The sequence below is a fragment of the Mercenaria mercenaria genome, chromosome 4, assembly GCF_021730395.1.
Source record: "Mercenaria mercenaria strain notata chromosome 4, MADL_Memer_1, whole genome shotgun sequence".
Lineage (NCBI taxonomy): Eukaryota > Metazoa > Mollusca > Bivalvia > Venerida > Veneridae > Mercenaria > Mercenaria mercenaria.
Window position 1 is genome coordinate 39725489 of NC_069364.1, and position 72089 is coordinate 39797577.

The window sequence follows — 72089 nt, forward strand, 5'->3', positions numbered from 1 at the left end:
TACTTTTAATACTGCGCATGGGCTTTTATATTTAGTGGACAGAAAATCAATAAATAAATTCAATTAAACTTTCTACTATGATCATCAGTATTCAAGCCTTTGAAAAATATTAGAGAAAACAAAAAATCTATATACAATGTCTTTTATGTTCATAACAGAAAATGTGGCAGCCACATTTCAAGACTTTATGAGCATTTTTTTATGTGCTATTGAAGATCCAGCCTATACTCAATTCAACTTTATTCGGCATTCAGCATCTATATACATACAATGACATTGGCCATTTAGATATGATACAAAAGTGAAATACGGCGAAGACGATATCAGCGTATTAAATATTTCACAGGTCTAACATTATCTTAAATAGCGTATGATACTTTACACATACATATTTAAATAAGATGCATATCCATAATGATAAGTTATTATTCACAAATGATTCAGCTTACATATTATTAAGAGGATAGTGCCTAACATCGGATGAATTTTTATGTACTTAGCAATTTTGTATTGCACAATTCTAATTTTTTTAACTAACAATGTAATTGAATTTGCCAATGGAAGGCCGTGAAATATTCAATAACGATGTTTTTTTTCTTTAACTGGACAAATAGATTTAAAAAGTGATACTGCAGTCTCAACACTTACTTCGTTACACAAATGTCATACTCTTTTATACCTATCAATGCCATTAAAACGACCCGTTTCATCGGTCAAGTTATGCGCTGATATTCAACAGTTTTTAATTTAATTAATGTTCTATGAAGTAGTAAGATTTTTTTTTGTTCCCGTTTTCCTTTCCATTCCAGGGCTGCTTTGTTAAGGTTTGCTTTTATCGATCCTAATTTTTGACTTAAAGTTTATCAATCATATCTATTTTTTCAAAATTTACAACAATTTCAATATATAACCCCCTTAGGTAGATCCTTATAACTGGTATTTTTATCATTGCACCTGTGTATTATAAGTGTTTCCTTATCAGAAATAAATAAAGATAAAAACTTCCTGTTGTCATAATAAAGTAGGAGTTTTGACTTTTAAAGTTTGAATCGTAAGCTTTCATATAATAAATACTTGAAAATACAGAATGTAAAATACAGAATGTAAAATACAGAATGTAAAATACACAAAACGATTTACTCATAAACACACTTGTGTTTCTAACAGTTTTGTTAAGTAAACACTGCTTCTTTTCTTTTTTTCAATATCACCAGCATTCATAGAAACAACATAATTAGAAAGTCAACACATTTCATGTTTTTATATTTCAATTAACGAATTATTATTATATTATTCCAAAAATAGCATACATTTGTATATCCGTAAAAAAAAAGAAAAAAAAGGATTAAATATCTTGAACTGCATTTAATTGGCGACTATGATAAACGGAAGAGAAATTGCTGCAACAATTAAAATAAACGCACTTCACCGTGTGTTTTAGGTGTAAACTTACTTTAAATTTGAGTAATACATCATACAATGCGCTGAGATAATGACAAACTATAGAATAGAACAGAACAGAACAGAACAGGACTTTATTCATAATAATATGACTTGAACATAAGAAGTTCCTCGTTATCATGGCTATATACAACATGCAGTAATAAACTTTTTTACATATACGTACAGTGAGAATGAAAATATATACAGACATCAATGATAACAATAATTTCAATTCAAATATTAGCAAATATACTTTGTATGGCGATCAAATTTTATGAATTCGTACTAAATATTTCATAGACAAACTGCACAGAGTAATATATGTTTAAATACTAATCGTCTCAATCATACTAGTAACTTAAATATTCATTTCTCATTTTAAACGATTTATTACAAAATTACAAAATTACAACCTATTTAAAATGTTCAAATTAGTTGTGTTTAAAAGTTATATGAAATGAAACATACTTGAATGGTTGTAATAGTAAAATGGTATATACCCTTTTTCTTAACTCAGAATAAACAGGGTATTTTAGTACAAAGTGATATTCATCTTCCAAATCGTTGTGTTCACATAAAGAACACTTTCTTTCAGATCTAGATATATTTCTATGTCTACCAATTTCAATGTTTAAATGATGAGACGACATTCTTAATTTGGCAATACTGTTTCGCAGTTAAACACAATTCATTTTATTTAGGCATACAGATATTCCAAATGTCAATTTAAGTTCTTTAAACAAACAAAGAGATGATTGTTATGCATGTCATGTGTTCGTAGTATCGGAATAAACATTTTGATATCAACTGACTTAAATTAATACACTAAAAATCATTTATAAATGACCAGAATAATTCGATTGGGCTACGCCCATGTAAAATTATTCCGCGGATGTATAACAATTAACCTCTCTTGTGTATTAATAACATTGAAACACAATTTTTCTACACATTATTTCTTAAATGATATAAATGGATAAATTCGGCATTATATATATCCCCATATTAAATTTGTACATTTGACATAATGTTCTTTCTGTTTTAAATTGTAACATCCCTTTAATTTTAGTTTAGTACCGTATTTTCCCGAATTAAGGCCCCCCTTCTAATTAACGCCCCCCACCCATTTTGGAGGGGAAAAAAGTCAACAAGAACGGGAAAAAATCACCTACCTCATTTTTATAAGTCCACATAATAAGTAATTTACAGTACTAAAGTCCAATGTATTAAAAATTAAACACACTTTTAAACAGTCCATGTACCGTAAAGCCAAAACATTTGTACTAAGTATGGTACGTAACAGAAAATTAAACGGTAAATACATTTTTGATTTTGTTTTTATACCACTCGCGCACACGCTTCCTGCCGACTTTAAACAAACTTGCAGCAATGTGTTTACGATATACCCTTTTCTTCGGCAGTTTTAAGAACTTTTAATTTTAAAGCAGGCACAGCAGCATGTCAAACCATTGACATTGTGTATTGCGCTATTAGCTACCCGCATGTACTAAGGAAAATGTTATCGGAGTACACAGCTGTTTGGGTCATGACGTAATGTGTAGTGTCGCGAGCGTAATACACGAGGTACCGTATTTAAATGCATAAAAGACACACTGCATTAAATTGGATGCCAAATAATTACGTTTTAGGGGGATTAAACAACACAGAAACACTTTATAGCTAGTTTGAACGATGTTTTTAAGTTTTGTAAAAAAATTTATTTTTTATTTTTTTACCTCAAATAAACGCCCCCTCTTTGGAAAATGTAACGCCCCCGGGGGCCTTTATACGGGAAAATACGGTATGTATTCTATGACAACAGACTTTAGAAAAAGGACTGTTTTATTACATGTGTAGGTGATATTGCATGTTTAGTAGGCATGCCAAATACCAAATATTGTTTCTGAAAATATCATTTTATTGATATGAATTAAGCAGCATGTTATTTGTCAGTAACTTCCCATCAGTGCAGAACTTGAAGAATTGCTTCCCACAGACAAACTTGACTTCTTGATTTGATGATTTCTCAAAGTATTTCTGCAAGATGATAAATGTTTATTGAGTTTTATAGAAAATCATTCACAAGATGTCGCAACATCTTTAAATTTTGTATTATTATTTTAGAAGGCCAGTGCGGAATAATATTAATGATAATGAAAATAATAATAATAATAATAATCATCATCATCATCATCATAATAAAGTTATCATTTTCTAGATATATTTTCTGAAAACTAACTTAGATATAAGTTTTCACCTCTTTTTCTTCCCTTTTAGCTCAATGTGTTAATCAGAAAGCGGAAATGAAATAGTAAGCAGTGGTTCCCAAACCAATGAGTTACTTTATAGTGGCCTAATCTTAAAATACTTATATCAGATTATCTGCAAGTATTACTATTAATTTATAGCTTAATCTAACACCATAATCCTTCCTTTTTTGCATTTTAAAACCTTTCTTAAAATAGTAAGAACTTGTAAAATCCCATATTGCTTATTTTACTTTCATTACTTTTAGCTATTGTTTTTCGTGATTATAATTTACTGTTTAATTCCTTAAGTACATTTTGGAAATATAATATACTATTACTTTAAAATCATTCGAATCTGTGGACACAAATTTTTGTGGTTTGGGCCAAAATAGCTATTTTGTTGTCATATGTATTCATGATTTTCAACTTATGAGCATCAAATGAATGGGAATTTTACTTGTTCATTGAGATTTTGTTTCATAAATTGACCCAGTTACATAATCTGGCATGTAACTTAGTCCACCATGAATATTAATCAGTTTACAGTAATTCATTTACTTATGATTGTCCATTTTCCTTGCAATATATTATAGTCTGTACCAAGGACAATGTAGTATAAAGGTGATAATTATTTACTTACAGTAATATCAGATTTTTTATGAGACCAAAATTTCTTAAATTTAGAAAGAATTTGGAATCAAATGCTCAAATTCCTGTTCAAATTTTAGGTAAGCTATAAGTTGTCCCCTTAAAAGAATTACTATCGAAGTGTTTTTTGCAAATAATAAAAATTGCTAAACTAGTGAAAATAGTTCTTATTTTACACTAACCTGGATTTTGTATCAGATATTTTATTATCTTACATGTTTAACGTTGTTATAACAGATATATAGATATGCCAATTCGACGTCATATCCAGGATGAGAACAGCCCACGCCAGGGCTCGCACGTCAAGTCAGCTACCACCACAATATTGTCTTCAAATACTGGTCTCACTAAATCATCAAATTTGAGTACAGTCCACAGGAGTAACGGTTACCAGAATGCTCATAGAAAACCTAAACTTAAGCACAAGGTAATGTATATGTATGGTAAAGAATATTCATTGGTCTTTTAATAAGCAGTTAATATATGACAAAAAACAGAGGTTAATGTAGTTGAAACTCGATATCTCAAATTTTGCTTATCTCAAAATTTCAGCTATCTTGAAGAAATATTTCAAGTTTCGAAAATGCGCACAAAATTTCATTTTAAGTCTAATTTCAGTTATCTTGAACTAAAATGCCCGATCCCATGGTGCTTTTTTAGCTCACCTGAGCACAAAGTGCTCAGGGTGAGGTATTGTGATCGCTCACCGTCCGGCGTCCGTCCGTCCGTCGTCCGTCCGTCCGTCCACACTTTCCTTTAAACAACATCTCCTCCTAAACCAACAGGCCAATTTTGATGAAACTTCACAGGGTTGTTCCTTGGATGGTCTTCTTTAAAAATTGTTCAAAGAATTGAATTCCATACAGAATTCTGGTTGCCATGGCAACCAAAAGGAAAAACTTTAAAAATCTTCTTCTCAAAAACCAGAAGCCCTAGAGCTTAGATATTTGGTGTGAAGCATTGCCTAGTGGACCTCTACCAAATTTGTTCAAATCATGACCCCAGGGTCAAAATTGACCCCGCCCCAGGGGTCACTTGATTTTACATAGGAAAATCTTAAAAAATCTTCTTCTCAAAAACCAGAAGCCCTAGAGCTTAGATATTTGACATGTAGCATTGCCTAGTGGACCTCTACTAAAATTGTTCAAATCATGACCCCGGGGTCAAAATTGACCTTGCCCCAGGGGTCACTTGATTTTACATAGGAAAATCTTCAAAAAATTTCTAAAAATAAACCAGAAGGCCTAGAGCTTAGACATTTGACATGTAGCATTGCCTAGTGGACCTCTACAAAATCTGTCCAAATCATGACCCCCGGGGTCAAAATTGACCCCACCCCAGGGGTCACTTGATTTTACATAGGAAAATCTTCAAAAATTTTCTAAAAATAAACCAGAAGGTCTAGATCTTAGATATTTGATATGTAACATTGCCTAGTAGACTTCTACAAAATTTGTTCAAATCATAACCCCCGGGGTCAAATTGACCCCGCCCCATGGGATTACTTGATTGTACATAGAAAAATCTTCAAAATAAACCAGAAGGCCTAGAGCTTAGATATTTCATATGTAGCATTGCCTAGTGGACCTCTACAAAATTTATTCAAATCATGACCCCCGGGGTTAAAATTGACCCCACCCCAGGGGTCACTTGATTTTACATAGGACAATCTTCAAAAATTTTCTAAAAATAAACCAGAAGGCTTAGATCTTAGATATTTGACATGTAGCATTGCCTAGTAGACTTCTACAAAATTTGTTCAAATCATGACCTCCGGGGTCAAATTGACCCCACCTCATGGGGTTATTTGTTTAGCTTTAGCAAAGAATTTATTTCAAGAAAGCAATTAAACTCAGGTGAGCGATATAGGGCCATCATGGCCCTCTTGTCTAGGTTTGCCATCATAGCCAGAAGTCAAAGTCAATTTATTATTTGACATTGAAATTATAAACTTTGCAATGTAACATCAATATCAGAATGCAAAGACGCTCCACTATGAACCTGAACTGTGCCAATATCAATTCAATTGTTCCACTTGAAAAAGTAAGCTGGTTCCTAAGTAATTTTAGTATTTATACTTTTAAAAGTATAAAATGTTATAATGCTAATAAATAGAAGTGTAGAAGTTTCCATAATGGCTATCTAAGGTCTGTCGCATTATATCAAGGCTGCAGTTCAGAGGCCCATAATTATGACAGACTGAGCAATTGTTAATGATAAAAACACACGTCTATGGATTATTTTATTACATTTCAATTTGGAATGTTTTAAATTAAATAAAATGTGATTGCCAGTGGAAACCAGTACCCAGTTGTTGGATTCTCACTGACATTTAAGGCAGCATTGTAAAAAGTACAGCGTTAAAAATAAAAAGCTTTATTATATACTAATGAATTTTCTTGTCTCAAATGCAGCACGTATTTCACTAAAAAATATATCATGTACAAAACTCTGTATTGAACTTCAATTGGATTATAATGGAACAATATTTGTTTAGAGTTGACTTATAGTGTCTGCATTCCATGTGTCATATAGTTCACCATTTCAAACCAGTTTTCAGTGTTACTTATCGAAAATTATAGTCAGTTTTGGCTATTTTTTATCACTAGAAATAGCAATATATATATAAATGATTAAACTACCCAGGTGCCCGCTCGTGATGAAATAATGCACGGAGGGGCACCTGGGGTCTTCCTCCACCATTTAAAACTGGAAAGTCGCCATATGACCTATCATGTGTCGGTGCAACGTTAAATAAAAAAAAAAAAAATAAAAAAATAAATGAATTATTAAACAGTTATTCTAATATGCTTTTCTCTGTTAAAACACTCTTACACTAGAATGACGTCACGTTAATGTGCGGTGACATCAGTGTTTTTGTTGCGACCAAGAAAGAGCACTTCTATATTTTATCTGCCGTTTTATATTAAGGGCATATCAGAATCGTAATAATTTATAGCAAAAGAGCTTTTTAACACTTATTTATACACTCGGGCGGTAATACGTCATACAAATAATTTCACTTGGGCTGCACCAATAACTGCCCATCGTGCATAAATAAGACTTACTTAGTGTTAAAACACTCTTTTGCTATAAATTATTTCCTTAATAAAACTGTACGTTGATCTGAAATGATGCATTTGACTCTTGTGGATTTTGCCAGACCAGATCGCACTTAGCGCAAGCTAATCAAGGTACTGTTATAAAAACCCTATTGTATTTAGACAAGGCAATAACAGTAAGAGCTGGATGATTTCCCATAAAGCCAGGTCCTGTCAGATTATATGCATACTGGTATAATATTGCATGGTCTGGAATGAACATATTTGGGCCTATTTATTGTAATATCATGTAATAGATGTCTAGTTTTATATGATGTAATTGCTTATCAGATCTTCTATCATGATGATAGAATTTTAGGTTCAATTTCTAATTTCTTGAATTATTTCATGGAGGTTGGTCGATTATCCAAGAATAATTTTTTCCTTGGGTCAGATTTTTAGACATTTATCAAATGTCATGGTTTTTGCTCTAAAATATTTGAAAAAGTGCTTAAAATAGTATCTAGAAGACTCCCTCTACAAGGACTGCCATATCTTACTTTTCTGTTTAAGAATTTCAGATTGTGAAGAGAAGTTGTAAATGTATTTCAAGGTCACTCACCAGACTTTGAATCACTTGCCCCGCACCACTGTGGGTTAAATCCCCACTTAGAATGAAGAATTCTTTCATGTAAGGCTGCATTCTGCTGGCTTAGGGAAGTTTGGTGGTTCTACCTAGGTAGCGGCCTAAGTTGAAATAGTACCCAGGGCACCTAAGGTCCTTCTCTACCATCAAAAATTGCAGTTTAGCCAGCAGCCTTACGACCTGTAATTGTGTTGGTGTGACTTTACCTTCCCCTAACCCATCTACATCAGAAAAAAAGTGAATTAAGAATTTAAATATATTTCAGGGTGAAGGAAGCTCAGCATTAATTGTGCCCAATTTATCCCTTCCTGAAGAAGCTGGTACCCTGTTTAGCTGGTACACACAGAACTGGTCAGGTAAGCTCCTCCACCTAAACTATGTATATTTTATGTATATCAAATTTTACTAATGATATGGATATCATATCAAAAGGGATTACATTTTGTATTTTACTTCTTAAAATTTAGATTTTTACTATTTTGTTTGTTTGAAATGCATAGGGGTACTACAGTAATTCAGTATTAGTTTAAGAGTATTCAGGAGTGTTAAGTCTTTTCTTAATGTAATACTGTGAAATCATTTAATTTAATTTTCATGGGAATATAAATGAAATTTCAGTAAATTTATTGTTCAAATTTTGAAAATGATCTGTCAAAGGCAAAGAAGAAAATTGTAAAAGTCCTAGCAGCAGGGATACAAATGGATGAAATTAGGCTTGCATGTAGAAAATATTAGTGCATGCAAAGTTGTACCCTAAGATACCAGATATATGGGGGATATATTTTATATACTTTTTTCTTTGTTGCAGTTTCTATCAGTAAAAGTACTTCCAAAATTTCAGAAAATTTTACATAAATTTAGAGGTGGGTGTCTTTAATATTAATCAGGTTGAAAGGTTGTAAATTACATGTAGTTTTTTTATATATGATATTTGCAAATCAAAATCTTATTCAAACAATGAATTGATTTCTGGTTTTTGCATTGATAATTTTTTTTAAAAAAATGTTAATTTACGACTTCTTCTCTATGAAGCAAGTCATTTGAGCATTAGATAAATCTATGTACAAATACAGTAAATTTTCTCAAAGTATTAAGGAACAATTAAATCCAAATCTTTTAGGATATTTAGGTATTTAAGCTATCCTAGATTATGTTGTTTATCACCTATTTTAAGTTTGCACAGGTATTAACTGTGAGTCCTGTCTGACTTTAAAAGATCTTGCCGAACTTCTGTCGTAAAGTCTTACATGTCTAAATATTTACTTAAACCATTTTGCGTTAGGTCAAAAGTCATTTTGAAATGCTACTGGATAAGAATTAATTTATTTCCTCTGGTGAAGTTGAAAGTATTTGATAATAGAGTGTAAAAGCAGTACTTTAAAAAAAGATATATGGGCAATTTATTTGACTTAAAACATCATCTTGTTTGAAATCGAATTGCCCAAAAACCTTAACAGAAGAATGCAAATCTAAAGGGATGTGGGTACAAAGTACTTAAGATATTAGTGTCACATTTGTCCTTTGCAAGCACTTCAGTGTATAAAGATTTGAATGCCTAAAATCTGATATGCATGGGCAATAATTTCTTTGCACTGAATAACAAGGCTAGAAAGTTAAATCTAGCCTTGTTATTCAGTGCAAAGAAATTATTGCCCATGCATATCAGAACTTAGGCATTCAAATCTTTATACACAGAAGTAAATAGGGGCCTCCGTGGCTGAGTGGTTAAGGTCGCTGAGTTCAAATCAATTGCCCCTCATCGATGCGGGTTCGAGCCTCACTCGGGGCGTTGAATTCTTCATGTGAGGAAGCCATCCAGGTGGCTTACGGAAGGTTGGTGGTTCTACCCAGGTGCCTGCTCGTGATGAAATAATGCACGGAGGGGCACCTGGGGTCTTCCTCCACCATTAAAGCTGGAAAGTTACCATATGACCTATCATGTGTCGGTGTGACGATAAATCCAACCAAAAAAAAAAAAAAAAAAAAGTTAAATGTAAAATAGATGGCATATAAACTAGTTCTATAGCGCCAAATACCATCAGTCGAGAGAAATGGCAGCCAGGCTGAGACATCAACCTAAAACATGTACAATATCACACAGACACAGTACAGACTGTTCAGTGTCAGTTATACCAAGTGTGATACAAGTTTTGAATATGGGACACACAGAAACTTTTTCAGAATGTAAATTAATCTACTTCAGGTACCTTTGTTCTGTCTTATATCTTTTTTCTCAGTATGTCCGGACATTATCTATGTGTGTTTTTTGTTTTCTTTCAGATGTAAAAAGGAATGAGTTCCTGCATAAGTTTATGCTCAAGTTGGACCCAAGGCAGCATTACTTTGTTTCAAGTTTTCTTGCTGTAAGTAGCACATTTATAATATACTGTTCAATTCTAAGTGGATAATTTTATTCCAGGATATCTCAAAGGCTGTGAAAGAGCTTAACCTAACAGAATGGCATTAAATTTAGCCCGCTAAATTTTTAAAATGGACTGGTCCATCATTCAGTTTGGGCAATACCATTTATTATTTGAAGGGGTGTTCACTTAAAATAAACTGACTGAATAGCGAACAGTGCAGACCATGATCAGACTGCACGGATGTGCAGGCTGATCTTGGTCTGCACCGGTCGCAAAGGCAGAATCACTTGCCTCCAGCAGGCTAAGGGTTTATGCTCGTTAGGTTTAAAGATAAGATCAGTCAGGTTTGAAGGTATGATCAGTCAAATGTTCATGGTCAGTTTTCTGGTTGGGCAATGTTCTAGTACATTCCAATACTTATGATATAAAGTTATGTAAGTACATTAAGATTGGTTATGATATAAAGTTGAGCATGTACATTCTGTATCAAGTTTTGCTAGAACATTCAAATTGTCTTTGTGAAATAATGTTAAATATAAAGTTATGTAAGTACATTAAGATTGGTTATGATATAAAGTTGAGCAAGTACATTCAGTATCAAGTTATGCTAGAACATTCAAATTGTGTATGTTATAAAGTTGTTCAAGTACAGTTAGCATAATGTTATGCCAGATTGTTTAGTGTTATTAAGTTGTTTAAGTACATTCAGATTTTCTATGATAGAAAAACTGTTCCAAGTTCATTCAGTATAAAGTTTTGCAAGTACAATCAGATTAAGTGTGATATAAGGTTGTTCACAAACATTCTGAGTGTACAAAGTTGTTTCATTGGATTCCAAGTGTTTTTGATATATAGTAGTTTATGTACATTTTGTATAGAGTTATGCCAGTATATTTAGATAGTCTGTGATGTAAAGTTGTTCATGTTCATTCAGTATACAGTTATGCAAGAATTTCATATTGTCTATGATTGATATAAAATTATGCAAATACATTCAGTATTAAGTTATGCCAGTTTTAAGTTCAAGTTGTCTACTAGATAAATTTATGCAAATATTCAGTATAAAGTTATTCTAGTACATTGACATTGCCCATGATATAATGTTATGAATTACATTCAGTATAAAGATTTGTTCTTGTATATTAAAATATATTTTTAGATGCTTTCTGTTATGTTAAGACTTCGTTCTATATTTTCTCTAGGCTCGGCAACATAAGGACTTCATTAGTTTATTGCCCAAAGATATATCACTGAAGATACTTCACTATCTCTCTGTTCAAGATTTACTCAGATGTTGTATGGTAAGTACTACTTTGCATGTCCACCAGCTGAAATGTGGATGTAGAATGAATAGGTACTTCTAGCATATCCACCTGCTGAAACATGGATGCTCATGAGATGAAGTATTGATATAGTGTTGTCAGTGCATTTTGATTCTTCCTCACTGTTGCTATATAAAGCTACTTGTATGTATGTCCGCTAGCTGAAGTATGGCTGTAGACTTTGTTGGAACATACGAATACTTAGTAGTCCTGTAAGGATGTTAGCCATAGATTTTACCTCTAGAATGTCAAGATTAAAATGCATTTTGTATTCTTTTTAATTGATTTGTATTCTTTTTAATTGATTTATATTTCATACAATCTGTTACAGCAAACAAACTTGCACTGTGCTCATTCAGATCCAAAAGAAATATTTTAATATCATTTACAGATTTTCACAATGAAATATAGCTTCATTTTACCCTTGTCTTAATATCTGTTCATCCGGTTATGTAGTTATATATAGTCTGTCTGAATTGATTCTGGGCATATGTCAAGAAGTACTTGACCTAGAGTGATCAAACATAATAAGATTTCACTCAGCATGATCAGAATTATGGCCCTTGACTTCACCAAAAATATGCATATATGCATATAGAGCCTAAATGTTTGTGTCACATGTATCTAAAAAGAATTCGACATAGAGTTGTTAGAGTCATGGAAATTTGTTGGAATAAAATAAAGCATGCAAAGTTTGATTTGGGATACTCTCACCACCGACTAACTTCTCACAAAAAATTGTCACTGTTCCATCCCAAGGTGACATGAAAGTTTTCTTAGTCTTCCCTTGCCGCCAAGTAACATCTGACCAGATATTTACAGTAAATGAGGACACCAGTGGACATACATCTAGTTTAATATAAATTTATTATGGCAGTTTTGAAAAAAATGTGATCTTACTTTTTATTGCAATCAAGTTCTCAATGTACATCTTCATGTCCCTTTTTGACAATGAATAGTTGTGAAGTAGAAAAAATTCAATAAGAGTTATGACTGAATTCTATGCGTCCAAAAGAACTGCTTTGGTAGCCTAATGGTAGAGCCCGTGCTTCGAGTGCAGGAGTTCATGGGTTCGCTCCCAGGCCATGTCATATCAAAGACATTAAAAATGGCACTAGTAGCTTCCTTGTTTGGCACTCAGTATTAAGACAGTACAAGGACAAGTCAGTAGGATGCCAGTATAATGTGACTGGGTGGAGTAATAAATTACCTGCCTATGGCTCGATATTCTAGTGAGGCAGCACAAAAAACTTGGGCATTGCACACACTGCTACAAGCAGAAACCCTCGTTTATATGACTGAAAAAGTTGTTTCAAAAGATGCTAAACCTGAACACACATGCACACTCTATGCTTCTAAAGGATCTTTTTATAGATTCTATTATTTGTTTATTGCTGAAAGCTTAAAGAGATATGTGACAAATAACAGCTGTTCTCTTCAAAAGTAGACCTAGTGAAATTTCCACTCAAAACTAATTCTTTTAATAGGATAAAATACAGCTAAGTCATCAAAACACTTGAAACAAGAATTTGATTAATGCATTCAAGTACTGTTCTGCCATTTTGACCTTGTACAGAGTATATTTATTTGATGGTACTACTCAGTTTAAGTGTTTGAGATATAATCTCAATAACTGATAAATCTGCATTAACAGTATCTTATCTGAAGATAAAAAATCAAAGCGGAAGTACTTAAAACATGTATCATCTCCATTTATCCTTTAGTTTGATATGAATGACGTAAGTCTCTTTCTCTTCCAAGAACAGTATTAAATTGATAGTCAAGTACATGACTGTAAATCAAAGCAGCTGTAAGTTCAAATATTGCACACTGAAAAAGCAAAATTTTTGTCATATTATAAAGATGCAGAAATGAGCCCCTTTTAGCATGTCATAGGTAATGTTTAAAAAAACCAAAAAAACCTTTCAAACAATGTGCATGAAGTAGCTCAAGATATACTCATCAGAAACATGATCTGGAAGTTATTTCATACTCTTCTGAGTTCTCATTACAAGTGTTTTTGTTTTTTGACATCATCATTCAATGCTACAAGTGCATCATTACAAATGTGACAATTTGATAAAAGACATTGTGTCTGAAATGGTTCATTCTCCACCTCTGATTCATGTGGTGAAGTTGGCAGTTACTTGCAGAGAACAGGTTTATACTGGTACAGAATCAAGGAACACTGGTTAGATTAACTGCCGGCTGTTCCATAGCTGAAATACTGTTAAAAAAAGTTGTTAAACTCAAAACAAACAAAAAGAATCATTACACTATATGTTCTGGTCCTCCTTTCATATGTAGTTTTCATTGGAAGTTCTGTTAATCTATGATGTGGATTTGTACTGACCTCAAAAGCACTTGATGTTATGACACTTCAAAAGTTTTATAGTCTCTATATTCCCTAAGCTTTGACACGTCTTCATTTTGTTGTCACATGTACTTCCATCTGCCACACTTATTTCAGTACATATATGGCCACAAGCAGATCTTTCGTCACAAGTACTTCCATCTTCCACACATATTTCAAAACAGATGTGGTGACAGATTTTCATTGCCAATATCACACTTTCCTGTCACCAGTGTCTTTTTTGTGTTATTTATCACATTTAAATTTTCTCTCTTCATTGTGTGATCTTAATGCACGAGGTGTTTTTGTACTATTTTTAACAGAGTCCAGTTCTAACTTAATTTATTTGTCCTGACCAATATTTGGCATCTCATGACTGTACTTTAGCTAGGCTTCAATATTTAGATTTCCTGCCTATTCTGTTCCACACCTGCTAAGTTTTGCAAACCTCTAATGGCCACTCTGTCCCATGCCTGCTATGTCTGGCAAACCTCTAATAGCCTCTCTGCCCCATGCCTGCTATGTTTTGCAAACCTCAAATGGCTATTCTATGCTATGCCTGCTACGTTTGGCAAACCTCTAATGGCTATTCTGTCCCATGATTGCTATGTTTGGCAAATCTCTAATGGCTACTCTGTCCCATGCCTGCTATGGTTTTCAAACCTCTAATAGCCTCTCTGCCGCATGACTGCTATGTTTTGCAAACCTCAAATGGCTATCCTATGCCATGCCTGCTACTTTTGGCAAACCTGTAATGGCTGTTCTGTCCCATGATTGCTATGTTTGGCAAACCTCTAATGGCTACTCTGTCCCATGCCTGCTGTGGTTTTCAAACCTCTAATAGCCACTCTGTCCCATGCCTGCTATGTCTGGCAAACATCAAATAGCCTCTCTGCACCATGCCTGCTATGTTTTGCAAACCTCAAATGGCTATTCTATGCAAACCGCTAATGGCTACTCTGTCCAGTGCCTGCTATGTCTGTCAAACCTCTAATGGCCATTCTGTCCCATGCTTGCTATGTTTGGTAAACCTCTAATAGCTACTCTGTCCAATGCCTGCTATGTCTGTCAAACCTCTAATGGCTATTCTGTCTAATTCATGATATGTCTTTCAAACCTCTAATGGCTACTCTGTCCATTTTCTGCTATGTCAGTCAAACCTCTAATAGATTGTCTGTCCAATTCCTGATATGTCTGTCAAACCTTTGATGGCTATTCTGTCTATTGCTTGTCTGCCAAACCTCTAATAGCTATTCTGTCCAATTCCTGATATGTCTGTCAAACCTCTGATGGTTGTTCTGTCCCATGCCTGCTATGTTTGGCAAACCTCTAATGGCTACTCTGTCCAATGCCTGCTATGTCTGTCAAACCTCTAATGGCTATTCTCTCCATTCGTGATATGTCTTTCAAACCTCTAATGGCTACTCTGTCCAATTTGTGCTATGTCTGTCAAACCTCTAATGGCTACTCTGTCCATTGCCTGCTGTCTGTCAAACCTCTAATAGCTATTTTGTCCAATTCCTGATATGTCTGTCAAACCTCTAATGGCTTTTCTGTCCCATGTCTGCTATGTTTGGCATACCTCTAACGGCTACTCTGTCCAATGCCTGCTATGTCTGTCAAACCTCTAATGGCTACTCTGTCAAATTCGTGATATGTCTTTCAAACCTCTAATGGCTACTCTGTCCAATTTCTGCTATGTCTGTCAAACCTCTAATGGCTATTCTGTCCATTGCTTGTTGTCTGTCAAACCTCTAATGGCTACTCTGTCCAGTGCCTGCTATGTCTGTCAAACCGCTAATGGCTGTTCTGTCCAGTTCGTGATATATCTTTCAAACCTCTAATGGCTCATCTGTCCAATGCCTGCTATGTCTGTCAAACCTCTAATGGCTACTCTGTCCAATTTCTGCTATGTCTGTCAAACCTCTAATGGCTACTCTGTCCATTGCCTGCTGTCTGTCAAACCTCTAATAGCTATTCTGTCCAATTTCTGCTATGTCTGTCAAACCTCTGATGGCTATTCTGTCCATTGCCTGCTATGTCTGGCAACTGTCCTACACCTGCTATGTCTGGCAAACCTCTAATGGCTAGTCTCTCCCACAGCTTCTATGTCTGGCAAACCTCTAATGGCTAGTCTGTCCCACACCTGCTATGTCTGGCAAACCTCTAATGGCTAGTCTGTCCCATACCGCTATGTCTGGCAAACCTCTAGCTCCTTGAAAATGTTCCAAGTAAGAGACATCCAATTAAAATAAACTTTCTACATTCCAGGTGTGTAAAACATGGAATGCTCTAGCCAATAACAATGATCTGTGGAAATATAAATGTGAAACAGTTAAAATGGAGGTTCCTGTGAGTGATCAGCCAGAATGGAAGAAATTGTATAAAGACAATAAATATCTGCGGGTTAACTGGAACAGTGCTAAGTGTAAAATAACAGACTTCAAAGGGCATTCTGATAGGTAAAATACATATAATATTATACAATAGATATATATATATAGTGTACAAAACAACTCAATTTAAACAATTTTCTGCACCGCCTTGGTAGCCTAATGGTAGAGCGCATGCTAATTGGGAGGTCATGGGTTCGATCCCTGGCCGCGTCATACCTAAGACGTAAAAAAATGGTACTAGTAGCTTCTTCGCTTGGCACTCAGCATGAAGAGGATAGTGCTAGGACTGGTCAGCCCGGTGTCAGTATATTGTGACTGGGTGGGGTATCATGTCACGTGTCTACGGCATGATATCCCAGTGAGGCAGCACTATAAAGTTGGGCATTGTGCTCACTGCTACAAGTAGACACCTTCGTTTAATGACCTAAGTTGAATTATATACTTGTGAAGCATTGCTTACTTGGACCTTTGTTTTATTTCAGTGTAATATGTGTAATATTTGACCATTTGCACCTGGCGAGTGGAAGTTTGGACAAAACTATAAGGGTTTGGAATCTAAAGACTGGCAAATGTCAGCACGTTCTCAAAGGTCATGTGAAAGGTGTCTGGTGCCTGAACTTCTTCACCCACAACCTCCTCGTCAGTGGGTCATATGATGGAACCATTAGGGTAAATGATATCGAAATTTAGTTTGCTAGGGAGCATGAGAAGTTTTACTGTTACATCATAGGAACAGACTGTTTGTTTGGTGAATGTGCCCTATACTTCTTTGTACAATTCATAAGTTTATTAAATGTTGACAAGTCATACTGACCGTGACTGCTTTGAACATTGATAATGTCTCGATTATGCCTTGTTTTTCCAAGAAATGGACCTAAAAGTGTCTCATATAAGTATGTAGCTGCTGTCTACTCAGCCAAGTTAAGGTAAGATGGTTTATTTTTTCTTAATAAAACATACTGTTAAGATACAGTAACTTTAGTTTGATCATTTTATTTGCCTTATAAATCACTTGATTACCTGCCAGATACTGTTTACCTTGGTGTTATTTCAGGTTTGGAACCTAAGGACCGGCAAGTGCAACAAGACTATAATAGCTCATGATGGACCAATCTGGGCTTTGGCAAGACACAATGAAGTTCTAGTCACAGTATCTCAGGATAAAACTGTAAGTTTTTGTGAAGGGCAGTTAACAACTATATCTCAAAGCAGGAATCACATCATTGTCTTAGCTGAAGATAAACCTGTTAAAATGTCAGCTGGTTGTTTCCTTTGTTCACAGACGTCTTTAAGTCCTAAAAAAAGTTGTTTGTTTCTGATAACTAGATTCTTCCTAGCTAAACCCTCCTGTCATAGGTTTTTTTAGTTATGTTTCAAAATTTAAAAAATTTAGCAAAAAAGGAGTTTACAAGGGGAATAAATGCCAATGGACACTTTAAATTTGTCATTGCAAACTTTCGTATTTGCAATTTATTAGCTGTAACACTAACAGTCCTAGTTTCTGATGAGTGTAACGTTGACATATCTGATGTTGTATAACACAAAATAGACCTAGATCTACCTACAAATTTCAGAAACATTTCCCTTAAGAAACAATTTTTAGACATAATGGCAATTGAAGAGTCTAGGTGGCTTTTATTACAATGTGTTCATTTGTCTGTTTTATTTACAACAAATAACAGCTGTTTTACATTATGTGGATTGAATTGAATTGGGATTGTGGATTAAAGCCTAAAATGAAAGTAGTTACTGTAGGAGAGCCTCTGACCTGTTTCAGATCATAATTTGCTCAGACACAACATGCAATGAAGAGAATTTTACAGTCATTCATCCTTTAGTCTGTCCACCTGGCTATTGCTGTGCTTTACATTTCAGGTATTGAATGACATTAACACCATATAATGAAAAGAAAATGGGAAAATTACAGTATCACTTGAATTTTCATATTTCAATTTGTTGATTTTCTTTAAACAGAAGTGCTGTAACTCAAGAATTTAATGCATTTCACTAGATAATGATGTGACAAAACTGTATCCAAAATGCTGTCAAGTAAATTAGGTTTATGTCCCTGGAGCAATTCATTTTGAGAAAGATAAAATGAGCCCCACCATGAGAAAACCAACAGAGTGCATTTGCGACCAGCATGGATCCAGACCAGCCTGCGCATTTGCGCAGTCTGGTCAGGATCCATACTGTTCGCTTTCAAACCCTATAGCAATTAAAGAAACCGTTAGCGAAAATAATGGATCCTGACCAGACTGCGGGGATGTGCAGGCTGGTCTGGATCCATGCTGGTCGCAAATGCACTATGTTGGTTTTCTCATGGAGCGGCTCAAAAAGAAATGAAATAAGGATTTTCTAAAGAAACACCACAAGAGATTCATGTCTTTATTTTTCAAAAAAGTTAATTGACACTTATTTGAATATTTCTGATGTGCAATAATGGGTGACATGTCTGGCATGTGTTTTATCTTTCACCTCTTATCGACCACTTCGGTAGCCTATAGGTAGAGCACCCACTTTGAGTGCTAGAGGTCATAGACTGGCTTCCAGGCTGCGTCATACTAAAGAAGTGAAAAATGGTGCTTGTAGCTTCCTCACTTAATGCTCAGCATTAGGATGAAAGTTTAGGACTGGTCAGGCCAGTGTCAATATAATATTACTGAGTGGGGTATTATGTCACATGTCTAAGGTTGGCCATTGTGCTCACTGCTACAAGTAGACACCATCATTTATCTGATTAAAAATTTGTTAAAAAAGATGTTAAGCTCAAACAAACACACACACGCATGAGCGCATGCACACACACATTCACACACACACACCACCTCCTGATAGAGCACAAATTATATGAGTCTAAAAAAGTTCTCAAATAAAAATGTGAAAAAAACTAGTTAGACATGTTAAATTGGCTTGAAATAATTCAGTGGTCTGAGAGAGGCAGATGCTATTTAGATATTAGATTTTCATTTAGATTTTGGTACATTAATACTGACCAGTTGGTAGATTGGCTGATGTAAATTAACTGATACTTCCCCTCTTTGCTCTTATGTCTTGTTGTTCTTTTAATTTCTAGGCAAAAGTTTGGGATATTAACAGGTGTCTACATTTGAACAGTTTACTTGGTCACACAGCAGCTATATTTGCAGTAGATATGAGTGAAGATGGACACCTTGTTATCACAGGATCTGCAGATAAGGTAACTTCACACATACTGAGTCAGTCTTGGTGACACTGGCCTTCATATTCTAGGGTCTTGCACTTCATTTGTTAATAATTGTTAACCATTCTAATCCCTTTCTTTCTCTGGGAATTCAAGCTTTTAAAGTAAAGTTCATTTATAAACAGTGGATCAGCATCATAAGTAAACTGGCCCCCAGTGAGATTCTAGATTTTTATAAACAAATGTTAACCATTCTAATCCTTTTTCACTCTTTGTGAGTTCAGGCTGGTGAAGTAAATTTTGTTTTTAAACAGTGAATCAGCATCTGGCTGTCAGGAAAATGTTACTTGGCTAGAACATAATATAATGAAATGTGGGTTGGGACATGCCAATTCTCATTTGCTAAATACTTTTTGCTATTTGCCAATTATTAACCCTTAGCCTGCTGGTGGCAAGTGATTCTGCCTTTGCGAGCAGTGCAGACCAAGATCAGCCTGCACATCCATGCAGTCAGGTTCTTTTAGGTAAGCAACCCTTTTAACAGTTAATGGTACTGTCCATGTTGAAAGATGGACAAATTCATTATAGAATTTTAGCAGGGTAAGGGATAATAACTGTTTGCTGATTGCAAGCTGAGATGTGCTGTTTGCCATTTGCTGATTGCTCATTTGCTACATGCTTATTGCTGATTGTGCATTTGCTAAATGTTAAATGCCATTGGCTATTTGCAACACACTTCAGTTTTAATCTCGACTATTGGAAGAATAGGGGAGCTATCCTACTCGCCCCGGCGTCGGCGTGAGCATGGGCATTAGCGTGAGCGTCACACAAATGTTAAGGTTTGCATACCACCCCAAATACTTTCAAAGTCCATTGAGATATTGCTTTCATATTTTGCATACTTGTTTACCATCATGACCCCAGTCTGTATAAAGGAGGAGGCAACTCTATCAAGCATTTTGACTGAATTATGGCCCCTTTTCGACTTAGAATAAATGTTAAAGTTTGCGTACCACCCCAAATATTTTCAAAGTCCATTGAGATATTGCTTTCATATTTTGCATACTTGTTTACCATCATGACCCCAGTCTGTAAAAAGAAGGAGGCAACACTGTCAAGCATTTTGACTGAATTATGGCCCCTTTTCGACTTAGAATAAATGTTAAAGTTTGCGTACCACCCCAAATATTTTCAAGTCCATTGAGGTATTGCTTTCATATTTTGCATACTTGTTTACCATCATAACCCCAGTCTGTAAAAAGGAGGAGGCAACTCTATCAAACATTTTGACTGAATTATGGCCCCTTTTCGGCTTAGAATAAATGTTAAAGTTTGCGTACCACCCCAAATATTTTCAAAGTCCATTGAGATATTGCTTTCATATTTTGCATACTTGTTTACCATCATGACCCCAGTCTGTAAAAAGGAGGAGGCAACTCTGTCAAGCATTTTGACTGAATTATGGCCCCTTTTCGACTTAGAATAATAAATGTTAAAGTTTGCGTACCACCCCAAATATTTTCAAAGTCCATTGAGATATTGCTTTCATATTTTGCATACTTGTTTACCATCATGACCCCAGTCTGTAAAAAGGAGGAGGCAACTCTGTCAAGCATTTTGACTGAATTATGACCCCTTTTCGACTTAGAATAAATGTTAAAGTTTGCGTACCACCCCAAATATTTTCAAAGTCCATTGAGATATTGCTTTCATATTTTGCATACTTGTTTACCATCATGCCCCTAGTCTGTAAAAAGGAGGAGGCAACTCTGTCAAGCATTTTGACTGAATTATGGTCCCTTTTCGACTTAGAATAAATGTTAAAGTTTGCGTACCACCCAAAATATTTTCAAAGTCCATTGAGATATTGCTTTCATATTTTGCATACTTGTTTACCATCATAACCCCAGTCTGTAAAAATGAGGAGGCAGCTCTATCAAGCATTTTGACTGAATAATGGCCCCTTTTCGACTTAGAATATGCTTATTGTAATGTTAAAGTTTTACTCATTGCTTATATTATACTATCAAGCACTGAGAATAGTCGAGCGCGCTGTCCACTGACAGCTCTTGTTTAGCTCACCTGAGCACAAAGTGCTCAAAGGTGAGCTTTTGTGATGGCCCTGTGTCCGTCGTCGTCCGTTGTACGTCATCGTCCGTCGTCGTCAACAATTTGACTGTTAACTCGTTAGAGGTCACAATTTTTGCCCAATCTTAATGAAACTTGGTCAGAATGTTACCCTCAATAAAATCTTGGACGAGTTCGATATTGGGTCAGCTGGGGTCAAAAACTAGGTCACCAGGTCAAATCAAAGGAAAAGCTTGTTAATACTCTGGAGGTCACAATTTTGGCCCAATCTTAATGAAACTTGGTCAGAAAGTTACCCTCAATAAAATCTTGGACATTTTTGATATTTGGTTATCTGGGTTCAAAAACTAGGTCACCAGGTCAAATTTAAGGAAAAGCTTGTTAACACTCTAGAGGTCACAATTTTAGCCCAATCTTAATGAATATTGGTCAGAATGTTACCCTCAATGAAATCTTGGACGAGTTTGATATTGGGTCATCATGGGTCCAAAACAAGGTCACCAGGTCAAATCAAAGGAAAAGCTTGTTAACACTCTAGAGGTCACAATTTTGGCCCAATCTTAATGAATCTTGGTCAGAATGTTACTCCTAATGAAATCTTGGACGAGTTCGATATTGGGTCATCTGGGATCAAAAACTAGGTCACCAGGTCAAATCAAAGGAAAAGCTTGTTAACACTCTAGAGGTCACAATTTTGGCCTAATCTTAATTAAACTTGGTCAGAATGTTACCCTCAATAAAATCTTGGACGAGTTTTATATTGGGTCATCTGGGTTTAAAAACTAGGTCACCAGGTCAAATCAATGAAAAAGCTTGTTAACACTCTAGAGATCACAATTATTTTGGTCCAATCTTAATGAAACTTGGTCAGAATGTTATCCTCAATAAAATCTTGGATTGGTTTGATATTGGGTCATCTGGGATTGAAAATTAGGTCACCAGGTCAAATTTAAGGAAAAGCTTGTTAACACTGTAGAGACCACATGTAGAGATCTACTGTATCTTCATGAAACATGGTCAGAATGTTAATCTTGATGATCTCAAGGTCCAGTTTGATATTGGGTCATCTGGGGTCAAAAACTAGGTCACCAGGTTAAATTAAAGGAAAGGCTAGTCAACAGTCTAGAGGACACATTTATGACCATATCTTAATAAAACTTGGTCAGGATGTTAATCTTGTTGATCTATAGGTCAAGTTCAAATCTGGGTCAGGTTGGGTCAAAAACTAAGTCACTAGGTCATATCAAAGCAAAAGCTAAAACTTGTTAACACTCTAGAGGCCACATTTATGACTTACATGTATCTTCATGAAACTTAGTCAGAATGTTTATCTTGATGATCTTTAGGTCAAGTTCGAATCTGGGTCATGTGGGGTCAAAAACTAGGTCACCGGGTTAAATCAAAGGAAAAGCTAGTTAACACTTTAGAGGCCACATTTATGACCATATCTTTATGAAACTTGGTCAGAATGTTAATCTTGATGATTCCTAGGTCATGTGAGCGATACAGGGCCTTCATGGCCCTCTTGTTTATACTATTTATGTACCACATTGATCACAGGGGAGACAGTTTTGCTGATCAACGTTCCTGAGCATTGGAATATCTGTCCAAACATAATGACCACATTAGAAAGAAAATTGTGAGAGAAATACTTATTCGCAAATAGCAATAAGCAATTAGCAGTTAGCAAATAGTCATTGGCAATATGCAAATAGCATATAGCAAATGAGCAATCAGCAACTGGCAAATAGCAATTCACAAATACCATTAAGCAAATAAGCAATTGGCTAATAATATTTAGCAAATAAGATATCGGTAAATGGTATCTTGCAATTAGTATTTGACAAATACATCAGTAGCAAATGGGATGTTTCAAGTCACAATCAGCAAATACATATTAGCAATTCGACTGCTTAGAATTACAAGGTTGTATGTCTCTGGAAATTATATAGAATATAAGATCTTATAATTCTAAGGCAATGAACTGGCAAGTAAACATTAACAAATGGCGACTGGCAAATAGCATTAAGCAGATTGCAGCTGGCAAATGTCAGTTCCCATGTCACAGCCGGCATTCTATATAATATGCATAGTATGGTACTAATTTCTTTCAGTATTAACCTTTAAATAGAAATGAAATTACAAATTGTGTAAGAAATATCTTGTGTTTCTTCAGAGTGTAAAGATCTGGAACATCGAGACCGGCAGATGCTTGCGATGGATCAGTGTCAGTCAAACGACGTCCATCATGTCTGTAAGCTACAGTCAAGGTCATTTAGCATGTTCATATGGTGAAACAATCTGTGTCTACAAAGTTGAAGGTCCAACAAGGCTGATCAAGAAATATCTTGACATTGTTAACGAACATCAGAAAAGGTATTTGAAAATAAGGTTTCAGTTGTCGTTTTTCAAACATAATTGAGTCTCTGTGGATTGATCATTGGCGCATAAATTTTTCAAATTTAAAACATCATTTGAGTGACAACCGACGGTATTCTAAATATCAATTTTATTTGAGATTCTGATTTCCTACGAATAGTTTTTTTTCCAATTGAATCATATCTTTTGTTGCATCGCTTTGATAAACCTTCCTATATATTCATTACAGTGTTATGAATTATAATATACCTGTTCAACACAATGCCGTACAAATACAAACTTCTTTCTTTGTTATAATACTTTTTGCCATGTTTTAGTGAAAAGTACGTTCCAAAAAGGTATACATATGTACTGTGTACATGAATGAAGTATAGTTTCTCTTTTAGTCTTCTCATAGAAAATATATTTTGTACAGTTTGACCATTTAGTAAAGCTTATGTTCTGTAATCATTTAACTGATACTCTTGTATTCAGTGAGGTTATAACACATATCACATATATCTTTTATACACTTACTAATAATCTTCACTTTGTTTTGGTGTGATGTTAAACCCAGCAAAAACTTATTTCTAAGAGAGAATGTTGAATGTAGTGCATGTAAGTTTTAAAAAAAGAGATATTTGTGTTTAAATCTGTTTTGCAAACATTTGTACTTCAGTATTTAGAAGAAACATCCTGTATTAAGATATCACTGTTGGCATTCCAGGCAACACTCGCGATCTTGTTGCAAGACACTAAACCTAATTTGGTTAAATAAATGTAAATAATGTTTCATATGAACAAATTGAACAAACAGGTTGAAAGTTAATCGAAAATTCAAAAAACATTGGTATGTTTTAGCTATGTGCGGAAAGTGGTAGTGGATAAATGTAGTAAATTGGTATCAGTTGAACCCTTGCTTGCTACACTACTGGCTTCACATTTTTATCTTTAGGAAAGTTCTGTCGAGATTGATAACTATAAGATGTAGAGCGTTTTTTTAACGATCATCCTAAAGTAAATAAATATAAACTTCAACACCAGCCTGTATAGCTCAGCAAGGAGAGCAAAGATCTATGGATCTCATGTCAGTAGGTATGTTCTCCATTGCAATTCGACCGCCTCGGTAGTCTAGTGGTAGAGCGTCCGCTTCGGGTGCGGGAGGTCGTGGGTTCGATCCCCGGCTGCGTCATACCAAAGACGTTAAAATGGTACTAGTAGCTTCCTCGCTTGGCGCTCAGCATTGAGAGGATAGTGCTAGGACTGGTCAGCCCGGCGTCAGTATAATGTGACTGGGTGGGGTATCATGCCACGTGTCTACGGCGTGGTATTCCAGTGAGGCAGCACTATAAAGTTGGGCATTGTGCTCACTGCTACAAGTAGACACCGTCGTTTATATGACGGAAAAACTGTTGAAAAAGACGTTAAACCCGAACACACACACATACACACACCATTGCAATTCGATCCTTTTTCCCTTATCTTTGATTCATTGAGCAAAGGTATAACAGGTTGTGTACTGTTACTGAATCCAGGTACACTTGTTAGGTTAGCTGCCTTCAATTAGATGAATAAATACTGTTGAAAACAACAGAATAAACAAAAGCTATCAGCTTGACCATATGGCTTACCTTAAAATTGAAGTTCTTTGTTTTAACACTAGACATATCGTTAAACTTTTCCATCAGTCAATATACCTTTTGGTTACACGTAATATTTGTTTATCATACTAAATTCTAAGAAAAGATGGCAGATACTGATGAACATAATGAGGAAGTATCAATTGGTGGTCCCAGTGTTTTGATTCGATGTTTGTTATATTATGTTGATGGAATAGTGCTTAATAAGTGGAATTCTTTTATATAGGCACATTGAATGTATTGAATACAATCAATGTGCCTATATAACAGAATTCCACTTATTAAGCGTGTGCTGGTGTATGAGGTATATTGTTCATATCATTATCTGTTATGAACAGACTGAGTCAAATAGACAAGAGTGCTATTATTTTGTCGTTTGTCGTTCTTATGAGTAGAAATATATCACTCCTTCGTGATATATTCATACGCATAAGAACTCCAAACTCGGGTTATTCTACGATAAACCTAATTTTGATACTTATTATTACTTAAACAATCCTTTTAGAATTTTTAAAAGCAAGCTAAGCATGACCTTGTTGAGAAGTATATATTTTGATGATGCATTACATTTTTTTATAATGTCTGCACTTGGTTTTCTTAGTAACATTAGGAATCATCTTGTCATTTTGAGAGTTCCTAAAAGTAATCTGATGAAAGATATTTGAATTGCATTCTCTAAGGAATAATTTACATGAATCAGCCGACAAATCTAGGAAGTTCTTAAAGTTTTACTAAAGGAAAGTTGTCACTTGTCAGTTTTGATGTTTTTTTCTCTAGCCAAGCGGTTAATTCTCTAACTTAAATTCTTACTTGTCACTCGCCGAACTGGGTTCGCAAACTTGTTTCGGGTGTGGAATTATTCATGTCATCCAGCTGTCTTATGGAACGTTGGTGATTCTTCCCGGCTTCTGGCAGATCATGTCTGAAGCAAGGCCTGGAGAGGAATTGTGTTGGTGTGACTTTAACTCCAACAAAATCAAGTTAAGAATGGGTCACTGATGTTTGGTATTCTTTCATGAACATTTAATTTTGACAAAATTATATAACGAATACCTGTCGTATTTATATCAAGCATACATGATGCAAGTTTTATCATACATTTGACAGACATTTTAATGACATCTTTCTTGTACGTACTTAGATTGTTCATATTAACTTTGCTTATGGCCAATATACATTTGAATATATAATACATATAAAGTGATTATAGGAGAAAAACACTTAATCAATCAACTTTTCCTGTGAATGTCTTTCTTGACATTAGCTTCAACCTCATACTAATTATCCACGAATCAGTCTCCCGCAATCTAAATTAGGCCACTTTTTGTCCAGCTTTATCATAGCCCCACCAAACATTGTTTCAGGGAGCTAAGTAAGAATCACTCTCCTGTCCCGTCCCTTCTCTGGAACACGTACAGGTAACATTTTGAAACAAGGATCATACATCAAGTTGACATACAAGGTCCTATAACTCTTGTTTTGAGTTTTTTCCTTTCCAGGTGGAAAAATTCCCCAAAAATTTACATTTTCTTTCAATTTTTCTGAAACTTATTCATGTTATATTGAAACGTAACACAACCCTTTCAGATAATGATGTAAGTTTACACAACGTAATTTCCTTCAATTTTCTTTAAACACATGCATGTACTGGATTGAAAATACATAAATCTTGAATAATGAAGCATTTATACAGATATAAGTTAAATGTTTCATTTTATTTGACGAGATTATTCCCCCTTTTGAACTTGGAAAATGGGATAAAATTGTTTTCTTGAAATAGCTCTGAAACCAAAGAAGGTATTTTACTGGCTCCTTACATAAAATTCGAGACTCAAACAGCAGGTTGACAAAGCATCTCCAAGCAGTCTGACAGCCGTTGATATGTAAAAGTGTCTCCTTTTCTTATTGAACTGTAAAAGAGGATGACATTTAAACCACTGAAGGGAATTTAATGTTACTTGAATATAATTTTTCATACTTTTATTACCATTTTACGATATAAGACAAGAGCTTTTCATCCACTGAAGGGAATTGTATGTAACCTGGAATGTCCCTGATGGAATGTAAAAGGTACAGTGAGTATTTAATATAATTTGATATGATTATATAATTTGTCAACAGGCTTGAGAAATTTAAAAGCTCAATAGCCAGATTTCTGCCCTGGATGATGGTGAAGAAATATACTTTTCGTACTTATTCTTGATCAGTTATTAGTACTTTAGGCAGTATCTTTGACTCCACTGAAGGGTATTTAATGTTTACACAATGATAGATGATAATGTTTGGATACGAAGAAAAGAAGAACCCGGATGATAACATTATAATAAATGTTTAACTAATTAACTCCCTTTTTATCACTCGTACGTATTTTTTCATATTTTTTAACAATTTGTAATTAAAGATGATAATTAATGTTTAATCCACTGAAGGGAATAACACATAACTCGATCTACTGGATTGAACTTAAAAAGTTTCATATACAGTGAGAAAGTGTTCATCTGATATTATTTATTATCATTACAGTAAGGGTTGAATCACATTTAAAGTTTCAAAATGTTTTCATAATTATATTCTGTGAGACTTAAAACAAATCACCATTGCAATTTATCATGATTTTTTTAAAAAATAATTGTATATGTTGAAATTTTGAAATCCCATCTGAATCAGAATAGAATCTCAACAGTTTTTTTAAATCCCCACAGATTACTTTTCAAAATTCTTTGAAATAACAATTAAGTGTATATTACAGATTATTGTTAGATATATTTTTCTATATCAATGCAAAATTAGTAAACTTATAAATTCCAGTTCTTTGTTAACGACACATTAAACCCCTAGTTATGCCTCATATTTATGTGGGAGCATATAGCGTTGCTGCTGTCCGTACGTACGTCCCAAATCTTTTGTGTCCAATTTCACAGATGATCAAGATTGATGTGCAGATGACCATAAAGGAATGAACTTTAGCTGTGAATATTTTTAATGCAGTTATGGCCCTTTGATAGTTTTGCTCTAAAGAATATAGAGAAAAATCTTGTGTGTCCAACTCCTTAAACACTATTGAAAGGATATGATTGAAAGTTTCACAGATGAAGGACACATGATGTGAACACGACCATAAGTAATTAACTTTTTTCTGTGGCTATTTTATTTCTAAAATTATGGCCCTTTCTAAATTTAACAAAAACGGGCCATAGTAAAGAAATTTGGTGTGTTCAACTCGTCATACACTTTTTGAAGGAATGAATTCAAAGTTGCTCAGATGCGCAACCTTATCTCAGTATGACCTTATAGGATGGTGCAGTATTTAGGGGCATCGGTTTCATATGGACACAATTCTAGTTTCACATTTGAGTTACTAACAAGCTCTTAACTGATTGTTTTTCTTTTCAAAAGCTGTCTATGTATCACACAGACTTAAAGTTTCACGTCTAAACTAAACTTGCACACTTTTGAAATATAAGTATATTTATTTCATTGTAAGCCATTTATGGCAATTATGAAATATGTATTGATACTTTCCATGCTTTGTATTTGCACTACAGTGAATTTAAAATGTAACATGTATATATTTCTGTAAGACTACATTTACAGTAATTGATAAATAAGACTAATATAGAGGTGATTTTTTGCTTAATATGAGCTGTGACTACCGCTCTTGAAGCTCGTATTCGGATATGCTGGCAGTTATGTCTTGACACCGTTAACAAATATATAAACCTTCTAGGATATGCAATTATAAAAGATTGGTTTAAATTTTGCTTTAAAAACGCTTATGTAGCTGACTTTGACGTTATTAGAACATTAGCATGATTTAGCTAAAGGTGAAACCGTCAATCGCAGTCTGGTCCACATTTGTCGACTTCCATGCATCTTAATAAGTGAACGATGTTTGATCTTTTCTTAGTTAAAGATTTTTAGAATCGGTTAAGATGAACAAGTCCGAAACGATTTTTATTAACATGCTAACTTCACAACATTTGGGTAATTATGAAGAAAATTGCTGTTGAAATGTTATTATAGACTTCAACATATAATGACCGCTTAATTTTTGTGGATTTTGTATGACATGCATTACAGTAACGATCTCACAAGCGGTTACGCTTCACGAAGTACAAAGAAATCCCTGTTTTCCATCGATCGAATTAATAAATACTCATAAATGTACATTGAAATATTTGAATACAAATTGCAAGAATGAAATATTTACCGTATATGAATAATGCATTTTGGGAAAACAGTATTTTTAGAAAAGATACGCATTTAAAGTCAGTGAAATTAATGTCGAAATAAAATACATACTTTCCGTGAAAGATATGTCCATACATGATGTATTTTCTTTTGATTTCAAATTCAAAGTACATGCTCTTGGAAAACTTAGATTTGGTCAGTCGACTGCTTCAATATCTACACATTTTATAAAATATTGAAAGATGTCATCGAAAAATTCCAACGCTTGAAAAAACTTTTGATCGTGTTGTTGAATCTTGAAAATAAATGTTTTTTCTTTCAGCATGGAGGTATGTGTTTTCTCTGATAACTCAGACTTTTAACAATTTCGCCTCCATTTCCAGGTAAAGATTTGACAGTTTTAAAGTGCTTATAAAGTCATTATATTGTATGAGATGTTGATTTCAATTTGTTTAAATATTTATATTTACAGGATAGAATGTTTGAAACTCGGCATACTTGACAAAGAAAAGGGTGAAGGTATAATTGTTAGTGCTGGTAAAGATGGGGCAGTCAAATACTGGGATATTCAAAAGTAAGGAAGATTTGTAAACATTTAAACAATCATTTATGTCAAGATTGTATGCTATATATATTACTTATACAAGATTCAGATACTTCTTGTATGTTTTCTAAGAATACAAACTGCTGCCAAAGGTTTGTTAAAAAAGTCAGGTATGTTAGGACTGTTGAGGATGGTCAAAGCTTTGTCAATATCGCTATAAAAGGCTATAGTTCTTTATGGCGTGTTGCTTTACAATTTCCATTATTCTCCTGAATATGAATTTGAATACAATATTGAATACATGTACTAAAATTCAATCTATTAGAAGATCCCTTAGAAGCACAGAACACGACCAAGTAAAATTTGTAGCACACTCGGTTTGATAGATTGTGTTCATGTGAGGTAACGAAATGTGGAATTCTGTTGAAACATTGAATGGACTCCATGGTTACAAAGCAAATGAAATTATATTAGCGCTTGAATCCAAGACCGGGAAGACTTCTAACAATCGCAACGCGGCACTTAAAGACTGCATTTGTAATACTAAATGAAATCTAACAGAAGATTCTTTGGATATGTATAATCTTTACTTTATTAACAAAATGTAGAAAACGATTTTATTAATTTCTATGATAGACATTGCAGACCTTCACATTTTGCAATGTACCAGTAACAAGGTATATGAACTATTATTGTGTATTTCTATCTATTGGATTTTAAATTTAGTTTCAAATTAAAATAATGATTATCTCTAGGAGAATGAAACATTGTAAATCACGTCTATGACTTGAGAGACAGGAAAAAGATTTATTTATAGAATTATTTTTGTTTGAAATGTGTACTTGAGAAATGAAATAACGATCGTACCCACTGAGACTAATTATTGTAAAACTAAGACCATAATTTATAAAGTTCACTTTCACAATCTGATCTAGATTTCCATAAATATGAATTAAGAAATGATCGTAACATCTAAAGTCATCATTACACATCTTCACGTTATGTTCAGTGAAAATACTTCTAGACATTTAAAGCATCATGGCTCTCTAGTTGCCAATAAGCTTGAATGATAGAAACATTTATAACATTTGATGACCATCTTATATTACCTTCCTCACTATTTCTTCTTTCCAGGGACAAAAGTATTCAGACGTTTGTGGGCCATAGGGGACGTGAAGTAAATGCCATCTATTTTGATGAACTACGTATCGCAAGTGCTGCTCATGATAACAAAATCCGAATATGGGATTTCAACGTATAAATGGATTGTAACAGAAATGAAAATCAAACTGCTACATTCAGTTTTATGTGTGATGGCAATGATATTCATCAAATGTGATAAAATGATATATATCATATGTGATATCCTTTGCTCATGTAGATGTCACAGGAATGAGACATATTAAGAATTCAAGAATTTGAACTTATAATGTGTCAGCGTAACCATATAAAAAATCATTCACTTGTGTTAATATAATATATTTTTCATACACCCATATTCATAGGGAATATCAGTTTATAGCTATACAATACTGTATTTTAGCAAAAATGATGCTGATGTGTTAAATTAATGTAGCCAAATAGTGTGAAAACAAACAAAAAAGAAGCATTCTGGGCTCAGTCGTTAGAAAGTTTTTAACAGGTGATTAAGCTTACAGTCGATTAACTTTTAGGGTTATCTTTCGACATTTTAGAAAAGTTAGTCAAACAAATTCTGGAGTTAAGGAAGTTGACCACTGAAAGGTCTTTACAGTTAAATCAAAACATCATATTAGTGTTTCCCGCCAAGACAAATATTTTGTATCAAACTTTTGAAATGTAGTTAGTTTAACAACCGGTTAAGTTTTCGAACAACGGGGCCCAGTTTGAACCTTAAATACAAACGACCTAATCCAAGTGTTTTCCATGTCCCTCTTGTTTCACTCTTCAAGTTTGCGGAGTCGGAAGATGGATCTATGCTCTCTGATAACCCTAAAAATCATTAATTGTCTAGTCAGACATTTTCAATTTTGTTATTTATTGAGAGACATTGCTTGTACCAGTTAAAACGAAAGAACAGGGTTTGATTATTTGAAAAACTATCACTGTTCAAAAATGATTTTAAGTAACAGATACAAACTTGAAAGTTTCTTTTTGTGGTATTTTTCTATTTTTAAATTGATACAAATTTGAAAACAATAAGGAAATATTTCTATGAAATTAAAACTATGTATATTTCACAGATGGACACGCATATATCATTGTTGTTAAAAGTTGAGATTGTTGTTGTGCTCAAAGAAGTTTGTTCATAATTATAACACCATATTTCTAAGTCATTATCTGTTGTTTTGTTAAACTAACTTGTACTTCATATCAAGTACTTTGTATAGCACCTTTCAAAATGTCAGTTGTTGTTAGGAATATGTTTTGTACAGATACTATTCATTAAAAAATATAATCTAACATTTAAACATGAGAATGTAACTTTTTTCAAGAGTTTGACTTAATGATTGTCGTTTTTATTGTCTGATATTATGTTGTGCACTTCAGCAGATTGAATATGTTTGTTTATAATGGCGTCAGAGACACAGTGGCTAGCATGTCGGACTATAGTGCTAGCAAGCTGGGGTTGTTTCTCGGCCGACAAGTGTTTAGTGCTAGGTAACTAATAAACTGGTACAGTTTCAAACGGTATATTGGACGATTGGGAGCTGAATACGAAACCTGCCGTGGGTTCGGTGGGAGAGTAATTGTTTCATCAATTCCAGGTGAAGACTTTTGTTGCCTACCCATGTTAAATAAATAATATTTACCTTTATAATTTTGGTGTGTAACAGATTTGTTCAAAACTTTGTTCTTCGTATTTGAGCGTTTAAATCGTCTAACATTGTGATCAGAAATATTATCTTAACGTTAATTAATATATTTTGTGTACATGCTTGTTCAGTAAGCTAAGAGATCAAACGATTTAGTCTATTCAGTTTACTACATTTTGTATGAAGTCTTCTTTTCCCAAGACATTGCCTTTACTTTTGCTTTCAGGAAAAGAACAAATTATTAATTATTATAAATTTTTAATTTTCGAGCTTGACTCAGTCGAAGATTTGTTAAAGTATAAACAACCTGAAAATATCCAGGGATGCAGGTTATTGAAGAAAGCTGAGTTTAATGGTAATATATTTCTTTACAGTTGGTTAATCTTGAAATATATAGGGGTCCTCCAAAGTCAAGTGATTATAGTCGCAGATTTCCAATCACTTACCCTTCACTGCTGTTGGTCCCGAGGCATCGCTTGGAAGAATTATTTTATATTAGGACAGCCATCCATCTGAACGGATCCAATACTTGTTCAAAATCAGATTAACCACTTTTAAAGAATATTTGACGTAATTTATTAATGTGTATTTACCTTTACATGTATATGTGTGTATTAATGTCTTATAAATCCTTTTTTAAATATTTATTTATTTTATTTATTACTGTTAAGCTGTTTGAGACTTTATACCTGTTAATTATTATATTGTAAAATATAATGATAATCTATTCACATTGTTATAAAAATATTTCATACCACTTTTTCTGTTTTCTTTATATCCACTTGGTCACCTCCCATAACAAGCTTTTGTAGTCCAGTCAGCAGAATGCCCTTTCTCTCAGTGAAAAATTGCATCCTCCGCTTAGCTCAATAAGGGAGAGCACGGATCTCGGGGTCGTGAGTTCGAGCCCTGGGCAAGGCGTATGTTCTCCGTGACGATTTGATAAAAGACATTATGTCTGAAATCATTCGTCCTCCACCTTTGATTCATGTGGGGAAGTTGGCATTACTTGCGGAGAACAGGTTTGTACTGCCCGTCGTTACATAACTGAAATACTGTTAAAAAACGGTGTTAAACTCTCTCCCTCTCCCCACAAAAAATAATCTGTCAGTTCAAGTTTGGTTTTACCAAATTTTGTTTGTCCCTCTGTCATTCTGCTTGTTAGAAGGTATTATTCCTCATCATACAAACAACTAGTTTCGATATGTAGCTTTTCATCATACATACATCTCGGACATTGTGTTGCGAATAATTTCGACATGTAAATTCTCATCATACCTACCACTCGGACGCTGTGTTGCGAACATTTAAATTTCGACATGTAACTTCTTATCACACGTACTAGTCCGACAATTTGCTACGAACAATTTCGACATGTAGCGTCTCATCATACCATAAAACTCTGACATTAATTGTGCTGCAAACTATGTCGACATGGAATTTCAGTGTCACTGCATACTTACTAAAGTTATGGCCCGAACAACCTCAAATATGACCTTTAACACGTAATTGTGACCTTGACCTTTGAGATAGGAACCTGAAGTTTGCGTGCGACACTCCGTCACTGTCTCATTGAGGTAAACATTCATGCCAAATATAAACAAGATTGCTCTATGCATGTCAAAGTGATTGTCTGTACAAAACAATCCAGACAGAGTTACGCACTAACGCACTTACAACGGACAGCCATTTGGACGACGACAAAATAAGCTATTTATAGTAACAACAAAGGGAATTAACTCTATAAAAATGTAAGTCCTGCCAAATAAAAAGCTGTTTGAATAATGCATGTCAAAGTTACGGCCGAAGATCTTATATGACCTTTGACCCCTAAGTGTGACCTTGACCTTTGAGATAGGGTGCTGTGGTTTGCGTATGACACTCCGTCTCATTGAGGCAAACATTTATGCCAGATAAAAGTAAGATTTTTCAATGCATGTCAAAGTTATGGCACGGACAAGCTTTAAAATGACCTGACCCCTAAGTTTGACTTTGAGTTAGGGGTCTGTGAGTTGCGCGCGGCACTCCGTCTCATTGAGGTTAACATTTATGCCAAATATAAACAAGATTGCTCCATGCATATCAAAGTTACTGTCAGAACAAAATATTCCGGACAGACGCACGCACTAACGCACATACACCGAACAGCCATTTGGACAACTCTCAAGCGGGCTCGGCAATATTGACGCTATCATTTGGAAATAGTATATGCTTTTTATATCTGAATGAAAACAGTTAAGGTGCCTTGTCTTGTAACATTTCAGACAACAATGGCGAACATACTACAAAGAAAGAGAAAATCATGTAAATTGAAATTTCCTATCCTAATATCACTGAATCATGTCGGCAATCTTCATTTAGTTATGTGCTGGTCGTTCGTCTGTATGTTATATTTTTGTCGATACAATATTTTTGAAACTTCAGGCACTACTATTGAATTAGAAGAACTAGAGTTGTGGAATAATTGAAAGAACTTACAATCGCCCAGGTAGTACTGTAGACGCGATCGCTGCAATACTGATCTCGGGAACCTGGAATAAATCATGTTTGTCACGATATTTTGTCTGTCATTTACAATCCTCTACTTCTTTTACGCACATCGCAGAATGAGACCTCGAGCGTTAGTCTGGCCTGAAAAATTTTGGTCTTATTCTCTAAGTGTTAAAACTGCAAAAGCTTTAAACTATAACACTGAAATTAGGTTTAGTTTTGGTAATGTCTCATGAACCCGTCAAATTTAAAATTTACCCGGGAGAAAAATAAAATATTTTAAGTATAGGTTTTATTTATGAGACTCCAATGTCCTATGAATAATTTCATTCCTTATTGAATCTTTTGTCTTATTATTTGTTGAAAAGTGCTAAGGAGGGACGTTTAACCTCCTTTTGGAAAATACTTTGAAATGCTATGAAAATGTGGGAATTACAAAATATTCTCTTTTGCATCTTTTTGACGAACATGATTTTTTTTTCATGAAATAATTATAATGCTGGTTGTTGTCGTATGTCTCGGTGATTTAGTGAAATTACATTTTACCGTGTAAATTCACATTACCTGTCTGTCATATTTTAGAAAATAATTTTTTTAGTATTCTATACTGTGATCACATATATTGGAACACACATACATTTACTATTAAACGCTATCTTAAGATAGTATCGTACTGAGTGCATGCATTGTATGTTTAATGACATTCCAGCAGGTAACTCTTGATGGCATTGTGGTTTATAAAACAGACTGACATCGGCATTTAGGAGAAACAGGCTGTTGATGAATGACCTTTGCTCCTGACATTCTTGCAAGAATAAAGGACTTTGACAATTTGTATTTTTTCGCGAGCTCCTAAACTTTATTTGATCTAATAGATTTGAATAATTTTCTATTGACGGCAATAAACAAAATTGTGGATTGCTTAAGAAACGTCTGAACATTTTAGGAAAGTATTTTTTTAAGGTCAGTACACACGTACTTCTCACCGACATGCCGCGGTTATATACTTTTAAAAAATGCAAGGCTTTTTTTTTATATAAATCAGGAAATAATTTACAACCATATTACTTTATATGGTTATTTCTGTTTAATAACTGCTTACACATTTTTATTGTCATTCCACTTTTAAGAACTTCTTACACGTAATTGTTGAAATTATTTTATGGAAATGGAAAGATTATTAGGAATAATTTCGAGTGAATACGAATAATTGATTACTGTTTTACTTTTAGCTCGAGCACCTGCATGTTGCACACGTCAATTCTTAAAAATTAACGAGACATATTGATTCATACAACTATCTTCATACTCCTTATTCCAAAATTGATAATAACGTTACATACTGATATTCTTGGTAATGTTGACGTTTTGTGAACTTCTAAATTTAATTTCTTGAAATAGCTTGAGAAACATCCTCTTAGGAATAAATTACACGAATAAGCTGACATCTCAAGGATATGTTGAGAGTTTTACTACAGAAAAGTGTTCTAACTGTCAACTAAGAAAGGATCTGTAGTGTTGGGAATTCCTCAACAAACATTTGTTTTGACAACATCTCTTTCTTTTCAAAATTGCTACCAAATTTAAACAAAACGTCCTAGCAGCAACGTTTCTCATGTATAATTGACCGATGTTTTGTTGATTGTCTTGTTTATACATACATCTTAAAATGTTTAGATGTCTTGCATGGTCCATCATTTATCTAAAATCAATTTATTTATATATTTCAGTTTTTTGTGTATGACTAAAGGAAGACATCAAGTTCCACCTTTTTCTTAAAATAAAAGCTTTTAAGATAATCTACTGGAAGCACAGAAAATATCCGACTCGGTTTGACTGATCATGAAAATAACCGAAATATTTCACACTTCATGCCCCATTATACCGGCTAGAAAGTTTTTTAAATTGATAGCTGCATGTATAAGAAATAATGGATGGTTCGGTCAGAGAGCCTGTGATCTTTTACTTCAACAATTCAATCCAAATGAAGTTTATACTTTTGGACACAGCTCTCTGTCTCCGCTGTTGGCCTGTTGTTAAAACGTCAACTATAAAAGATTCGTGTAAATTACATTTCACTGTTTTTTTCCAAAAGTCCATACTCTAAAACACGCTAGAGACATTTCGACGGTTTTTACCCATTAGAGATGTCGAAAAAAACTAGAGTATAGCTTTTGTCTGCACGAAAATTGCCATTAGGTAATAACGTCAATACACCGGGCCAGTGGTCTGGATTACTCTAAAAATATTATTGTGAAAAATTTGTTTGATTTTGTTTTTGTTCGGTGGGTTTTTCGTCGCACCGACACAGTTATAAGTCATATGGCGACTTTCCAGCTTTGATGGTGGAGGAAGACCCCAGGTACCCTTCCGTGCATTATTTCATCACGAGCGGTTACTTGGGTAGAACCACCGATCTTCCGTAAGACAGATGGATAACTTCTTCACTTGAAGAATTTAATGCCCTGAGTGAGGCTCGAAACCAAATCGGTGAGGGCAAATGATTTGAAACCAGTGACCTAAACCACTCGGCCACGGAGGTCCCCTCAAAATTGTTTGAGTTCATGTAGCCGTCAGTATGAGAGTGCATTTACACTGCCTAGCTAGGAACTGCTGTGGTAGGTAGAGTATAGCAAACCGGATCTCTCAATCAAACTGAGTCTGCTATTATATTTCTTATTTGCATTCTATTCTTCCCAAGGATCTTTTTACAGATTTTATTTTCATCAGAAGCAGAGTTACACTTTGACTAAGCAGTGACTTTCTGTATACTACAATAACAGTATCTGAAAGCAACAAATAATACAAGGACAAGAATTACTAATGCTGGGTTTCAGGACGGAAATATATTTTAATTGCTTGGATAACCTTTTCTCATTTCGCTATTGCGAGTAATTTCATATAATTCTCATTTTCCAGACAACTTAATAAGGTTTAAGGGTATACAACACAAAACTTTGAAATTATTTTTACTAGAATGCAGATTGTATAAAATTTACGTATCATTCAAGACAATGTTACAAACAATGGTTATAAAGTTGTTTGAAAATCAACTTCCGTGGTTTACCATATATCAAGATGAGATTAATATGCGCCTGATTGCATTTTTCCTTGTCATTGCTCTGGCTCAATACTGCTATTTATTTCCATTACTTCCTAGACATGGAATGATATAAATAAGCATAATTTATCAAAACACTGTCAAGACTTCTATTTAATGGAAATGAAAAAAGAAAGGATAAAATAAAATAAGAAAGCATTAAAAGTACATCTATCGGTGAAAGTATATGTCTCAAAATATAGTCACATTGTCAAATATCAATAATTCACCATTCCCCTATCATTTGCGCTGTTTGCATTTTTTATCTTCTTACAGGTTTTGATTACACTTCATAGATGCATTCTTTTTTTTACATGCAATGCCATGAACTTGTTTTCATTTCCGTAACCCTTCAATCTCTTTTTTCATATTTATTCCGATTAAATGACTGGAAGATGAGCCTGCACATATCATTACATCGCAAACCGAAAATCCTAATATTTTTGCCTGTTAAAAAATTTTGCTTGTAATTTATTCAATCAATGACTACAAGGAAAATCAATCAATTAATATAGAAGCACCATCCGTTATACCTACATCAAAGTATGAAGGTTTTAGTCTTGAGCCTTGTTTGCAGCAGCCGACAGTGCTAATAATTTCATTTGGCATAACTGCAAAGGAAAAATGTAGAGAACAGTACAATTTCAAAATGATATATTGTAAACGTTGTGGCTTTAGTGTTTAGGTCACAAACACTTAAAAAGCGAGTTTCAAGTTTTTAATGATGATGAAAAACCCCTAATTACCCTTATGGCATTATATGAGACCTGGTTGGACACATACTACGTGATGCATTAAATCAGATGATTCGTATCCAAGCTGTTTAATTGGGAACTATTGATTCTTGTATTATATTTTAATTCTTTCCGTTTTTCGAGGAAGTTTCTTCAAGAAAAAAATACGATAATAATTGAAGTATCTACATTGTGAACAAAAAGCCCATTAAATTGTGTTTCATATTATACAGAAAAAGCTGTTTTAATTGTGTTTTACGGCAAAGTCTAGCGTCCATAAATGTCCGTGAGAAAACTTTTCTAGTTTATATTTCATTAAAGTAGGGCAAGGCTTACTCCATACTTCAATTCAATGTAGCTTTAATTCACAGTCTTTGAATAAATTATTTTTGCCTATAATACAAATGAAAAGAAGTCATGGTATATGTCCGTATTGCCCGACTGGCAGATTCATAAAAAAATCTAAAATATATCAATATGTTTTCGTACAAAACATGTTGTGCGTCTAGCCTTTTGCTAAACAAAACATTTTATTCAGTATTTTATTTAAGAAATAATAATTTCCTCGAAACATGGTTTATCAGAGAATAACCCAGTTTTTTGGTTCTAATGCTTAAAAATAGATCACAAGGCCGCTAGCCTGAGTGATATATGTTTCGCAAAAGAACGAAAAACTCAAGGTTATTCTACATAAATCACTACTTGGAACTATTATTTCGAATCTAACACGACATACAAGAATCAACAGTGGTTAGAAAAAATGGTAACTACTACTTTTTTAACGACCGTGCGACGCACCTGGATCGGATGACGTCATTGCACGCGAGTGGTTTATTGCAGAATAACCAGAGATAGATTTTGCTCTACATGTATGTAGATTATTTGTTGGTCGTGTTAGAATAATCCTTTTATATTATGTACTCACTGTGTTTGGTAAATTCTGAATCATTCAAGTATCCCTATTTGATTTTTTGTAGTAAAAGTCAAATATACTAATGAGATTGTTTACACTTTTACGGAAAGTATAGCTCTTATCGACGTTATAGATGTATTATGACAATAAATAACCCAGTCTGGTTTTCAATTTTCAACGGCGAAGTATTACAGTTGTTGTAGAAATACAAAGAAAGTGTTATTTAGAATAGCTTGATATAGCTTAACAATAATGTTTCATTCGTGGCAATATCATTTTTCATTACCAGTATATAAAATTCAATCAGTGCCCTTTTAATAATTTACGCTAATGTACATTGTTCACTTGAATAGTTACAAAATATCAAATGCCCGTTTCATGTTTTCGAGTAACCAACACTGGAATATAAAACATCAACACTCAAAATGACAGTAGATTTATTTCAAACGCCACGTCAGTACATTTATTTAAGTAATTGGAAGCCGAATATGTCAAACGGTCAAAGATGTTTCTTAATTTTGTTAGACGTTTTTGAAAGCAATTTATTTTTAGGTATCAATTACGCAGTTACTCATATGTGACGTATTTTATTCAAAAGAACGTCATTCGTATGGGAGTCTTCCCACACACAGGATAGTAGACAATTTTTCATCAGCACCAGTGAAAACGCCGGAAACTCATATCCTGTATGCAGTAATAGCTTTTGTTGCATGCCCAGAACTTTAGGATTTGTATTAACTTGTTACTGTATCAATTAAATACAAATTAGGAAAGTCTATAACTTTTACGAAAGGAACAATAACTTTACTGTTTGTGAAAATGCAACAATACCTACCTGTAAATTGCAGTTCGAAGGTACGTCCAAGGTTACAATAAACGTCTATTATGTCGATAGTGGATTTGAGCATGATGGACTAGCTCGGCGACTACGAGAGCAAGATAACAGGCAGCGTGTCATCCAGCATGTCTAGTGATATGTTACGAGGTCGCATTTTGGAGATTAGTCTCTGCACATTGATATCGTAGATTGGATTGTCTGCACGGGTCATACATAAAGATAGTAACAGAAGTATGAATTACTTACTTCAATGTTAAGAGAGCTAATTGCTTTTACTGATAAGAGAATTGTTTACAAATATCGTAATATTGGAATCTAGCATTTTAAGTAACATCATGGACATTGTCTAAACATCCAATGTTTACCGACAATCAGTAATTGATCATGTAATCGATATGCAATTTCAGGCTGCATTTAAAAACATATACGGAAAAATAGGTCATAAGATTTTTTATCTAATGTCTCCATTTCTAAACGGTAGTAAAATGTATAGCTTTAAGATATTTATAGCATTTCAATACTGGACATTTTTTTGTACCTTCAACACAAATATTTAGTTTTTCAAATATGATTACTAATTGCAGCTTCAAGATATTTATAGCATTTCAATACTAAACATTTTTTTGGACCTTCAACACAAATATTTAGTTTTTCAAATATGATTACTAATTGCAGCTTCAAGATATTTATAGCATTTCAATACTAAACATTTTGTGTACCTTCAACACAGATATTTAGTTTTTCAAATATGAATACTAATTGTAGCTTCAAGAATTTATAGCATTGCAATACTGACAATACTGAACACTTTTTTTACCTTCAACACAAATATCGGGAAAACATAATAGGCTTCCACCAGTACATAATTATGCATATCGTAGTTATTCGAATGTTAGACGAAACTTTGGCTCTTCCTCATTTGCATCTCAGAACTTTCATAGTGGATACACTTGTGATGAAAAGCCAAACAAAAACGCTTTTCTGCCATAAAATACCAGCAGTCCGAATTATTTGTGACTGTGATTTGTTTGGGGCACAGCTCTGCCCAGATTCAGAAATTGACATATCATTGAAGAAAGTTAATCGGTAGGAAACCTCCCTTTATCTCAGTAAGAAAATAATGATTATTGTTGTTAAATTGTTTTTCTTGTCAAATCACTAAAGATAAAAATACTGCTAGATGGTCATAAACCTTGATTTGTGATTGCAGTTACACACCAGTAACATAAACCAACGTGTTTGTGGGTGATGGACACCTTCAGAAGCATTTTTATCAGCTAGGAAAATGTTTTATTGCTATTTTCAGCTACTGAAGAAGTTCAGAGTTATTTTCAGCTACCGAACAAGTTCTAGAGATATTTTCAGCAACTGAAGACGTTCATGGGCTTTTTTTCAGCTACCGAACAAGTTCTAGAGCTACTTGCAGCTATTGAAAGGTGTTGGAGTTATTTTCAGTTCTAGAGACGATACAAGTACATATTTTATCATATCTTATTTCTGCTAGTATGCTAGTATCATTTAAGGGGGAATGGTACTTTGTCAAAATTTAAGATTTGCTAATAGTCCGTATATACCCAAAATAACTCTGAAGATATTTTCAAATTGTATCATCATCTTTTAGTGCATAAACATGCGTATGACGTTACCATGACGGACAAACATGACCTGTTTTTCGCGCTTATTAACGTTCGTTAATGGAAGCACTAAAATGGTATAAAACTCGATACTACAAACGTATTGTTGCGTCAATGCATTAAGATATATGTCCAAACGACAGAAAAAAAGCAATTTCTTAGTGAATCATTAACATGAAAAGGTTATTTTCTATCTGAATTTTCGCAAGGAGGAGCGAAAACAGACTTTAGGTTGTTTAAGAAAATCAGAGGAAAAAAATCCTTCTGATCCTTTTTTGCAAAATATGGCCCGTGGAATTTTGCCAAATTTTTGTATGTAAAAATTCATTTTGTTGTTAATGGCTGTGCCAAATAGAAAAAAGTCACCGAAGCCGTTTTTTCTAGTACAACGATTGAATTAGAGCATTGTGACGCAGTCAACAACGCCGCTTAAGACATGATGAAAGCACGTTAATAATTACATTAATTAGCCTTCTTTTTCACCAGTGGCTGCAAAGATGCGGTGCCCTCCATACATATGTGGAACTAATGCTTCCTAGCGCCTGTATTAAATTCAGCCTCTCCTTTTTGTTTGGTTAGATTGACACGTATTGAAATTTATAATGAATGATGATTACACTTTTTTCGATTAATGATGTACACTCGACAAAAGCTTTTCAATTTCATTCCTACGATCCGTTGTATGTGCTGTTCTGAAATTTACAAGTTTGAAGTTGACCATATTTAATTGTTTTCGTGTAAACTTGATAAGTTTTCACACAGTTATTGTTACTTTCAAACATTACATATGTTTGCATATGTTGCACAATATTTGTTACTTATTTATAAACTTGAACCATATAATGAAACAATTATTGACTGTAAAGCCATCGGATATGAATATGATATTCACAGGAAGAGGGCATAACCTCTTCCAGTGAATACCATAGCAATAATCCAGTGGCTCAAGGGTCATAAAAATCTAGTTTTTCAAAACGAAAATAACTAAATATATTGACAGAAAACCTCAATAAAAATAATGCTTCTTTTCAATCTCTAACTTTAGAAAATTATTTGTACTTAAATAGCATCATAGATAATATATCACTCATACGGGTGTGTTAAATTGCATATAAAATTATTTTTGTATGTGTATATATTTTATGAAATCAGTTGCTTTGAACAACATAATATTTTGATGGCAAATATATATTTATAGATAAATTTTATTGATAATATATCTTTTAGTACTAATATTTACGAGGATTATCCCATTTTGTTTTCATGCAAAAAATATACCACAGGGAACAAACAGATACTGATTAATTAAGTACGGCTGTTATCTACATTCTTATTACAGAACACAACCTAAGTATAGAAAATTTGTACCAGCATCGTGTTTGACTTGTCAGGAAATTATCAGTAGCGCGGAAGGTGACCTCGGAAAAAAGCGCATAACATGCGAGATTGTCGCTTATATGGAAATTCCAAATGAATTCATATTATTGTTTGTTTTTGATTGATAGAATCCTGTTTACGGCCCCATTCAGTATTTCAGTTATGTTCAGGCAGGAAGACCAGCTTACTGCCGCTCATTGGCTGTTTTTTTGATTAATAAATAAAATCATTCTTTATTTATAAGACTTATTATACAGGCCATTCCATTCAAACTTATTCTTTCTAAAAATACGTGTAAAATAAAAGCTCATACATAATTCAGGAATCGGGTAACGGATTTAGCATCTTTTATGCGTGAACGATCATTATGTTTACTGCTAGTTTCTATTTGGACCAACATTGCAAACTTAATATGATTTTCATTGAATTTTAGGAAAGAAATATTGTGAACCCAAGCCGCGAAACAAACGGCACTGACGAACATCAACATTCTGATATCGTTATGTCCTCCATGTAAACGGAAAGGGCACCTGTCCGTGATGGCATGTTTAAAATTTCATAATTTATCGTTTCTGGTTAAGGCTATTTTCCGTCCCTGAGCAACAAATAACAAATATATTAAAATGAAATGAGCCGCGCCTTGGAAACCCAACATACGGTGGCTTGCAGTCTGATCAGGATCCATGCTGTTCGCTAACGGTTTCTTAAATTCAATAGGCTTTAAAAGCGAACAACATAGATCCTGACAAGACTGCGCAAGCTGTCTGGATCAAAGCTAGTCGCAAAGCACTACTTGGTTTTTTCCATGGCGCGGCTCTAAATAAACATATGTTTAAAACATGTAAACGGTAACCCATTTAGTAAAAGGTTTTGACGTGTAATCTTTGCAAACATACACAGGCGAATCTTAAAAAATCATACGTAACCATTCGAATTTTAAAATTCCGTTGAACGGCTTGCAAAAGAAAAATACATATATAAATAAACTGTCAACTTTTTAGGACTGCCTACATGGACTGATTCACGGGAGATATCTCACTGATGGAGGACTGTATCCGTTCAAGCCCCGCTACCGAACATGTCTTTATGTGAGAACACTTTGGTAAGTTTGAGTCGGAGTTAGGGGTTTTATACTGGTCGTTCCAGGAACAATGATTAAGGAAACTACCCGCCATACTTGGAAAGGAGCGCGAAAAAAACTTGATTCAGAAAATTAATCACTTTTTTGACAGTCCCTTATTACTGTAGTACTTACTTAAATTATACCATAAATCTGCCTTTAATTGTATCATAATACAATTCAAACGAATTTCACATTCGATAGAACTGTGGCGGAAAAGTATGGGTATTTGATATCCCCAAGCTTACCTAATGCAGCAGCAACGTTTCTTAAATAGGGGTTCCGTAAAATGCCATAGCATTTTAGATATTTAAAAATATAGTACACTGATATAGACCAACTTAGTTTCGGAAATTGTTTTTTCCAGTAAATCTTTGTTTGAGTTAACGCCATTTTTCAACAGTTTTTCAGACTATAACGGCGGGCTGTTAACCTAACCAGTTTTCCGGATTCTGTACCAGTACCAACCTGTTTCTCCGCAGTACCTTGCAAACTAACCCCACATGAATCAGAGGTATACTAATGAAATCAGGGCACAGAGTCGTTTCATCAAATAGTCACGAGAACATACGCCCGTCCTAAGCGACCCCCGAGATCCGTAACCAACGCTCTACCTATTGAGATAAGCGGGCGGGCTCATAAAGTCTTTTCCGCATAACTTTGCAGCCCATTGTCGACGATTCTTCTAATTTTGCTTTTCTCCTTTATAACACTCCCCGACACTCCCTATCTCTTCAAAAACTTAACTTTTTTAGCCTCCTGAACTGTCCGTATTTATCGCGACTTAATTTTAGGAGCAGCTGAGATAAAGTTTGAAAAGGTGCATGAAGTGCTATTGCAATGAACATCAAGAACGTTCTAGTAATTTAAATAAACGCACTTTCAATGAAAATATTGGAATACTGCATGTTATGAATATGTGTAATATTTTATGATTAGATTTGAAATATTTAAATTCATGTTCTCAAAATTCTTGTTATAGGTATCCAGGTAGAAATATACCAGCATTTAAAATAAACACATGTAACGTTACCATAACGATTATACATGTCATTTAATGACCTTGCAGCAGTAGTCAAGTTCAACGGTTTTACTACAAAACAGCTTTTGGTGAACTTTTTTTCCTATTTTGGCACAGATTATTAACAACATAATGAATTTTCACATACAAAAATTTGCAAAAAATCCACGGACCAAATTTTTTTCAAAATGGATCAGAATCGAAATTCTTCCTGGAATTTTCTTAAACAACCAAATTCAGTTTTCGACCTCCTGTCGAAAATTTCAGATAGAAATACACAGTTCAAGTTAATAATCAATAAAAATGGCTTTACTCTGTCGTTTGATATATAATCTAATGCATTGACGCCAACCAATACCTTGTAGTATCGAGTTTTATACTATTTTAGTGCTACCATAAATCGGACGTAAAAAGCGCGAAAACGGTCCCATGTTTGAGACGTCATGAAACGTCATAAGCATGTTTATTGCTCAAAAGATGATGGAAATCAATTGGAAATATCTTCAAGATTATTTTGTAAATAAGACAATCATCAAATCTTAAATTTTGACAAAGTACCATTCCCCCTTAACTTCTGAATAAGACAACATTTTAGGGTACTGTCCAAAATGTTGCTAAAACAAGTTATATTTGCTAGAATGATGATCGCACAAAAATACGTGCGTTATGACTTATTTCATTACAACATTACAAAAGACTATTAACAAAAATAAAATCAACAGTCTGTGGTATATTATATATCAAGTCATTTCTATAAATGTGTTATCTATCTATCTGATAATATTAATTTCTATTTAACTATTTCTTTACATGCTGTAACACCTACTTGTTTATATAACCAAACATATTTTCAAACATTCCAGATTAATTAATGAAATGAAAGACAAAAAGCTGCGAGTTTGCAATTTTTGACACCGGAGAAGTTACAAATGTCACGATCTTAATGGACATGACTACGTATAATTTCTTCGAAGTTTTTCGCTGACATGACAAAAGGGCAAAACGAATAGAAAATCAAGTCCCCAAAGCGTTGCACGTTTTTCACCTGAACAATACTTTTTTGATGTTTTATCCTCCAAACATAGGAGATGGACAAGTTCTCCATTAGTTCTTAAATTTTTGTTTACAGCTGTTATGGGTATCTGTACGCCCATTCTTTTAATTAAGGTTTAGATCTAAGGCAGTAGATCTACGACACCGCTTATTATTTTTTTATAATCTTTGTCTGTAGAGAGTGGTCTAATTGCCCAGATAGTGATACATCGTCTGTATATAGTCCATAGATATTGAGAATAGTATACAGTATATACAAGTTCAAATTCGATTGCAATTTACCTTCCACGGAATATTTCTGTGTTTTTTTTTTTTTATATAATAAAAAAACAAAACAAATGTTTTATCAATTTAGAAAACATACTCATGTGCCGTTACATAATTCTCGACTGTCTGTTACAGAACTCTGAGAGATTTTCTATGTTTTGCCATAAATACAAATGATAAAATATTTCTAATCTTAAGATGCATAAGTATAATAAGGGTATTGTAATGTTTTCTTACTATTTTAAGCATGTTCTGATGTCACTTTTATACTTACAATAAACTTGCATTTCAATATAATTTCATCAATGTCATTCAGTGTTATCTTTACCATATATTAATGTGAAAAGAGATAAAATGCTTTTTTTCATTGTCAGAGTTTTCTTGATTTAATAAGCAGATCAAATTAGTAGTAGTTGTACAAGCTGAGTCTTTCATCAGTCGCCAAATGTCAGGTGATTAATTTTGAAAACAAACTGAAAATATGCAAAAATACAAATTCGCATTTACTAGTAAGCAAATATTCTGATGTAAACCTTCATCGATCTAAACACTTTTTTCTCTTCACCCGAAAAAGGTAAGAGAATAATAAATTGTATTTTATTTTTTGTATATTCGTAATGTTTTATACTATATTGACCTTGATGCGTTAGAGGTATCTTTTGTTTAACAGTTACGTGTACATTAGCAAGATAAGGTATATACTTGATAAATGTTGACCTACAAAGTATTAAACTCAAAGCTTTTGTAATTGGCTCATAACAAACCAGTTAAAGATACTTTAACTCATTTAGATTTGAAGATTGAATTCTGCTTAAGCCGGTGCAAGGGGGCGTGGGCAGTGTAGCATTCTCCACTGCTCATAACAGACTCAAGCAACCGAGTCAGCAATTTTCACTGTTGCCTTGTTCTCGGTGCTTCCGAGGGATCTACTTTCGCAGATTTAATTTACGCCCCACAACAGCGGTGTGGTGAAGTAGCTGTGTGGCGGCGTAAAAGTCGCCCTGACTTCATTTCAGTGTTGTTATATTTTCTGGTCCTTCAGGATCATTGATTTCAACTCATTTAGATTTTCCTTGTTCTCGATGCTTCCGAGGGATTTTCTTTCCAGGTTTTACTTAATTGCGCATGTAATTTCGTTTGTATAACTTAGAAATTAGTTTTTTTAGATAATTAACTATATATACACATTGCATTAAAATAGTTATACTTAAGCTATTTTTTCCACCTGATATTAACAGAAATTCAATGTTTATAAAAGACTCATCATAAAATCCAACACATTTTCGGACGAGTTATGTGTTAGTAAGAAATTCCACCGCCGCTATTTAATGTTACAACACGGATTTGAATGTGTTAGGAGTGATAACACTTTGGAAAAGTGCATTAAGATCTGAGTTTGACCATGACCTTTGAAGTGGGTTTTTAATCAGAATACACAGATATTAAATGTTGTTGCAAAGTTGTATGACTATCTGGACAAAGGATTCATCAACAGGGCTATGATTTTTGATCTCTTAGTGTGACCATAACGTCTACGCTATAGAAAATAGTCTTATATTTTCTGGTCCTTCGGGATCATTGATTTCAACTCATTTAGATTTGAAGATTGAATACTGCTTAAGCCGGCGCTAGGGGACGTGGGCAGTGTTGCATTTTTCATTACTGCTCATGAGCAGACTCAATCAAACCGAGTCTGCAATTTTACTGTTTGCCTTGTTCTTCGTGCTTCCGAGGGATCTACTTTTCAGATTTTATTTACATATGATACATTGTTTCATACATATTGTTCCATTATGCTGAACTGTTTTGATATACTTGATATCATTCTTTGCATACAAAATTATCAGGTCGGATTAACTATGTAAGAAATGACGATGATCTTTAATCCTGGGACTTACGTAAGACACATTGTCTTGTTATGAAGACTGGTTCTGCTAACCCATTTGAATATCCACCTATGTGTGAACAAGTCCTCTAAGCGTGTTTATATTGGGTAGTTTGTCTTTTAGAACACTCCATCTTGATGTTGTGAATATTACTTCTAAGTAATTCGATTATCGTCATAGGCACAAACAAGCTGTAGACCGGAAAAGAAAAATTGCTTTAACTGTGTTATATCGAAGTGTGTACTTGACCTTTGAACAACTGATCTTGGTATTGTACGCAATACCTTGCCTTCTTAAGAAGATTATTTGTGCCAGATTATTTAAATATCCATCAAAATGTATATAAAACTTAAAGACTGGAAAAGAAACTAACGCTAAGCGGTCAGGGATATATAACTTTTACAATTTGCCTACACATTATGTAAATGCCATTCCATCTCAAACATTTTGCGAATTCATCCCAAATTAATAGAAAAAAAACCAAATCTCGGGAAAGTTCTCCTCCTCCTTCTCGTACACTGGGGAAACAATTTCAGTTATAGCTATACGTAATAATAATTGAACACTCTTGTAGGCAGAATAATATAACTTCAAATTGATTTAACAAATATTTGGGGAAAGGAAAAATCTCACGAGGCTGACATAAACAATTGACCTTTTCTTTTACGTTCATTTTAGCAAATTGATGGTCTTTATATTTTAGGGCGGGGGGATAATTCGTAGGAACCACCCCATTATTCTATTTACGAAAAAGGTCGAAAAAATGTGTACACTTTTGATTGGATTTTCCCTTTTACCACATATGGCAAACTATAAAATTTTAAATTTTGTTTCGATACATCTGATCTGTGAACAGTCATATTTCTGTTACCTTTTAATGAACTTTCACGCCAATGTGCAAAAAGCGGGGCTTTGTGAACAACGTCTCAAAAAAAAAGGAAACTGTTTTTTAAAAAAAAAAATTTTTTAAACCAGAAAAAATTTAAAACAAGGGTGCCAAACCCAAAGGGGTTTTTGTAAAGTAGAACTGCCACACAACTCTGAAATAAAATTAACTTTCAATTAGTTGTCGTAAAAAATACATTTTTGGTGTTTTTGAAATTCCCTTACGGGGCAAAATTTCATGGGGGAAAAGCAACTTTCAAAAAAGGACCCCAAAAAAAAAATAAAGTCTGGTATATGAACAGAAATTATAAATAGGTACAAATTCATAACTTTCAATTTTTTGTCGATGTCCCCCTCAAGAAAGTTATGTTTTTTCAGGACATTTTGCCCAACAGAACAGAGGAAAAAAATCCCGTTACTGAGGGTAACATTTGCGACATCAAGTGATGTCGAAGTTCTTTGATTTAATTTTTTACAGATGAATAACCTTTGGGGATTTTGCACTTTTCATTACCTTTTTTTTTGTAATAATAAAAATAAACGTTAGCAAAACATCGCGATAGCGACAAATTTCTGTTTCTGTACAATCCCAGTCTTTCCGAATTGTAATAAAACGTTTTTATCTATTCGTTTCCCCAAAAAGGGAATGTTTAAATAATTATTAAGATTTTTTAAATCTGTACCTCATAGTTTAACAACACTAAAAAAAAGACGACAAAAATCAAGCGCTGAGCTGACAACATAAATTTCAATATTTCATGTGCTGCCAACACTCGTTTAGTGACTTTTTAAACAAAATTTTATAAACAGAATTACCCCCTTAAAAATTTTTTTTTAAAAAAATATGCTTTTTTACAGTACATGATTTGCAAGAAATATTCTATTTTATGATACAGCATGAATGAGTTCTCAGCAAAAGTTTGACCAGCTAAATTTTGAAGTATTGGCGACTAAAAACATGGTCAAAACGGTACATCAGTATTCTTCAAAATTTCTATTCTTCTAAAGTTTTGATTTTCAAACTGTGTTGGCTGTAAAAATGTTTAAAGCCGCATATACAGTGAAAGCTTGAAAGAAACGACATATTGCAATCGGACCTATAATGCGTGCGAAATATTCTCTCTTATGCCATCTGCTTTTTTAAATCTAAAAAAGGGAAAAAACTTTTTTTTTAAGTAACAAAAATTTTAAGTACAATTTCCCTTTTCAAATACTCGTGAAATTTTCTAAATTCTGCTACGGGTGATAACGACTGATGTAATGAGAAAATATTCACACTCTGTTTTCCGTAGGGTAGAATGTAAGTATGTAGCATCAATATTTTTTCTACTTCCCACGGATATATTTTCTAAAACTTATATTGACTTTTGCCGGTTCTGTATCGGATAATAACCGCAGTTAAAACATTTTTTTTTTATCCATAACTTTATCGCTTTTACTAAACTTCTTTACCACGACTATTGAAATACAATGAGTAAATTGTTATACCATGATCACTGACACACAAGCAGAGTAAAATGATCGAACAGGTCAAAATATTTTTCTATTATGTTTCACATCTGTTTAACGTAGTTCTCCTTTTAATATACATTGTATGACCTTCAAAAATATACACGTCAATCTCAAAAAAATTATTTTTTAAAAAAAAAAACGGTGGGGAAACCATTGTCTACGCAGAACTGTGAAAAAATTGGGAAAGTCCTTACCATTTCGTTAAAATGGGTTTCTCTTTTTTCCCGCTAAAAAAAAATAAATTACCAGTTTTCATCTTTCACTCAAAAAATCTTTGGAAGTTTGTCTGTTTAAAAGTAATTTTAAAAAAAATTCCTTATTTTTTTTCCTTTCATAGATTTTTTTTAAAATTTACATTAGATAGGAACATTTTTGCTGAAAACAATGAACAAATAAAAACAATGGTCCCCAGGGTTGTTTTTGTGAAAAAAATTTTTTTGAAACACCCACTTTGCTGAAATGCCGCGATTTTTTAACATTTTCATAATTTTCTCTTTTTTTATAAATACCAACCCAAAAAATACATCAAAACAGACAAAAGTTTTTTTTTCTTTTTTCAGATTTTATTATATACTTATTTTATATCTAGTATTTGAATACTCTATCCTTACAATAATGGGGCAAATGAAAAAAAAAATATTTTTTTAATTCACTTTTGTGAACTTTTTTCAATGAAAAATACCCAAAGTGAAGAAAATTTTTTTTTTTAATTTTTAAAAACTCTTTTCTAAATTTTTTTCCCGTTTTTCTTATGTTTTGATAATTGTATTTTGAGCAAAAAATGGCTAAAAATGTATGGGTACCCGGCAAAATTTTATGTTAAGACCGCTAAATACAACCCTGTTCGGGCGGAAAATGGCGCGAACCCGGCCCAAATTGATTACATCTAGCTGCTAGAAATTTAAAAAAGTTTTAAAAAACTTTAAACTTTTTTAATTGAAAACTAATAATTGAAGGGGATATTGTCTTATCAGTCTAATCAATTGTCTTACATTATATGAACAAAACTGCTTTTTTATTTTAAAGCGATGTGAAAACACAACCACAAAAATAGAAGATACTGTCAAATATACTTGTAATAAAATAAACCGTATCAACATTGATTTCTGATAAAAACTATCAAAAGTTATTTTATTCCCGTTCCTCATATTTAAGATTGAGTCACATGTTTCAACAATTTTTTGGGCTTGTTTATTTTCCATAGAAAAATGCGCAAAAAAAAAAATATAGAATTCCCTTTAAAGGGATGAGACTTACCCCAGAAAAATCCAAAAAAGGGAGAAAAATTCAAAATGGTGCCATCATGAAATACTTTTAAGCAGTCCCATTTTTACCTATCTACTTATTACATATAAAACTTTTCATATTTGAGCCATCCATGGGAAAACCAAAAAGTGGGTATGCGCCAGCATGGATCCAGACCACCTGCGCATCCGCGCAGTCTGGGGCAGGATCCATGCTTTTCGCAAAAATTTCTCCAATTCCAAAGGGCTTTTTAAAAACGAACAAATGGAGCCTACCAGACTCGCGGATGCGCAGGCTGGTCTAGATCCATGCTGGTCGCAAACCCACTATGTTGGTTTTCCCATGGCACGGCTCATTTTTAGTTTACATCACCAGTCTGAATAAATTCAAACCTTTTTGACTGATATAAAGTGGAAATCAGTAAAGTTCAAATCTTCTATCTCAGTATTCATAATGTATTTCGCAAGACATAAAAATCCACAGTTTGTTTAGTTGGAAAACGGGTTGTATTTAAAAAAATTTTGTATTTAATTTTATTTTAAATTTTTAAATTTCCTAAGTTAACACCCCACCACAACTTTACGTTGAATAAAGAACAGATGTTTACGTTGAATTAATTTTGAATAAGATATAACATCTTAAGCATTACTTCCTACACACTTTTCTTATCTTTTCTTAGATTTTAATTGAAATAAAGTTTATGCACGGGGGGTTGTTAAGGGGAATATGTTTTTTTTTTTTCAGATTAAATTTTTCTCGTGCCCGAATGTTAATCCTTGTTACTGCTGTAATTCACAGCGTCCTGAAGGACTTGAGGATAAATAAAACCATGTGGATATATTGTTTGTGCATATGTTCAAATGATAGTATATACAACATTGCCGGCGTATTTGAATAATGCCGACGGCATACGTCTAAAGAAGACCTCATCTGTAATCTGGAACATGTTTTGGTGGTCAGTTACTGCTGTATTTTGCGCCGAACCGATCCCCTCAAACCTTTATTTAGTCATCTAATGTCGTTGCTGAGGCCTTCATGAGATATAAAATGAATTTAGTTTTAGCAATTTATGCAATATGTGCCGACGAAGAACAATGAAATGTGTTGAAAATCGTAATTTCAAGCATTTTTCAGGTGTCCGAAGTTGGGCTCGAATCCTTGTTACTGCTGTAATCAACAGCGTCCAGGAGGATATGAGGATGAATCAAACTATGTGGATAGATTGCTAGTAGGTATGTCCAAATAAAAGTACATATTGCATTGCCGGCGGATTTTCAGGAGGCCGACTGCATACGTCGAAAATACGCCTCATCACAAAATTGAAACATATTTTAGTGCTTAGATTTGGTGTATTAGATCTGCGCCGAAACGGTGCACATGAGTCACGATTTGGTCTTCTTATGTCATCGTTGAAGTCTTTGTTATATACAAAATAAAATTAATTTTAGCAGTTTATGCTTTGTATTCCGGCGAAGACGGGTTAAATGTGTTGAAAATCCTAATTTTAAGCATTTTTTTAGATTTTCAAAAATAGGCTCAAATCCTCGTTATTGCTGTAATTCACAGCATCCTGAAGGAGGATAAATAATAATAATATATATAATGATAGTTCATATCACATTATGAATTGCTAACCTATAAATTTGACAACGTCTAGCTAGAGCTTCAGTAATAATTAGGATGAATAATGAATACTTCTGAAAATGTTATTTGCAAAGTTCGTTTATTCATCAAAAACGTATTTCGCTTTCTTTTTCTTGTTACAAATACAATTGTACATTGTAACTGATCAGAAACAAAATGGTATGATAAACCGTTCATGACTATAAAAACACCATCGCTAATTTAATTGATTAATAATAGTAGTTAGCTACTGTGCGTAGTAATGTAGGCCTAATCTTTCATCAATTTTGTGTTTTTACAGGATCAAAGGATTAAAATAATAAACTTATGCTTTTACTTTAATACTTAGACTGTTTTGTGCTCATAAAATGCTGAATTCGTAGTACTGCTAAAGTAAGTAACATTTACTTATGGAAATCGCCAAAATTAATTTATAATCTTATATTCAATATAATGTATGCCTGAGCGAGAGCTGTTTACAAAAATATTTACAAAAAGTACTTAAAGGCAACTTCATGACAACAAGTTATATCTTTCCCTGGCAGTAATCTTATACATTAATAACACAGTACATAACACTACAAGTATATCGGTTACCGGACCTCTAGACTCCGGGTCCGGTTACCGGACCGCTAGCCACTGCCTTTATGTAACGGCGGTCTAGTACGATATTTTTTTATAAAGGCATTCTCGTTCAATGCATCTTTTTGAGAAAGTGTGTTTTCGTATAAGATTATAATATTTGTATCAGTCAATCATATTGAGTACGAAACATAAATGAAATTCAAGCATTTAACCTGAAAATCAGTCAAATTTCAATTTACATTTAATCGCGTAAAAATGACAGAACAGCGGAAAACAGTAAAAACCGTTCCATGACGTAATTTTCGGGTTCCATTTCGTTTTAACTCGGGTGTGGTTAAAACATCCGAATTTATCAATTATTAAATTCTATTACCTTAAAATTGATGAAAAAAGGCGACAAATGTGCGTGTCGTATTGTTGACATGTTTTAAGGGATGAATGAATAGACTAAAAAGTATTCATTATACATGACTGATAAAATTGGAAGTACACAACAGGACATGTTTTAAATGTCTGTGCTTTACAGATTCTTGAAGAACATTTCAGAGCTAAATAAATATAAAGATAAGTAAGATCTTGTTTCTTGATTATTCTTTATTCCTCCTTGAAAATGTCAATTACAGCAATAACAAGGATTCGAGCTCATTTCGGACACCGGAAAAATGCATAAAATTACGATTTTTAACACGTTTCATCGTTCTTCGTCGGCACATAAAGCATAAATTGTTTAAACTCAATTCATTTTATATCTTATAAAGGACTCAAAATTAAGATGACCAAATATTGGTCTGAGGGCATCGATTTGGGGTAGAATACAGAAGTGACTGAGCACCAAAACATGTTCCAGCTTAGACATAAAGTCTTCTTTGGACGTATGCTGTCGGCGTTCTTCAGATCCGTCGGCAAGGTGAAATGATTTTTTATTTGAACATAAGTACAAGCAATATATCCACAAGGTTGTATTTATCCTCAAGTCCTTCAGGACGCTCAGAATTACAGCAGTAACAAGGATTCGAGCCCATTTGCAGACAGTTGCAAAATGTTTTAAATTACGAATTTTAGCTATTTATCCGTTCATCACCGGAATATAAAGCATAAATTGCGATAACTAATTTTTTTTTTTTATATAATAAAGATTTCATCAATGACCTTAGGAGACCAAATCGTGTCTCATATGCATCGTTTCGGCGCAGAATACAGCAGTATCTAAGCACCACAATTTGTTCCAATTTTTTGATGAGGCGTTTTTTCGACGTATGTCGTCGGCATCCTGAAAATCCGCCGGCAATGCAATAATATACTTTTATTTGGACATACATACCAGCAATATCCGCATAGTTTGATACATCCTCACGTCCTCCTGGACGCTGTGGATTACAGCAATAAAAAGGATTGGAGCCCATTTTTTCGGACACCTAAAAATTGCTTAAAATCAAGATTTTCAATACATTTCATTGTTCTTTGTCCGCATATGATGCATTTTAAAAATGCTAAAACTAAATTCATTTTACATCTCATAAAGGCCTCGTCAATGACTTAAGATGACCAAATATTGGTTTCAGGGTATAAATTCGGCGCAGAATACAGCAGTTACTGACTATCAAAACATGTTACGATTTTGAGATTTTTTGGACATATGTCGACGGCATACTTAAAATCCTTCGGCAATGTGGTAAGTATTTTTATTTGGACATATGCACAGGCAATATATCCACATGGTTTTATTTATCCTCATGTCCTTTAGAACGCTGTGAATTACAGCAGTGACAAGGATTCGAGCCCATTTTTTGACACCTGAAAAATGCTTAAAATTACGATTATCAAGAGATTTTACCGTTCTTCACAGAAATATAAAGCATAAAACGATAAAACTAATTTTATTTTGTATATAATAGAGACTTCATCATTATTTTGGCACAGAAAACAGCAGTATCTAAGAAATAAAATATGTTTCAATTTTGCGATGAGACGTTTTTTAGACGTATGCCGTCGGCATCCTGAAAATCCGCCGGCAATGCAATATATACTATTATTTGACCATACATACCAGCAATATATCCGCATATTTTGATTCATCCTTAAATCCTCCTGGATGCTGAGAATAACAGCAGTAACAAGGATTCAAACCCATTCTTTGTACCTTGAAAATGCTTTAAATTGAGATATTTCGCACATTTCACCGGTCTTTGTCGAAACATTATGCACAAAGCACTGAACCTAATTTTATTGCGTATATTATAAAGACCCCAACAATGACCTAAAATGACCAAATATTGGCTCAAGAGCAACGCTTCGGCGCAGAAAACAGCAGTAACTGAGCAACAAAACATGTTCCATTTTCGTGATGAGGTATTCCTTGGATGTATGCCGTCTAAATAATGAAAATCCGCCGGCAATGCAATATGTACTTTGTTTGGCATACATACCAGCAATATATTCACATAGTTTGATTCATTCTCAAGTCCTCCTGGACGCTGTGAATAACAGCAGTAACAAGGATTCGAGCTCATTTTCGGACAACCGAAAAATGTTTGAAATTACGATATTCAACACATTTCATTATTCTTCGTCGGCACATATTGCATGAATTGCTAAACCTAAATTACTTTTATATCTCATAAAGGCCTCAACAATGTCACTAGATGACTAAATAATGGTTTGAGGGAATCGTTTCGGCGCAAAAAAGTTCACTTAATTTACTGTGCAGTAACTGACCACCAAAACATGTTCCAGATGAGGTCTTCTTTAGACATATGCTTTCGGCATTCTTCAAATCCGCCGGTAATGTTGTATATACTTTCATTTGAACATATACACAAGCAATATATCCACATGGTTTTATTTATCCTCAAGTCCTTCAGGACGCTGTGAATTACAGCAGTAACAAGGATTCGAGTCCATTTTTGGACGTCTGAAAATGCTTAAAATTACGATTTTCAACAGATTTTACCGTTATTCGCAGTAAAATAAATCATAAACTGCTCAAAATAATTTCATTTTGTAGATAATAGAGACTTCATCAATGACCTTAGGAGACCAAATCGTGTCTCATGTGCATCGTTTCGTCGCAGAATACAGCAGCATCTAAGCACTTAAATATGTTTCATTTTTGTGATGAGGCGTTTTTTTGACGTATGTCGTCGGCATCCTGAAAATCCGCCGGCAATGTTGTATATACTATCATTTGAACATATGCACAAGCAATATTTCCACATGGATTTATTTATCCTCAAGTCCTTCAGGACGCTGTGAATTACAGCTGTAACCAGGATTCGAGCCCATTTTTTTTGACCTCTAAAAATGCTTGAATTTACAATTTTCAACAGATTTTACCGACCTTAGGAGACCAAATCGTGTCTCATGTGCATCGTTTTGGCGCAGAATACAGCAGCATCTAAGCACAAAAATATATTTCATTTTTGTGATGAGGCGTTTTGTCAACGTATGCCGTCGGCATCCTGAAAATCCGCCTACAATGCATTTTGAACTTTTATTTGGACATACATACTAGCAATATATCCACATAGTTTGATTCATCCTCATATCCTCCTGGACGCTGTGGATTACAGCAGTAACAAATATTCGAGCCCATTTCCGGACACCTGAAAAATGCTTGAAATTACGATTTTCAACAGATTTTACCGTTATTCGCAGTAATATATATCATAAACTGCTAAAACTAATTTCATTTTGTATATAATAGAGACTTCATCAATTACCTTAGGAGACCAAGTCGTGTATCATGTGCATCGTTTCGGCGCAGAATGCAGCAGCATCTAAGCACCAAAATATGTTTCATTTTTTGTGATGATGCGTTTTTTCGACGTATTCCGTCGGCATCCTGAAAATCCGCCGGCAATGCAATATGTACTTTTATTTGGAAATACATACCAGCAATTTAATCACATAGTTTGTTTCATCCTCATGTCCTCCTGGACGCTGTGGATTACATCAGTAACAAGGATTCGAACCCATTTTCGGACACCTCAAAAATGCTTGAAATTACATTTCATTGTTCTTCGTCGGCACATATTGCATAAATTGCTAAAACAAAATTCATTTTATATCTCATAAAGGCTTCAACAATGACATTAGATGACTAAATAATGGTTTGAGGGGATCGTTTCGGAGCATAATACAGCAGTAATTGACCAAGAAAACATGTTCCAGATTACAGATGAGGTCCTCTTTAGACGTATGCCGTCGGCATTCTTCAAATCCGCCGGCAATGTTGTATATACTATCATTTGAACAGATACACAAGCAATATATCCACATGGTTTTATTTATCCTCAAGTCCTTCAGGACGCTGTGAATTACAGCAGTAACAAGGATTCGAGCAGAATACAGCAGCATCTGAGCACCAAAATATGTTTCAATTTTGTGATGAGGCGTTTTTTCGGCGTATGCCGTCGGCATCCTGAAAATCTGCCGACAATGCAGTTTGAACTTTTATTTGGACATACATACCAGCAATATATCCACATAGTTTGATTCATCTTCAAGTCCTCATGGACGCTGTGAATTACAGCAGTAACAAGGATTCGAGCCCATTTTTGGACAACTGAAAAATGCTTTAAATTACGATTTTCAACACATTTCACTGTCCGACGTCGGCACATTATGCAGAAATTGCTAAAACAAAAATCATTTTATGTCTCATAAAGGCCCTAATGATGACTTAGGATGATCAAATATTGTCTTAAGAGCATCGTTTTGGTGCAGAAAACAGCAGTAACTGACCACCAAAGCATGCTCCAATTCCGTGATGTGGTATTCTTTGGACGTATGCCGTCGGTATAATTAGTATCCGTCGGCAATGAAATGTATACATTTATTTGGACATACATACCAGCAATATATCCACCTGGTGTGATTCATCCTCTAGTCCTGCTGGACGCTGGAGAATAACAGCAGTAACAAGGATTCGAGCCCATTTCCGTACACCTAGAAAATGCTTTAAATTCAGATTTTCCGGACATTTCACCGTTCTTTGTCGAAACATTATGCATGAAATGCTGAAACTTATTTCATTTCGTATCTTATAAAGACCCCAACAATGACATAAGATGACCAAATATTGGATTAAGAGCATCGTTTCAGTATATGTACTATTATTTTTACATATATGCCAGCAATATATCCACATGTTTTATTTTATCCCAAAGTCCCACTGGACGCTGTGAATTATAGCAGTAATAAAGATTTGAGCCCATTTTTGACATCAAAAAGCTTTAAAAAAATAGGATGCCATTGGTATCCTGAACATCCGCCGACAATGTAATATGAAGTACTTTTTAAACAAACATACCAACAATATATCGATATCGTGACATGCATCCTAAAGCCTACATAAAGGTTGTGAATAACAGCAGCAAGAGGGCTTGAAGCCCGTTTCCTGAAACATAAAAAGACAATTTTAACATTATACATTTTAAAAAGAACAACTTTGACAATTTTTTTCGATGGCCAATAATGCATAAATTGATAAAATAGATTTCATATTGTATTTTGCGCAACTTCCAACTACTGTTGTTACTGCTATAACTTCCAATAGTAGCATCAGTAATATTGTTGTTGTTGCTAAAACTGCCAACAGTAACAGCAGTAATACTGTTGTTACTGCTATAACTTTACACCAGTAATAGCAGTAATACTGCTGCTACTGCTATAACTTCCAGAACGTTATAGCAGTAATAGCAGTAATACTGCTGTTACTGCTATTACTGCTCTACTGCTAACTTCCCGCTGGTTAAACATCCGAACAATTAAATGCATTTTCAACACACATTACACCTCCATTTACAATGACATGAAACTGAAAACATTTTATTTCATACATCGGATACAAAATTTGGCAAAATATTGTGTCGATTACATTTTAACATCTTCGATTTGTTCCCTAAAATCACCCGAGTTATGAAACAAAGACAAATGTAAGGATAAAGGGATGCTAAATAAGGACACTACACTTCCTAAATACTATGTTTATCTAAGACTAATAGGAAAAGTTAGGTGCTTGTACTCACCGGTGAGTTGAAGACGCGACTTTTGTACCAACAATATAGCATTGATCATAATCCGTGAGGATTGATCATACACCGTGCTACAATGCAAAATATGTCATTGCACAATATTTAATCCCAGAAATCAACCCAAATAATAAGTCATCAACGAAAATAGTTATATATTTTTGAATTAATTAGTGTGACTACGGTTACACTTTTCTTCTGTTGTTTACTACACAAAATTTATATTAATATTTTTTCAGAGCCAGAAAGCGTGGATCTAGAGGAAGTTAATATAACTAAAATAACCGAACATAGCATAACAGTGCAAATAAATCCTCGTTCGGATAAAAACTGTGATAAATACCAGATCTGGATTGCAAGTAATAGTAATTCAGTGCAAGAAATTTTTAGAAATGGTACGTCGCATGATACTGCAACTTTTCAGAATTTAACTGGTGGTGTTCTTTATACTTTGGTGTTTATTGCGACTGCTGGAAAACACAACAGCAACGCTACAATGATTTCAAATTACACTAGTAAGTATTTCTTTATTTGCATCAATGTTATATGTTTCCCATTTTGAAATTCTTAGCTTTTACAAGGATATATATTCTATTTGCAATTATCTCCAAAGTAACGTCAACATTAAACCCCGAAAATGGCACATCCCTTTCGCCGTGATGTATTATATACACCGTGGTCGGGAAAGAATTGTAGTTTGTTCCTGTCACATTTTGGTGTCCTCACCATTAACTTTAAAACCGGAAAAAGCAAACAATGAAAAGGAACTGCAGAGGGAAAGAACTATAACTGTATGTCTTGAACACTTTTCGAATCATCTCCCATTTTATACTTAATTGTTTTATGGTAACATTTTAGCTACTGAAGGCAATATATAGAATCTTGTCACTGTCAAGTTTAGGACGTGTAGAGCAAAGTAAACTCTATTTGAACATTTTTGACTTAAATGTTCCCTATAATGAGAAGATGTGTCATGCTTAAGACCCAGACTCCTAGCTGCAAGATCTAGGTCAAACTTAGTGGTCAAAGGTTAACAGTTCTGTTTCCTGTCCGGTCCAAAACTCTGCCATTAATCAAGGGGTTTTACAAATACTTGGCACAAACTTTCCAATAATAAGACGACGTGTCATGCGCAAGACTCAGACCCCTAGCTCCAATGTCAAGGTAAAATTTAGAGGTCAAACGTTAACATGGTCGTTTTCTTGTCAGGTCAATTGCTCTGCCATTCATCAAGGGATTTTAAATACAAATGTTCCCTATGATAAGTTTATGTGTCATGCACATGACCCAGATTCCTCTAAGGTGAAGGTCACTTTGGAGTTTGTTGTTAGCTCATCTGTCACGTAGCTTTTATTATCGCCCTTTATCCGTCGTCCGTCCGTCCACATTTTCTTGTGAACACGATAGAGACCACGTTTTGCAATCAATTTTCATAAAACTTGCACACAACTTGTATTGCTATGATATCTCAGTTCCTTTTGAAAACTGGCCAGATCCCTTCGTGGGTTCCGGAGTTAAGGCCCCTGAAATGGCCAACATTTGAATTTTGGCTTGTGAACACGATAGAGACCAAATTTTACAATCGATTTTAATAAGATTTGCGAAAAACTTATATTGGAATAATTTGTCGGTTCCATTTGAAAACTGGTTAGATTTCTTTATGGGCTTCAGAATTTTGACGCCTTAAAGTGCCAACATTTGATATTTTTGCCTTTGAACACGATAGAGACCACATATTGCAATTGGTTTTAATAAAACTTGCACAAAGCTTCTATTGGCATAATATCTCAGTTCTTTTCGAAAACTGGACAGATTCCATCATGGGTTCTAGAGTTATGGCCCCTAAAAGGGCAACATTTTCTATTTTGGCACTTTCATCCATATAGAGGTTTCATTTATGCTTTGATTTGACATAAACTTGCATAGGATAATTGTCTTGATGATCTCTAGGCCTGGATTGAAACGGGGTCATGTCCAAAACTAGGTAATCAGGTCGAATCAGAGAAAAAGCTTGTTAACAATCTAGAGGCCAAATCCATGACCCTATCTTCATGAAACTTGGTCTGAGTGTTTTTCTTGATGATTCCTAGTCCAAGCTCGAAACTGGGTTATATGGGGTCAAAAACTAGGTCATCTGGTCAAATCAAAGGAAAAGTTTGTTAACACTCTTGTCCATTAGATGTGCATGAAACTTGGTCAAAATATTTGTCTACATGAAATATCGGATGCATTTTATCTGGGTCATGTAATGTCAAAACTAGGTCACCAGATCAAATCAAAGAATAAGCTTGTTTACACCCTATGAGGCACATTTTTATTCAGTCTTCAGAAAACTTGGTCACAGTGTTTGTTATCATAATGTCTTGGATAATTTCAAATCTGCATCACGTCAGGTCCAATACTAGCTCACAAGGTCACATCAAATAGAAAGCTTGTTTACACTCTAGAGGACACTATTTTGCTCCCCCCACCCACAAAACTTTGTAAGAATGTGTGTTATGAAATTCTATACAAGTTCGAATCTGGGACAGGTGTAGTAAAACATGAAAAAACCTGTATTAGTGACAGAATATCATTATTGCATAATTAGTAGTTTAAAATACTGGAAAATTATTGTTTTTGTTATGTTGTTCCAGAAACCAGAAACTGATATATTTTAATTCAATTATCTAAGGCAAATCGAACTTTGCCATATTTTTCATATATTAAATATTATTTATGTTGTCATGGCAACAGACACCGTGATGAAACCAAAAATATTCGGTTAAGTTATTATTCAGTAAAATTATTCTAAACTGTTCCTAAATATCCAACTGTATTATGTTTTGTAAGTGATACGCATAATTTATTCCATAAATGACTTGAAAAATACACGCCATTAACAATGACGTCATACTGCTTTCATGACGTTCTTAACGTCTTATAGTCTTGTCTCAAAATGCCATCGGTTACATTGTAGCTTCTGAAATAGTGAAGATAATCACTTCATATTTTCGGATTTGAAAGGTAAAATAATGTCCTTCGTGAATATTGTGTTATCTCAATTTTGATTTTTTTTTCACTAATACATATTTTCTCACGGAATGCCTCATATCATTTTTCCAATTATTAAAAAAAAAAAAAAAAAAAAAAAAAAAAAAGAATTAATGTTTTAAGTAAGATGGTTGACATTGATATAAAAAAAGCTGTTAACAACTGTAGCTAGTAGAATGCAAATCCAGGCAAAAGTTATAAGTTAATGGTGTATATATAGGGAAATACAGCATACACATTAGGTTGATATGTAGTGCAGTTCTGCATCAACAGTAGAATTAACTTTTTGTGCCCCCATGAGTTGTTGGGGGCATATAAATTTGGTCTTGTCCCCGAAGTTCGTGACGGCCTAGCTCAAAAAGTATTTGATATAAATTGCAGACACCTCGCATGAGTTTGTATCATGATAAAAACTTGCGCACATTCTAATTTCTGTCTTGCTTTGCTTATTATTTTTAGAGTTATGGCCCCTGAAATAGTCAAAAATGTACATTTTCACCTTGTGACAGGCCTAGCTCAGAAAGTATCTGATATAGATTCATGAAACCTTGCGTGAGTCTTAATCATGATATGAACCTGCGTACCTCTATTTTTCATTTTGTTTTGCCCCCTATTTTGAGAGTTATGGCCCCTGAAATGCCCATTTTTACCTTGTGACGCGCCTAGCTCAAAAAGTATTTTATATAAATTAATTAAACCTTGTATGAGTCATTTTTATGATATAAACTTGTGCATCTCTTATTTTTTTGTCTGACTCCGCTCCCTATTTTCAGAGTTATGGCCCCTGAAATAGTCAAAAATGCACATTTTCACCTTGTGACGCACCTAGCTCAAAAAGTATTTCATTGATTAAGCCTTGTATGAGTCTTGCCATGATATGAACATGCGCACCTCTTTCTTTTTGTCTGGCTCCGCCCCCTATTTTTAGAGTTATGGCCACTAAAAATAGTAAAAAAAAATGCACATTTTCACCTTTTGACGCACCTAGCTAAAAAGTATTTAATATAAATATAAATGGTTGAAAACTTGCATAAGTCTTTATCATGATATAAACTTGCACACCTTTTATTTTTTGCAGGCGGTACCCCTATCTTTTAAAGTTATGGCCCCTGAAAAAGTAAAAAAATGCACATTTTCACCTAATAATATGCCTAGCTCAAACAGTATTTAATGTAAATTCATGAAACCTTGCTTGAGTCTTTCTCATGATGTGACCTTTCACAATTGGCATTCTTCTTGAGAATCTTTGCGTTTATTACAGAGTTATTGGCTTTGAAATAGCCAAAATAGTGGAATTATATTTGTATGTGATGCTTATAGCTCAAAAATATATGGCCTAGAATAATGAATCCTTTTCATAAAATGTTTGTTTAGGCTGAACCCCATTAACACTGCAAACATTTGAATTATTGCCCCTTATCTGTGACAGATGTACCAATGGGGGCACACCCTGTGTCCTACAGACACATTCTAGTTTATAGTGTGATTTAAAACAAGTTTTTTCAGTAACATATAAATGTCATTTTTTTTTTAATTTCCTCCCTTTAGTATTATAAAATATTTTATTATATATATATTTTTTCCTAACCAATTTAGGAATAAAGTCAAATTATATCTTTAAAATTCAGATATTAGCACTTGACATCATTCATCAATTATAGATACAGATATTTTTAAACTTCATAATGTCTTCATGCATTATATGAAATATAGTTATCTTATATTATGTACGATGTATGTATGATGTCCTGTTACTTAGAATATGTTGTACTGGCATGCAATATGTTTTGTGAAAAATGTCCCTAGGCGGGGACGTCGGTAACTCTGTTGCAAATTCTTATTTAAGGTTAGAGACCACCAATTGTTTTCCCATAGACTTACATTGTAACATTATGGCGTGTACGGCCTTCCATACATCGAAACATGTATATCTAATCACAAGTTTTTCAAGAACTATCTTAGTTCTACCAAAATATCGGATGAAAAACATTAGAATAGTAATTTTCGTGTGAATGAGACGACCCCCTGTTTACATCATTGATATGGCGGGAGAAATTCGTTTGATAAAACTTTTTTTCAATACACATAAAATGTAACAAATTTTGTCAAAATGTATAATGAAATACTGTAAATGCAGTGAAAAAATATCAATTTTGAAAAAATAATCACTTCCTGGGTTTGTTTACATGATCATGACTGACCAATCAGAACGCGCAGACGTTACCTTATTCCCAGGTATACACTTACCTCATTCCCAGTAAGTTCCCTGTACTTTTTTGAATTGGTGGTCTCTGACCTTAAGTATAAGTGATAATAAGAAAAAGTAAAGTATAAACGTTACTGCCTATATTTGTTTGGGTTTCTGATGCCTTGTTGGTTAGGTTACAGACCTTGAATGGAATGCTCCTCGTTGCCGTTGGTTTAAAATTTCGCTTGCGATAAAACTTTGTTTCCATGTGAGGAAGCAATCCAGCTGTCTTATGGAAGGTCGCTAGGTGTTTTAAATAATGGCAATGGGCACCAGGGGTCTTTCAATACCAGGAAAAAGCTGGAGGGTCGCCATATGACTTATAATTGTATATATATTTTTCCCTAACCAATTTAGGAATAAAGTCAAATTAAATCTTTAAAATTCAGAAATTAGCACTTGATATCATTCATCAATACTAGATACAGATATCTTTAAACTTCATAATGTCTTCATGCATTATATGTAATATAGTTATCTTATATTATGTACGATGTATGTATGATGTCCTGTTACTTAGAATATGTTGTACTGGCATGCAGTATGTTTTGTGAAAAATGTCCCTTGGCGGGGACGTCGGTAACTCTGTTGCAAATTCTTGTTTAAGTATAAGTGATAATAAGAAAAAGTAAAGTATAAACGTTACTGCCTTTATTTGTTTGGGTTTCCGATGCCTTGTTGTTTAGGTTACTGACCTTGAATGGAATGCTCCTCGTTGCTATAGGTTTAAAATTTCGCTTGCGATAATACTTTGTTTCCATGTGAGGAAGAAATCCAGCTGTCTTATGGAAGGTCGCTGGGTGTTTGAAATAATGGCAATGGGCACCAGGGGTCTTTCAATACCAGGAAAAAGCTGGAGGGTCGCCATATGACTTATAATTGTGCCGGTGAGATGTAAAACCCGACAAAAGCTTGTCCGGACAATTGCTTTGCAACTACTAGAAAGGAATTTAGAAAAAATACTTTTCATATTGTTAAGATGCAATGTGAGGAAGTGCTAAGAGCAAAAGCCGCCCTAACTTTGTAATAGTTAGTTTTTGTATGAGCTGTCTTATTATACATAGATTTTGTCCGTAACAGTAACTATGTAACTTCTGAATATAATAAAACAATATATAGACAGATTTAAATGTTTGGTAATTCAAAACCATTTTCACCTCATTTACTATTGATCTGTCTTTCCGCCCTCAGCGGTGAGAGACATTGGTGTTTCCTATCAGCTTTCATCTGTTTAAAATGCAATAAGCATTTGGACTGAAGTATGATTATATCCTAACCTAGGGTGGGTTCAGTTTGGTCAAGGTTAATGTTACCTCTACTGAAAATACAGAAATCTAACTTCAGTTCGAATTTATATATCGAAATGAAATTTGTTCTAAAGGAAGGTTATAGAAATACTGAGATTTGATGGTATGTAGTATCAGTTGAACATTATTGTTACAGTTGCAAAAAGTATAATAAAATTTCAACTTTATAACTCAAGTTCGGATAAAATGAGTGAATGAATGAGTGAATGACATTTGCCCATATCAAGCATATAATATTTTCAAGGGTAAAGGCTTTCCAGTACATTTACAGATACTGTGTGCGCCTACCTTTTTCGGCGAACGCCGTCTAAGAACGAATTCGTTACCTATGCCACGCGACTTCAGTTTGCAAATCAAACTACTTGATAACTTATAGATAATTTATCAAAATGGAAGATTTATGCAACACTCTGCCTGATTGGACGAGAGTGTCAATTTCTTCTCCACACTCTGTTGATTGTGCTACGCTGAGTGAAATGTAGACAAAGCGTTTATCCTAAACGATGCTGTTCACAGTTTTAAAGCTAACATCGGCTCAGTATATTTAGCAAGAATATTGATATATCTCAAAATGATAAGTAAGTTTAATAAATATGATAAAAACCTGTTCAAATACCAACATATATCAAATTAAAGAAAGAGCTGAATACGGTCTGCGTATCACATGAATAAGGGTGTGATAAGAGTCTTTTATGTAGAGAAGTGCTTTTTAAAAGATTTTCCTTGTTACAATTGTCGTCTGTATATGAAAAGGAATCTTGCTTTTGTGACTTATTCAGATTGCATATTAAAATGAGTACTTGTTTGTTTTGATATATTTGTTATAAATTATTTAACTGATTTATTATATATGAATATTTTTCTTTAGTATGGTATGCAAATATTGAACTCAGTTGAAATCTGTTTTATTATGTATATGCTTTATAATGACTGAGTCTCATTACACTGAAATGAAGGTACGCTGCATACAATTTATCTATGTGATATGACTACGGTCAAACTTTGCTTATGAAACAGAAATATTGAAATAATTACAATTGTATGTTTTGCTTGACCTTCACTTTTTTTATAAGTGTGACGTCATTGTCCAAAGATTCATGAATAGCGAATATGCATTTGTTAAAGCGGGATCAGTTGGCCTGTTTTAGAAATAAATAAAAATAATAAATAAAAAAATCCTTTAATTGATTTTTTTTCTCATGTATTCTAATCAAACTTGATTTGTAGCATCTTTATTAGGCCCGCAGTCAACTTTGTTCAGCTGGGACATTTGACCCCTTCCTTTTAGGGGCTGCTATAGCTAAAACTAGAAATGCCTTTATACAGCGTCTCATGAACAGCTTGGTGGATCTTTGTCATACTTGGTCTGGAGCATCATTATAAGGTCCGCTTCCAAATTTATTTATATAGGAACTTGGGCCCTATTAGGGACCACTATAGCTACAAGTAGATATGCCTTTCTTTGCATTTACCACTAAAATGTAATGAATTTTTATCAAACTCGATGTGTAACAATATCGTAAGGTCTCCTGCTATTTTATTACAAATGGGGATAGGGACCAATTTAGCTAAAAATATAAATACGTTTAATGACCTCTTCTCATGAACCGCTTCATGAATCTTCATCAAACTACTGCTGTAATTATTCGTCTAAGGATAAACGAAACAAAATTGCAACCCTACGAAACCTTTGCGAAAACTTAAAAGAGAACCATTTAAATTGTTAAAGTGCGGTGTTTAGTTTTGCAATTTGAAAAATGTTAGATGAAAGATGAATGTTAGATGAAAAATTCATAAACTTCTTTCCTTATTACAATTCGCCGACCATCAATTTTAAAGATATTTCTTGTTTTCTCATATATCTTATTACTCACAAGTTTCCATAGTCGTCCTCTATTTGTCTTGTCATTGTGTAACTCTTTAACAGAAGGTGCTTGTATTCCTAACAGTATGAACCACCCTCGTCGAAAAGTTGCTTTTCCCAATAGACAGACTCTACGATAAGCCTATGTTTACAAAATGTATATTGAACTCATAAATTGTAGTTACATATGCAGTATAGCTTTCATGTCTCCTACTATCTGGTAGGAACATGCATAAAGGTCCAGTTTCATATTCATCCACATCTTCTGACACTACTCTCAAAAACACATTGCCACATTTGTAATCTATATCAAATTATCTTTCACCGCTCCTTTAGATGCTCAGGTACGCAGCACAACCTGAATGTTCTACACGCCGAACTGTCTGACTTTGATATTTTTTTTTTCTGAAACTTTGATTAACTCTCTTGTAATTGAAAATATAATGATATTTCATACACTTGAACGTAAATGTCGTACTGGCTAATCTCATGCATGCGTTAAGTTGTTAATAAAATACACTAGTTCCGCAGACAAGATCTAGAGACCAACCACCCTGAATCTATATTGATGAAGTAGTTCGTCCTAACACTTAACACACACATTTTTGGAGTTTTCTATCGACACCCAAGATTAGATGCAATATATAACAATCTAAAAGAGGTCATTATTTGTCACGTAGTTGATAAAAAACGTAACTGATATTATAGTCACTTGTGACTTTGTGTACAATGCTCTTGGTCCAGTTCCACACCGGTCCATATATTATGAATCACAAACAATTTAGTTTTGTGTCTCCTGTGACAAAATTTTCAACGACAATTACTGGGCGGTATATCAGCGTATATACTGACTTGGTATTGGACTAGATAGAATTATGTTGTCATCAATAAGTAAGCATACTAGCGTCATTCAGTTCTTCGTTTTTCTCGATATGCAGAATGGGAGACACACTAAAATTACCGATGTTTTTGTAAACCTATTTGGCTCTTTATTTTCACATTCATTTTTTTTTCATTCTGGTTATATCTGCACCTTATGATCATTTCTACTCTTAGACTATTTACTGGTTTTGGTTTTTATCTCCATGCTATTGTTATGGGAATGTCGTTCAACTGGAATTCTTGTTTGATTGCTAATACAGGGTTATTTCCCATTTATTTTTGAATTTCCCTTTACGCATAACTGCTTTTTCAATAAAAAGCTAATGAGAAGAATAATAAAGACAATTATTGATACAAATAAAAAAAAACCCTAATTGTGTGATATTTAACGTGTACAGTAAAAACGTATCATCCGTATATAGTAGTAATAGCTATAATATTGCGACCGGTGGTTATTTGCCAGTACATTCAGATAACTCTATGAGAAATTTTAAAAACACTGCACTTTATAACAATAATTTAAAAGTATTGAAATCACCAATTAAATCAGCTATTCTTAGAAAATACAACATCAAAACAGCTGCTACTGAACACGTAAAATTTCAATCAGTCTCTAAGTGCCATTCTTATAGTTGCATGTGCTGTCCTCATTTTAACTGTAACTCACTGTAAATAATAGAAATTTCAATATAAATATTCATTCAGACTTTTCTTGAAATCTCTCCGATGATATATTATCTTATATGAAATGCCCAGAATTGTGGTAAACAGTATGTTGGACAAAGGAAACGACCTCTTATAACAATATTTCGGGAACACTGTTATAAAATTCGTAATAATAATAAAATTTGAAATTTTCTTAAACCACCATGTTCGTAAAACTGGACATACTATTAAAAATGTTTCTGTTCAACCTGTCAAACAATTAAAATATGAAGTTAAAATGACTTCTGATTTCAATATTAAACGTACTTAAATTGATAATTGTTTTACAAACACCCTTTCCACTAGATTTATTAAAACGGAAATATTTCAAAAGATTTCGAAATTGATGTATTCTTTCTCAATTCCCCAAAAAGATGCAAAACTCGTTCTTATGGTGTTTGACTAAATGGAAATATAGCCCTGGCGTCGGCGTCGCCGTCTGCGTCACATTTTGCTTGAGGTTTTACGTGCAAGTTGCTATCAAGGCCATATCTC

The 72089-nt window shown here is 33.9% G+C and overlaps 1 protein-coding gene across 1 annotated transcript; it reads left to right on the forward strand.

The window, feature by feature from the left end:
* The first annotated feature begins 3262 nt into the window (after positions 1–3262).
* LOC128556312 (uncharacterized) lies at positions 3263–33947 on the forward strand. The gene is made up of 11 exons (XM_053540974.1): positions 3263–4767; positions 8293–8383; positions 10308–10390; positions 11593–11691; positions 16337–16527; positions 16944–17130; positions 17516–17629; positions 19538–19660; positions 23889–24088; positions 30374–30475; positions 31580–33947. Exons 1-11 carry the CDS (start codon positions 4588–4590, stop codon positions 31704–31706), a joined length of 1497 nt encoding a protein of 498 aa, XP_053396949.1. The 5' UTR covers positions 3263–4587; the 3' UTR covers positions 31707–33947.
* The last annotated feature ends 38142 nt before the right edge of the window (positions 33948–72089 follow it).

Bases quoted from the DNA above. Each gene is read 5' to 3' on its own strand.
- LOC128556312 (XM_053540974.1), top strand. From the start codon at position 4,588: ATGCCAATTCGACGTCATATCCAGGATGAGAACAGCCCACGCCAGGGC. The intron at 11,692-16,336 runs GTAAGTACTACT...TCTACATTCCAG, and splicing joins ATTTACTCAGATGTTGTATG to GTGTGTAAAACATGGAATGC. The intron at 17,630-19,537 runs GTAAGTTTTTGT...TTTAATTTCTAG, and splicing joins CAGTATCTCAGGATAAAACT to GCAAAAGTTTGGGATATTAA.